The sequence below is a fragment of the Lolium rigidum genome, chromosome 1, assembly GCF_022539505.1.
Source record: "Lolium rigidum isolate FL_2022 chromosome 1, APGP_CSIRO_Lrig_0.1, whole genome shotgun sequence".
Lineage (NCBI taxonomy): Eukaryota > Viridiplantae > Streptophyta > Magnoliopsida > Poales > Poaceae > Lolium > Lolium rigidum.
In genome coordinates, this window is record NC_061508.1 from 138,462,051 (window position 1) to 138,531,814 (window position 69,764).

A 69,764-nucleotide genomic window follows, 5' to 3' on the forward strand; every position below is an offset into this window, starting at 1 on the left:
ACATGTATTGCGAAGGTTAAAGGAACGACTCGTCATCGCACAGCACCTCCGTTTCGTTGGGGCAAAGTACTTTGGTTGTGTTGTGCAGGTTCCACGTTGGCGCCGGAATCCCTGGTGTTGCGCCGCACTACATCTCGCCGCCATCAACCTTCAACGTGCTTCTTGGCTCCTCCTGGTTCGATAAACCTTGGTTTCTTTCTGAGGGAAAACTTGCTGCTGTGCGCATCATACCTTCCTCTTGGGGTTCCCAACGAACGTGTGAGTTACACGCCATCAAGCTCTTTTTCTAGCGCCGTTGCCGGGGAGATCAAGACACGCTGCAAGGGGAGTCTCCACTTCTCAATCTCTTTACTTTGTTTTTGTCTTGCTTAGTTTTATTTACTACTTTGTTTGCTGCACTAAATCAAAATACAAAAAAATTAGTTGCTAGTTTTACTTTATTTGCTATCTTGTTTGCTATATCAAAAACACAAAAAAATTAGTTACTTGCATTTACTTTACTTATTTCATCATGTTTCCTTTTAATTTTACCACGAAAGATATACCGGTAGGACGTGGGTCTATAATTGGGAGAAATAATATAGAAGAATTCTTCAACCATGTTAGTACCGTTGACGATTTTGAGGATAGACACTTGGTAGACTTTGCCCATACCTATGAAATTGCTGCTGCTGCTTTAGTTCGCATGTTGGAAACTAAATTTGTTAATCTCAATCCTATAATCCAACACATGTTTCTCACACTTGGTGATATGGAAGAAGGGGAAAAGAAAGATTTTGTTTTAGAAACCCTTCTTAGAGAATTTGGTGGTATAGCAAGAGAGGCTAGAAAGGTCTTTGCTAAATTTAATATGCTTGGTTCTTATACCAATTTTGTTAGTCTCCTTGAAAAGATGGATATGGATAGAATAAAGTACACTAATAATATTAATGATGGCGGGGAGATCAAAGCGCCAATACCATGTAAACTCTTAGCTATGAATGATGCACTAGAAAATAACTATGCTTGGCTTGTTCCTGAAAATTTGTTTGATGAGAGTAGCACGCCTAAGACTAATGAAAAGGGAGATGCTAAAACTTATGTATCTAATATATTATGCCTGGTTGAGAAAACTCCACATCCCGCTGTAGAAGTACCACCCTCCGATAATACTTGATACACACTTTCTGCGCCTAGCTGAAAGGCGTTAAAGAAAAGCGCTTATGGGAGACAACCCATGTTTTTACCTACAGTACTTTGTTTTTATTTTTAGTCTTGGAAGTTGTTTACTACTGTAGCAACCTCTCCTTATCTTAGTTTAGTGTTTTGTTGTGCCAAGTAAAGCCGTTGATAGAAAAGTTCATACTAGATTTGGATTACTGCGCAGAAACAGATTTCTTTGCTGTCACGAATCTGGGCTGTTTTCCCCTGTAGGTAACTCAGAAAATTATGCCAATTTACGTGAGTGATCCTCAGATATGTACGCAACTTTCATTCAATTTGAGCAAGTCTGATGCCTTTTTAAAATTCGTCAATACGAACTGTTCTGTTTTGACAGATTCTGCCTTTTATTTCGCATTGCCTCTTTTGCTATGTTGGATGAATTTTTTTGATCCATTAATGTCCAGTAGCATTATGCAATGTACAGAAGTGTTAAGAATGATTGTGTCACCTCTGAATATGTTAATTTTTATTGTCGCTAACCCTCTAATGAGTTGTTCTAAGTTTGGTGTGGAGGAAGTTTTCAAGGATCAAGAGAGGAGTATGATGCAATATGATCAAGGAGAGTGAAAGCTCTAAGCTTGGGGATGCCCCGGTGGTTCACCCCTGCATATATCAAGAAGACTCAAGCGTCTAAGCTTGGGGATGCCCAAGGCATCCCCTTCTTCATCGACAACATTATCAGGTTCCTCCCCTGAAACTATATTTTTATTCCATCACATCTTATGTGCTTTTCTTAGCGTCGGTTTGTTTTTGTTTTTTGTTTTGTTTGAATAAAATGGATCCTAGCATTCACTTTATGGGAGAGAGACACGCTCCGCTGTAGCATATGGACAAGTATGTCCTTGGTTTCTACTCATAGTATTCATGGCGAAGTTTCTTCTTCGTTAAATTGTTATATGGTTGGAATTGGAAAATGATACATGTAGTAATTGCTATAAATGTCTTGGGTAATGTGATACTTGGCAATTGTTGTGCTCATGATTAAGCTCTTGCATCATATGCTTTGCACCCATTAATGAAGAAATACATAGAGCATGCTAAAATTTGGTTTGCATATTTTGTTTCTCTAAGGTCTAGATAATTTCTAGTATTGAGTTTGAACAACAAGGAAGACGGTGTAGAGTCTTATAATGTTTTCAATATGTCTTTTATGTGAGTTTTGCTGCACCGGTTCATCCTTGTGTTTGTTTCAAATAAGCCTTGCTAGCCTAAACCTTGTATCGAGAGGGAATACTTCTCATGCATCCAAAATACTTGAGCCAACCACTATGTCATTTGTGTCCACCATACCTACCTACTACATGGTATTTTCCGCCATTCCAAAGTAAATTGCTTGAGTGCTACCTTTAAAATTCCATCATCACCTTTGCAATATATAGCTCATGGGACAAATAGCTTAAAAACTATTGTGGTATTGAATATGTAATTATGCACTTTATCTCTTATTAAGTTGCTTGTTGTGCGATAACCATGTTCACTCGGGGACGCCATCAACTACTCTTTGTTGAATTTCATGTGAGTTGCTATGCATGTTCGTCTTGTCCGAAGTAAGAGCGATCTACCACCTTATGGTTAAGCATGCATATTGTTAGAGAAGAACATTGGGCCGCTAACTAAAGCCATGATCCATGGTGGAAGTTTCAGTTTTGGACATATATCCTCAATCTCAAATGAGAAAATTATTAATTGTTGTTACATGCTTATGCATAAAAGAGGAGTCCATTATCTCGTTGTCTATGTTGTCCCGGTATGGATGTCTAAGTTGAGAATAATCAATAGCGAGAAATCCAATGCGAGCTTTCTCCTTAGACCTTTGTACGAGCGGCATAGAGGTACCCCTTTGTGACACTTGGTTAAAACATGTGCATTGTGATGATCCGGTAGTCCAAGCTAATTAGGACAAGGTGCGGGCACTATTAGTACACTATGCATGAGGCTTGCAACTTATAAGATATAATTTACATGATACATATGCTTTATTACTACCGTTGACAAAATTGTTTCATGTTTTCAAAATCAAAGCTCTAGCACAAATATAGCAATCGATGCTTTCCTCTATGAGGACCATTCTTTTACTTTCAATGTTGAGTCAGTTCACCTATTTCTCTCCACCTCAAGAAGCAAACACTTGTGTGAACTGTGCATTGATTCCTACATACTTGCTTATTGCACTTATTATATTACTCTATGTTGACAATATCCATGAGATATACATGTTACAAGTTGGAAGCAACCGCTGAAACTTAATCTTCCTTTGTGTTGCTTCAATACCTTTACTTTGAATTATTGCTTTATGAGTTAACTCTTATGCAAGACTTAATGATGCTTGTCTTGAAGTGCTATTCATGAAAAGTCTTTGCTATATGATTCACTTGTTTACTCATGTCATATACATTGTTTCGATCGCTGCATTCACTACATATGCTTTACAAATAGTATGATCAAGGTTATGATGGCATGTCACTCCGTAAATTATCCGTGTTATCGTTTTACCTCGCTCGGGACGAGCGAGTAACTAAGCTTGGGGATGCCGATACGTCTCCGACGTATCGATAATTTCTTATGTTCCATGCCACATTATTGATGTTATCTACATGTTTTATGCACACTTTATGTCATATTCGTGCATTTTCCGGAACTAACCTATTAACAAGATGCCGAAGTGCCGCTTGTTGTTTTCTGCTGTTTTTGGTTTCGAAATCCTAGTAACGAAATATTCTCGGAATTGGACGAAATCAACGCCCGTGGTCCTATTTTGCCACGAAGCTTCCGAAGTCCGAAGAAGAGACGAAGAGGGGCCACGAGGGGGCCACACCCTAGGGTGGCGCGGCCCCCCCTTGGCCGCGCGGCCCTGTGGTGTGGGGCCCTCGTGCCGCCTCTTGACCTGCCCTTCCGCCTACTTAAAGCCACCGTTGCGAAACCCCCAGTACCGAGAGCCACGATACGGAAAACCTTCCAGAGACGCCGCCGCCGCCGATCCCATCTCGGGGATCCAGGAGATCGCCTCCGGCACCCTCGCCGGAGAGGGGAATCATCTCCCGGAGGACTCTACGCCGCCATGGTCGCCTCCGGAGTGATGTGTGAGTAGTCTACCCCCGGACTATGGGTCCATAGCAGTAGCTAGATGGTTGTCTTCTCCCCATTGTGCTATCATTGTCGGATCTTGTGAGCTGCCTAACATGATCAAGATCATCTATCTGTAATTCTATATGTTGCGTTTGTTGGGATCCGATGAATAGAGAATACTTGTTATGTTGATTATCAAAGTTATATCTATGTGTTGTTTATGATCTTGCATGCTCTCCGTTACTAGTAGATGCTCTGGCCAAGTAGATGCTTGTAACTCCAAGAGGGAGTATTTATGCTCGATAGTGGGTTCATGCCTCGCATTGACACTCGGGACGAGTGACAGAAAGTTCTAAGGTTGTGTTGTGCTGTTGCCACTAGGGATAAAACATTGATGCTATGTCTAAGGATGTAGTTGTTGATTACATTACGCACCATACTTAATGCAATTGTCTCGTTGCTTTGCAACTTAATACTCGGAGGGGTTCGGATGATAACCTCGAAGGTGGACTTTTTAGGCATAGATGGCAGTTGGATGGCGGTCTATGTACTTTGTCGTAATGCCCAATTAAATCTCACTATACTCATCATGATATGTATGTGCATGGTCATGCCCTCTTTATTTGTCAATTGCCCAACTGTAATTTGTTCACCCAACATGCTGTTTGTTTTATGGGAGAGACACCTCTAGTGAACTGTGGACCCCGGTCCAATTCTCTATACTGAAATACAATCTACTGCAATACTTGTTCTACTGTTTTCTCGCAAACAATCATCTTCCACACAATACGGTTAATCCTTTGTTACAGCAAGCCGGTGAGATTGACAACCTCACTCGTTTCGTTGGGGCAAAGTACTTTGGTTGTGTTGTGCAGGTTCCACGTTGGTGCCGGAATCCCCGGTGTTGCGCCGCACTACATCCCGCCGCCATCAACCTTCAACGTGCTTCTTGGCTCCTCCTGGTTCGATAAACCTTGGTTTCTTTCTCGAGGGAAAACTTGCTGCTGTGCGCATCATACCTTCCTCTTGGGGTTCCCAACGAACGTGTGAGTTACACGCCATCGAGGACACAAGAGACTTCTTGCTTTGTGGTTGCGGGGTTGCATGAGAGGGATATCTTTGACCTCTTCCTCCCTGAGATCGATAAACCTTGGGTGATCCACTTAAGGGAAACTTGCTGCTGTTCTACAAACCTCTGCTCTTGGAGGCCCAACACTGTCTACAAGAATAGAAGCACCCGTAGACATCACTAGGCTCGTAAAGTTTAACTTTAGTATTCACATGTGCAAAACTGGCTTGCACCCGTTGTATGCACACGTAGAATCTATAACACCCGATCATCACGTGATGCTACGAAACTATGAGTCTTAGCAACGGTGCATACTAAGGATGATTACTTCATGGATATGCGAATATCGTTAGTGTCCAAATAGTTGGAGGATTGGGACATCTTGCGTCTTCAACCTTCGTACATTCCCATAAAACTTATGAGTTCATGTAGTCTCACCAAATTATATTCTATCATCTTGCAATAAGGTCTTAGATATCACATATATCTCATACCTTGCTTATTTCTGAAAACAAAATTTTCAGCTCCTTACTATTCAAACATATTTGAACTTCAAGTTTCACGGAGACAAGATGACTTTAGGTACTAATTGAAACCATAGCTCCTCGAATCATCAATGTGAGGTTTATTAAAAGTTTTCAATAGGACTTAATCATTTCTTGATTCTTTAACAATACAGTACCAGTCCGTAAAGTTTCTTGTCAGATTTTAACAATATTTCTATCTCAATTACAAGACTAGCGCATGGTAGAAAAACGGATGCCAATACTACAAAATTAATTCAAAATACTACTCAGACTATGTTTATGATAATTAGTTCATGTTTTAATCTAATTACTAATGAACTCCCACTTAATACAACATCCCTCATAGTTGTTAAGTGGTACACGATCCAAATCCACTACACCAAAACCGATCATCAAGTGAGATGATGTAGCTTCAATGGTGAACATCAACATGTTGATCATATCATCCATATGACTCGTGTTCAACCTTTCGGTTTCCGTTGTCCCGAGGCCATGTCTGTACATGCTAGGCTCGTCAAGCAAACCCAAGTATTCCGCGTGTGCAACATGGCTTACACCCGTTGTATGTAATCGTTGAGTCTATCACATCCGATCATCACGAGATGCTTCGAAAACAACGAACTATATCAACGGTGCATACGAGGGGAGAACACTTTATTATCTTGATATTAATGTGAGGGATCATCTTATAATGCTACCGCCGCGTTCTAAGCAAAATAAGATGCATAAAGGATTAACATCACATGCAATTCATATGTGATATGATATGGTCCTTTAGTCTTTGCGCCTTCGATCTTCATCTCCAAAGCACGGACATGATCTCCATCATCAACGGGCATGATCTCCATCATCGTCGGCGTAGCGTCAAGGTCCATGGCGCCGTCTTCATGGTTGTTCACCTCATGTAGCAACTATTACAACTACTTTGAAATACTACTCACCATGAAATTTAAAGACAACCATAAGGCTCCTGCCGGTTGCCACAATACAATAATGATCATCTCATACATATTCATCATCACATAATGGCCATATCACATCACCAAACCCTACAAAAACAAGTTAGATGTCTCTAATTTGGTTTGCATATTTTACGTGGTTTAGGGTTTTTGAGTAAGATCCAATCTACCTACGAACATGAACCACAACGGTGATACTAGTGTTGTCAATAGAAAGAGTAAATTGAATCTTCACTATGGTGGGAGAGACAGACACCCGCAAAGCCACTTATGCAATACAAGTTGCATGTCGAATGTGGAGCAAGTCTCATGAACGCGGAACAAGTCTCATGAACGCGGTCATGTAAAGTTAGCCCGAGCCGCTTCATCCCACCATGCCACAAAGATGCAAAGTACTCAAACTAAAGATAACAAAGCATCAACGCCCACGAAACAATTGTGCTCTACTCGTGCAACCAATCTATGCATAGACACGGCCCTGATACCACTGTAGGGATTCGTAGCATAGAAAACAAAAAATTTCCTACCGCGAGAACGCAATCCAAGCCAAGATGCAATCTAGAAGATGGTAGCAACGAGGGGATGAACGAGACTAACCATTGAAGATTTCCAAAGCCTATGAGATTAGATCTCGTTGTTGCAGAAGATGATCACTTGACGCTTTCAAAAGCGCGTAGAAGATCTTGACGGTGCCACAATCAGGCAGCACCTCCGTACTCGGTCACACGTTCGATGTTGATGACGACGTCCTTCTCCCCGTTCCAGCGGGCAGCGGAAGTAGTAGATCCTCCTCGGAATGCTGGCAGCACGATGGCGTGGTGGCGGTGGTGATGGAGAACTCCGGCAGGGCTTCGCCTAAGCGTATGCGGGAGTTGTATGTGGAGGAGAGGTAGCTAGGGTTTGGGGAGAGGCGGCTTGGGCGCCGGCCAACTAGGGGCTGCGGCCAAGGGTGGCTAGGTGTGTCCGGCCCCTCCCATATGCTCCTCATTATATAGGTGGAAATCCCCAAGAGTTGTAGTCCAAGTCTTCGAATAAGACCCCAACAACAAAACCTCCCAAAAGTGGGAAACCTACTCAAGGGGGGAGTCCTACTCAAGGTGGGGCTCCCACCTTTTCTTGAGGTGGGTTGGCCGGCCACCAAGGTGGAGCCCACCTGGGACTCCTCCCCCTTAGGGTTTGGCCGGCCATGCAAGATGGAGTCCCTCCGGGACTCCACTTTCCATGGTGATTTCTTCCTGACTTTTCTAGAACCTTCTAGAACCTTCCATAAATGCACCGGATCATTTCCAAACTTGGAAAGTGACTTCCTATATATGAATCTTATTCTCCGGACCATTCTGGAACTCCTCGTGATGTCCTGGATCCAATCCGAGACTCCGAACAAAACTTAAAACTCCATTCCATATTCCATATCTACTTAAACGACATCAAACCTTAAGTGTGTCACCCTACGGTTCGTGAACTATGCAGACATGGTTGAGACTTCTCTCCAACCAATAACCAATAGCGGGATCTGGAGATCCATAATGGCTCCCACATATTCAACGATGACTTAGTGATCGAATGAACCATTCACATACGATACCGATTCCCTTTGTCACGTGATATTTTACTTGTCCGAGGTTTGATCATCGGTATCTCTATACCTCGTTCAACCTCGTCTCCTGACAAGTACTCTTTACTCGTACCGCGGTATGTGGTCTCTTATGAACCATTCATATGCTTGCAAGCTAATTAGACGACATTCCACCGAGAGGGCCCAGAGTATATCTATCCGTCATCGGGATGGACAAATCCCACTGTTGATCCATATGCCTCAACTCATACTTTCTGAATACTTAATCCCACCTTTATAAGCACCCAAAATTTACGCAGTGGCGTTTGATGTAATTAAATTACCCTTTTGGTATAAGTGATTTATATGATCTCATGGTCGAAAGGACTAGGTAACTATGTATCGAAAGCTTATAGCAAATAACTTAATGGCGTGATCTTATGCTACGCTTAATTGGGTGTGTCCATTACATCATTCACATAATGACATAACCTTGTTATTAATAACATCCAATGTTCATGATCATGAAACTATGATCATCTATTAATCAACAAGCTAGTTATACAAGAGGCTTACTAGGGACTCCTTGTTGTTCACATAACACACATGTATCAATGTTTCGGTTAATACAATTATAGCATGGTATGTAAACATTATCATAAACACAAATATATATAATAATAACCATTTTATTATTGCATCTTGGGCATATCTCCAACAGGCGCGGCCAAGGAGGGGCCCACGCCGCCCTATGGTGTGGGCCCCTCGTGCCTCCCCCGACTCTGCCCTTCCGCCTATTTATACTCTCTGTCGCGAAAACCCTATTACCGAGAGCCACGATACGAGAAAAGTTCCAGAGACGCCGCCGCCAATCCCATCTCAGGGGATTCAGGAGATCGCCTCCGGCACCCTGCTGGAGAGGGGAATCATCACCCGGAGGACTCTACATCACCATGATCGCCTTCGGACTGATGTGTGAGTAGTTCATCCTTGGACTATGGGTCCATAGCAGTAGCTAGATGGTTGTGTTCTCCTCATGTGCTATCATGTTTAGATCTTGTGAGCTGCCTATCATGATCAAGATCATCTATTTGTAATGCTACATGTTGTGTTTGTTGGGATCCGATGAATATGGAATACTATGTCAAGTTGATTATCAATCTATCATATATGTGTTGTTTATGATCTTGCATGCTCTCCGTTGCTAGTAGAGGCTCTGGCCAAGTTGATACTTGTGACTCCAAGAGGGAGTATTTATGCTCGATAGTGGGTTCATGCCTCCATTGAATCCGGGACGAGTGATAGAAAGTTCTAAGGTTGTGGATGTGCTGTTGCCACTAGGGATAAAACATCAATGCTTTGTCTAAGGATATTTGTGTTGATTACATTACGCACCATACTTAATGCAATTATCTGTTGTTTGCAACTTAATACTGGAAGGGGTGCGAATACTAACCCGAAGGTGGACTTTTTAGGCATAGATGCATGCTGGATAGCGGTCTATGTAATTTGTCGTAATGCCCTAAGTAAATCTCATATTAGTCATCATGATATGTATGTGCAATGTTATGCCCTCTCTATTTGTCAATTCCCCAACTGTAATTTGTTCACCCAACATGCTATTTCTTATTGGAGAGACACCATTAGTGAACTGTGGACCCCGGTCCATTCTTTTACATCTGAATACAATCTACTGCAATCATTGTTCTCTACTGTTCTTTGCAAACAAACATCATTTTCCACACCATACGTTTAATCCTTTGTTTACTGCAAGCCGGTGAGATTGACAACCTCACTATTAAATTGGGGCAAAGTATTTTGATTGTGTTGTGCAGGTTCCACGTTGGCGCCGGAATCCCTGGTGTTGCGCCGCACTACACTCCTTCACCAACAACCTTCATGTGGCCTTCATCTTCTACTGGTTCGATAACCTTGGTTTCTTACTGAGGGAAACTTGCAGCTATACGCATCACACCTTCCACTTGGGGTTTCCAATGAACGTGTGCTTCACGCGTCATCAAGCTAAATTTCTGGCGCCGTTGCCGGGGAGATCAAGACACGCTGCAAGGGGAGTCTCCCACATCCAATCTCTTTACTTTGTTATTGTCTATCTTTACTTTATTTTATTTTCTGTTTTGTTTGCTTTCATTATATCAAAAATACAAAAAAATTAGTTACTTGTTTTTACTTTACTTACTGTCTTGTTTGCTTTCTTTATATCAAAAACACAAAAAAAATAGTTACTTGCTTTTACTTTACTTAATTTAGTTTGCTTTATTATTGCTAAAAATGAATAATCCTGAAGTTGAAGTTCGTTCGTTTAAGCAACAAGGGGGAGAATGTTTTAAAGATGCTTGGTATAGAATTAGTGATGCTCATCATAGGTGCACTAAGAAACACTCCACTATTATCCTACTTAGGAACTTTTATGTTGGTATCTCTACCTGGAATAGGTATGTTCTTGATACTCTTGCGGGAGGTAATTTCCTAGGCACTCCTGCTTTAGAAGCTAGTTGCATTATTGAGAGTCTAGTTGGAATACCACCTGTTAATGAAGCTAAAATTGAAATTTCTCTTAAAGATGTCATGAAAAAGTTGGAGGCCATAGAGAAAAATCTTCCAAGTGTTGAGACTAAATTGGGAATATTACTTGATAACACTGATAAACTTGATAAATCTCTAGGTGGAATTAATGAGAGAATTGTCGTCTTAGAAACTTGTTCTACTCATGATAATCAAACCCATAGGATTGGTGAACTTGAAGAAGCTATGGGAACCTTGGGTTCAACTTTTTCTTCTCTTAAGTTTAAGGAGAAAGCTTATGTGGGTAAGGAGCAAAAGTTCATGTATGTCTCTAAGGTGCCTAAGCCCAAGAACTATTATAAGCCTAAAATTGATAAAGCCCTTAGTAACACTATGGGAAATTTAGATAATGGAGCATCTAAGATACCTATTGTGACAAGTTGTGAAAATAATAATGCTAATGCTTCATCTCTTGATAATACTTGATTCACACTTTCTGCGCCTAGCTGAAAGGCGTTAAAGAAAAGCGCTTATGGGAGACAACCCATTATTTTACTACAGAAATTTTTGTTTTATATTTGTGTCTTGGAAGTTGTTACTACTGTAGCAACCTCTCCTTATCTTTACTTTATTGCATTGTTGTGCCAAGTAAAGTCTTTGATAGTAAGGTTGATACTAGATTTGGATTTCTGCGCAGAAACAAATTTCTTGCTGTCACGAATTTGAGTAGATTTCTGCGCAGAAACAAAATCAGCGAAAAATCATGAGTAATCCTCAGATATGTATGCAGCTTTCATTCAATTTGATCTTCTTCATCTGAGCATGTTAAGTGCCTCTAAAAAATTCGTCTTTACGGACTGTTCTGTTTTGACAGATTCTGCCTTTTATTTCACATTGCCTCTTTTGCTATGTTGAATGGATTTCTTTGTTCCATTAACTTTCAGTAGCTTTGGGCAATGTCCAGAAGTGTTAAGAATGATTGTGTTACCTCTGAACATGTGAATTTTTGATTATGCACTAACCCTCTAATGAGTTTTTTTATATTTTGGTGTGGAGGAAGTTTTCAAGGGTCAAGAGAGGAGGATGATACAATATGATCAAGAAGAGTGAAAAGTCTAAGCTTGGGGATACCCCCGTGGTTCATCCCTGCATATTTCAAGAAGACTCAAGCATCTAAGCTTGGGGATGCCCAAGGCATCCCCTTCTTCATCGACAACTTATCAGGTCACCTCTAGTGAAACTATATTTTTATTCCGTCACATCTTATGTGCTTTACTTGGAGCGTCTGTATGTTTTTATTTTCGTTTATGTTTGAATAAAATCGGATCCTAGCATTCTTTGTGTGGGAGAGAGACACGCTCCGCTGTTTCATATGAACACTGGTGTTCTTTGCTTTACTTTTAATGTTCATGGCGAAGGTTGAAAACCGCTTCGTTCATTGTTATTTGGTTGGAAACAGAAAATGCTTCATGTGGTAATTGGTATATTGTCTTCAATAATTTGATACTTGGCAATTGTTTTGCTCAAATAGATCATGTTTAAGCTTGTTGAAATTTGGTTTGCATGATTGGTCTCTCTAAAAGTCTAGATATTTTCTGGTGAAGTGTTTGAACAACAAGGAAGACAGTGTAGAGTCTTATAATGCTTGCAATATGTTCTTATGTAAGTTCTGCCGTACCGGTTCATACTTGTGTTTGCTTCAAACAACCCTGCTAGCCAAAGCCTTGTACTGAGAGGGAATTCTCCTCGTGCATCCAAAACCTTGAGCCAAAACCTATGCCATATGTGTCCACCATACCTACCTACTATGTGGTATTTCTCTGCCATTCCAAAGTAAATTGCTTGCGTGCTACCTTTAAAATTTCATTCCTTGTCTTTACAATACGTAGCTCATGGGAAAATGGCCTTAAAAACTATTGTGGTAAAGAATATGTAGCTTATGTATCTTATTTCTTATAAGTTGCTTGTTGAGCGGTAACCATGTTTCTGGGGACGCCATCAACTATCACACCTTTGTTGAATATCATGTGAGTTGCTATGAATGTTCATCTTGTCTGAAGTAAAGGTGATTTATCATGATCAAATGGTTTGAGTATGCATATTATTAGAGAAGAACATTGGGCCGCTAACCAAAGCCATGAATCATGGTGGAAGTTTCAGTTTGGACATTAATCCGCAATCTCTTATGAGAATATTATCTGTTGTTGAATGCTTATGCATTAAAGAGGAGTCCATTATCTGTTTTCTATGTTGTCCCGGTATGGATGTCCTTAGTTGAGATCTATCAAAAACGATAAATCAAATGCGATCTATCTCCTTGGACCTTTGTACAGGCGGCATAGAGGTACCCCTTTGTGACACTTGGTTGAAACATATGTAATGCAATGATAATCCAAGCTAATTAGGACAAGGTGCGAACACTATTCGTATTCGATGCATGAGGCTTGCAACTTATAGGATGTCTTATGCATGAGGCTTGCAACTTATAGGCTTGCAACACATATGAATTATTACTACCGTTGAAAAAATTGTTTCTATGATTTCAAAATAAAAGCTCTAGCACAAAAATAGTAATCCATGCTTCCCTCTGCGAAGGGCCTTTCTTTTACTTTATGTTGAGTCAGTTTACCTACTTCTTTCTAATCTTAGAAGCAAATACTTGTGTCAACTGTGTGCATTGATTCCTACATACTTGCTTATTTGCATTCATCATATTACTTTGTGTTGACAATCATCCATGAGATATACATCCATGAGATATACATGTTGAAGTTGAAAGCAACTGCTGAAACTTATATCTTCCTTTGTGTTGCTTCAAAACTTTCTACTAAGAATTTATTGCTTTATGAGTTAACTCCTATGCAAGACTTATTGATGCTTGTCTTGAAAGTACTATTCATGAAAAGTCTTTGCTATATGATTCAGTTGTTTAGTCATTGTCTTTACCATTTCTTCGAATCACTTCATTCATCTCATATGCTTTACAATAGTATTGATCAAGATTATGATAGTAGCATGTCACTTCAGAAATTATCCTTGTTATCGTTTACCTACTCGAGGGCGAGTAGGAACTAAGCTTGGGGATGCTTGATACGTCTCAAACGTATCTATAATTCCTTATGTTCCATGCTAGTTTTATGACAATACTCACATGTTTTATATACACGTTATATCATTTATACGCATTTTCCGGCACTAACCTATTGACAAGATGCCGAAGCGCCAGTTCCTTTTTTCAGCTGTTTTTGGTTTCAGAAATCCTACACAGGAAATATTCTCGGTATTGGACGAAACAAAATCCCAGGGTCTTATTTTCCAAGGAGCTTTCCAGAAGACCGAAGGAGATACGAAGTGGGGCCACGAGGTGGCGACACCACAAGGCGGCGCGGCCAAGGAGGGGCCCGCGCCGCCCTATGGTGTGGGCCCCTCGTGCCTCCCCCGACTCTGCCCTTCCACCTACTTATACTCTCCGTTGTGAAAACCCTATTACCGAGAGCCACGATACGAGAAAAGTTCCAGAGACGCCGCCCCCGCCAATCCCATCTCGGGGGATTCAGGAGATCGCCTCCGGCACCCTGCCGGAGAGAGGAATCATCACCCAGAGGAATCTACATCACCATGATCGCCTCCGGACTGATGTGTGAGTAGTTCATCCTTGGACTATGGGTCCATAACAGTAGATAGATGGTTGTCTTCTCCTCATGTGCTATCATGTTTAGATCTTGTGAGCTGCCTATCATGATCAAGATCATCTATTTGTAATGCTACATGTTGTGTTGGTTGGGATCCAATGAATATGGAATACTATGTCAAGTTGATTATCAATCTATCATATATGTGTTGTTTATGATCTTGCATGCTCTCCATTGCTAGTAGAGGCTCTGGCCAAGTTGATACCTGTGACTCCAAGAGGGAGTATTTATGCTCGATAGTGGGTTCATGCCTCCATTGAATGCGGGATAGTGACGAAAAGTTCTAAGGTTGTGGATGTGTCTGTTGCCACTAGGGATAAAACATCAATGCTTTGTCTAAGGATATTTGTGTTGATTACATTACGCACCATACTTAATGCAATTATCTGTTGTTTGCAACTTAATACTAGAAGGGGTGCGGATGCTAACCCGAAGGTGGACTTTTTAGGCATAGATGCATGCTGGATAGCGGTCTATGTAATTTGTCGTAATGCCCTAAGTAAATCTCATATCAGTCATCATGATATGTATGTGCATTGTTATGCCCTCTCTATTTGTCAATTCCCCAACTGTAATTTGTTCACCCAACATGCTATTTCTTATTGGAGAGACACCACTAGTGAACTGTGGACCCCGGTCCATTCTTTACATCTGAATACAATCTACTGCAATCATTGTTCTCTACTGTTCTTTGCAAACAAACATCATTTTACACACCATACGTTTAATCCTTTGTTTACAGCAATCCGGTGAGATTGACAACCTCACTGTTAAGTTGGGGCAAAGTATTTTGATTGTGTTGTGCAGGTTCCACGTTGGCGCCGGAATCCCTGGTGTTGCGCCGCACTACACTCCTTCACCAACAACCTTCACGTGGCCTTCATCTCCTACTGGTTCGATAACCTTGGTTTCTTACTGAGGGAAACTTAAAGTTGTACGCATCACACCTTCCACTTGGGGTTCCCAACGAACGTGTGCTTCACGCGTCATCAAGAGCACAGCGGTATCTTGCTAAGGTGACCTCCTTCTACTTGCGCTCCCTTGCTAAATCCATTTAACTTTGGCTACGCTTTGATTGCTCCTTTGCTTTTCTTGTGCTATTGATAAGGCTCTTGACAAGTGAAAGGACATTCAAGCGTTGGTGTCATCTACCTCCTCTATACATTCATGAAGACTCATCGTCGAGGACGACTCTTTTTCAAGTGGGGGGAGATGATGCAGCCCGACCTACGGTCTTTGCTTCATCATGTGCTTCAACGACAAGAACCACACTCAAGGCCGAGGTCACGGAGGCATGGAAGAGAAGAAGGAAGAAGAGGGCCCGAGGTCGCCAAGAAGAGACGGCGCATGAAGCACGACTGCTAGGCCGAATTATCCGCCCCACTAAGGCCGGACAATCCGCCCCCCTGCGCATCCAAGTCAACTCGGGCCAAGGCCCATGTACCCCTTTGTTTCCCTAAACTACCCCTCCTTAGTGGCTCCCTATATATAGGCTTCCACCTCCCCCTTCATTAGTAAGACATAACTTGAGTGAGAACTTGGCTTATGCCTCCACCATCCCTCCGGGATTAGGGAAACCCCCTCCTCTCTTAGACACAAATCTATGAGTTGTATTAAGGCACTCCTTATATGATTTATCTTTCGCACTTGTGATTCTACTGCGGTCTCTCACACGTGTGACTCCATAGATCGTATATCGGTCTTTCTCTCGGGGATTCTACCTCGTGTCTCTCCCTTGAGAGATTCTATCGGGATAGTGGTTCGGGCTATCGGGAGTAAAACGGAATTGTATCGGGTTGTGTTGCGTGTGTTCGCCGTGTTGTTCGCCGTGTTCTTCGTGTTCATCCCTCGCCCGCCTCTTGTTCTTGGTCAATTCGTGAGATCGGGCCACAACCGAGCCCTTAGGGCTTGTTCACCGGAGGCCTCGAAGTCGTTCTTCTTCCCCATGGCGCTGCGGCGGCGGTGGTGCGAGTGGAGGTGTGGGCGAAGGAGGAACGCGGTCGGTGGACTTTTAAGTGCGATCGCGCGCGGGATACGATGCCATTGAAGACGACGCAGAAGCCCAGCCGCCGCCCGCTAGTGCGCGCGCAGAACAGGCAGCTGCGGCCGGCGCAGACGCGAAAGCGCTGACCGCCGAAGCGATGCCCTCGATGCAGACTCGCTGCCAGGTGGGCACGATGGAGACGCAAGTGGACACTTTGCGCGTCCGCGCAGACGTAAACCTGCCGCAAATAGGCGGCAGGTTTGCGTCTCTGCGAACGGCCCGGTCACTTTGCGTTGCACCGCTGGAGATGGTGCCAGATGCATTTTCGGTCAAGGAGTGTTAACGTAAGAGGGTTTGGGAGGAACTGGCTCAACGCTCTAGGGCGTGGCCCATCTCATATATATATGGGGTACCAAAATGTACATACAGGGATACAAATACATGTACAGATATACAGTCTAACACCCTCCCTCAATCTTAACTGTGACCTGAAGTATTCAGTAAGTTAAGATTGTGTCTACATCTAAGGAACAGTGGAAGCGGAAGCGGTTTGGTGAAGATGTCAGCAAGCTGGTCCTTAGACGAGATGAACTTGATTTGCAGTCGTTTCTGAGCAACTCGCTCTCTCACAAAGTGGTAATCAACCTCTATGTGTTTGGTGCGAGCATGAAACACTGGATTGAGCGACAGATATGTGGCGCCAATGTTGTCACACCACAAGATGGGCAGCTGCTTCGGACTCATCTTCAACTCTCGAAGTAAAGACTGTACCAAGATAATCTCGGCCGTGGCATCCGCAACGGCTTTATACTCTGCTTCAGTGCTGCTGCGAGAGACTGTGGCTTGCTTGCGTGCACTCCAGGCGATCAAGTTGGAACCCAGAAATACAGCATAGCCCCCCGTTGATCGCCGATCATCGGGGTTGCCAGCCCAGTCCGCATCACTGAAGGCAGCAAGAACAGCAGTTGGCACCGGCCGAAGATAAAGTCCATGGGTGAGAGTAGAACGCACATAGCGCAAGATGCGCTTGACAGCAGTCCAATGAGTATCCCGTGGCGCGTGCAGGTACTGACAGACACGGTTTACAGCATAGGAAACATCCGGGCGAGTAATGGTAAGGTACTGGAGACCTCCAACAATTCGCCTGTACTCAGTAGCATCATCAGCAGACAGCAAAGTACCACCATCAGCAGACAGAACCTCAGTAGAAGACATAGGTGTAATCGCCGCCTTGCAGTCAAGCATACCAGCACGACACAAGAGATCCTGTGAGTACTTCTGCTGAGAGAGAGCAAGCCCATCGCCAGGATAAGTAACCTTCAAGCCAAGAAAATAATGTAGCTTGCCAAGATCCTTGAGAGCAAACTCAGAACCAAGAGCCACAATCAATTTGTCTGTAGCAGCAACAGAAGAGCTGACCAGGATGATGTCATCAACATAAACCAGCAAATACATGGTGAGCTGGGGACGCTGAAGAATAAACAGTGAAGTATCAGCAGTGGAGGGAACAAAGCCATGAGCTCGAAGGGCGGCACCAAGCCGGGCATGCCAGGCACGAGGAGCCTGTTTCAGACCATAGAGAGCTTTCACCAGTCGACAGAGATGCTGTGGGCGAGCAGGATCAACAAAACCAGGAGGTTGGCGCATGTATACCTCTTCCTCCAAAACGCCATGGAGGAAAGCATTCTGAACATCCAACTGACGGAGAGTCCAGCCCCAAGTAACAGCAAGGGATAACAATAGCCGAATAGTGGTAGGTTTAATAACAGGACTAAACGTATCCTGGTAGTCAAGCCCATACCTGCTTGAAGCCTTTGGCAACCAGGCGAGCCTTGTAGCGCTCAATGGAGCCATCAGCATGCTTCTTCACCTTGAATATCCATTTGGAGTCAATGATGTTGACACCAGAGCGGGGAGGAACGAGCTGCCATGTACCATTGTTCTGGAGAGCTTGATACTCAAGATCCATGGCAGCACGCCAGTGTGGAATGCTCATAGCAGCCTGGTAGTGTCGGGGTTCAGCAGACGGTTCCTCCTGTGCTTGAGCAAGACAGGAGGCAATCCATGCAACGGTGCCATCGGTGCGCTCCTTGGGTCGATGAATCCCACTGCGGCTGCGTGTATGAGGACGCAGGGCAGGTAGGGGCGGCGGTGGTGGTGGAGGTGGTGGTGACGGCGATGGTAGGGGTGACACGGGCGAGCCGGCACCTATAGCTGGCGAGGGCGACGGGACAGGGGTTGTCGGCCCAGCAGAAGCTGACCGCGCAGGCGACTGGCAGGGCGGGGACGCCGGCCTGCTCGGCCCAGGCGACACCGAGGGCGAGGACGGTGGGCTGGGCATCGGCCCAGCGGCGGACGGAGAGGTGGACGCCTCGGGACGCGACGCCGCTGCATGTCCCATGCAGTGATCGACGTCGGTGATAGCCGGTGGCTCGGCGGGCGCATCCAGGAGCTCAAGGCGTGCTCCGCGACCAGAACCTGCACCGTGGTTAGGCAGTAACACAGGCGAATATGCAACATCATCAAATTGGCCAAGACTAAGTGGAGAGTTATTTGTGGGTGGTGAAACAGGTGAAGATGATGGCATATCGGAAAAAGGAAACACGTTTTCATCAAAGACTACGTAGCGAGATATGTAGACACGATTTGTGGGAACGTGGAGACACTTATAGCCTTTGTGAAGAGCACTGTAACCGAGGAAGACACACTTTTTGGAACGAAACTCAAGCTTTCGATTATTGTATGGCCTAAGGTGAGGCCAACACGCACAACCAAAAACTTTAAAGAATGTGATATCAGGAGTTCCTTGAACAAGAGCTCAAGAGGTGTCTTCATACTGAGAAGTCTAGTTGGAGTTCTGTTGATCAAAAAACACGCAGTGGAAAAAGCATCACTCCAAAAGAGAAAAGGGACAGATGCATGAGCAAGAAGTGTGAGACCAGTTTCAACGATGTGGCGGTGCTTGCGCTCAACCGTACCGTTTTGCTGATGTGTATGTGGGCAAGAAACGCGATGCGAAATCCCAAGTTTGCTAAAGAAGGTGTTGAGGTTGCGATATTCACCACCCCAATCCGACTGACAATGAATAATCTTGTGGCTAAGGAGTCGCTCGACGTGAAGCTGAAATTGTACAAACACATTAAACACATCAGCTTTGCTTTTAAGTAAATAGAGCCACGTAAAGCGACTATAAGCATCAATGAAACTGACATAATAAGTATGACCACTGGCAGAGGTTTGGGCAGGGCCCCAGACATCCGAGTAAATAAGTTCAAGTGGATTCTAAATAACTCTAGTGGACGAAACAAAAGGTTGCTGATGACTTTTTCCCTGCTGACAAGCATCACACACTGCTAGACTTTTATTACTAGATAAAGTAGGGAGCTCATGGCGACGAAGAACATGGCTCACTACAGGAGACGCAGGATGGCCAAGGCGCGCATGCCAATGTGCAGTCGACACAAGTACACCACTGAAGACCTCCGGACCCAACGGCGCCTCCAACGCGTACATGCCCTGGTGAACTCGACCTCTAAGCAGAACCTCTCGTGTGACTCGGTCCTTTATGAGAAGATGAAACGGGTGAAACTCACAAAAAACATCATTATCATAAGTAAACTTACGAACAGAAAGAAGATTGCGAGTGACTAGGGGAACACAAAGGACATTGCGGAGGTGTAACTGACGGGAGGTGTTAGAGAGAAGAGATGCTTGGCCAACATGAGTGATGGGCATACCTGAACCATCAACGGTGCGGACCTTGTCTTGCCCACGGTAGGGCTCGTTGGCGTTGAGCTTACCCATCTCGCTTGTCATGTGATCCGTCGCCCCGGTGTCGAAGTACCAGGTGGGATCAATGGCGAATGAGGGGGTGTAGCCGGAGTAGCTGTCGGCGATGGCGGCTTGCTTCTCGTTCCCACGACCGTCATTTCCGATGCCGAGGAAGTCGCGCTTGAAGCGACGGTGGCACTTCGATGCAACGTGGCCCGTGATGCCACATAATTGGCATATGGGGCGAGGACGCCCACCCGGGGATGGCGGAGCCGGTGGGCGAGGCTGCCACTGACCGCCCCCAGCAGGCGGGCCAGGCTGCCACTGATCGCCGCCAGCAGGCGGGCCAGAGAATGGAGGGCGTGGCGCAGGTGCAGGTGCGCGACCGCCACTAGGGGCGCCACGGTAGGCCGCATGGGCGGCGAGGTCGTGGACGACAGAAGCCTCATGGCGGCGTGCCTCAATGCGCCGCTCGGTGGCCAGTAGACGCGTATAGAGCTCGTGAGGAAGGATCGGTGTGGGTCGATCCTCAACATGCCCCACCAGGTTGTCGTACTCCTTGTCAAGCCCATGGAGAACGTGTTCGACGAACTCAGAGTCCCGGAGAGGCTGGCCAATAGAGGTCAGCGTGTCCGAGATCGTTTTGACCTTGTTGAAGTAGTCGTGGGCAGAGGAGTTGAGCTTCTTGCAGTCGGTGAGTTGGCGGCGAAGATCAGTGTCATACAAACAAAAGAAGCATGCCTTCCCTTATCTTGTTGAACACTAAGAACTCGGAATTGCCAGCCTTCTTGCCACCATCCATTAATATCTTTCGTTATTTGTGGTAGCAGTTCGTCAACATCACAAAACTAAACCATGGGCCTCTTGCATATAACATGCTCTGTTCTGAATGGATATATAACATGTTAACCTCGAACCATGCCCATACGAATAAGTCACCCAATGCCTCACCTACAACAGAAGCAACGATAATGACACAACAGAAGCATTGCACATGATTGAGTTATCCCATGCCTCACCTACAACAGAAGCTATGATAATCACACCATAATGTCGGACATTTTATAAGTGACGCACACCAGATAAGTTAGATAAGAAACACAAGAGCAGACCCTTGGCCATTGAACACAATTTTACCTTCAACGCAATAAGATGTCACAAAGTGCACGGGCTGTAGGCAGCTGTGCACCAGAAGCAGAGGGCCAGATCACAAGCGACATGGCCATGTAGAAAAGAGCACGCTTGAGCCACCTCAATGACGGAGAATACCATGCTGTAGTAAATGAAGTCAGCAACAAAAACACAATATCATACCTTTGATTCACCTGTTTCAGATTTGCACTGCTAAGCTGAAAAAATAAAAGGAAAGCTAATATTCGAAATATACATTGTCTTATTGATGAGTGTAACTTCGGGATACCCAATTATTACGATATTAATGGTTATGTGGACTGATTGCTAGAGTCTTTTCAACCTCGGAATGATTCTACTCGATTTACTTCCAAGTCTTTTTTCACCTACTGTGTGCATGTGAGAGATAAAATTAGTCAGCTGCATCTGCACTTCTAAGTTCCTACTAAACACAACTTTGGATACCTATTTAAGTGGATGGAAATAATCCAAAATGTGTACGTAAGAACAGGGCCATTGTATTTGTGCTCAAACATTGTGTGTGCTTGTGAGAGCTTGATCTTTTTATGTCTAGATTAGCCAGCTGCATCTGCACTTCTAACTTCCTACAGATACATGTTGACTGATCTCTTTTAAGAGAACATCTGTATACTTGGTTAAGTAGATGGCAATAATTTTAAATGTGAGTATAGGGAATTCATGTAATTTTAAAAGTTGCAAAACTGAGTGGTAAGAAAATGTAATTATCTACTTGAAAATAATATTGGCTCTCACTGACTCATTGAGAGCAGCATACAACATAGCTTTGTGCTACTTTCTCCAAGGATAAACACGATGGTAATTATAACTGTACCTAAAGATTTGAACTCTAAAGTGTCACATCTAGCCACAGTAATGGGTTTGTTTGTTGTGCAGACCAAAAAAAATTGTTAGTAATGCATGATAAACAATCTTGACATGATAGGCATGTTAAAAAAGAAATACCATGTACACTACTATTTTCAGTTAATAGAGACACACCCTCTATAGAAAAACGAAGAAGCCAAGCTGCAATTAGAAAAAAGGGCAGCACTTAAGAAAAATATAATTACCTGAATGGTCAATGTCCAGAAAGTCGCCTTTGACCTTTGACTTAGCAGGATGTATGCAGGTAGAAGCAGCACACCTGAATCACACAATACCCATTTGTCACAAACCAGGGAAGGTGCATCAGCACAGCTATTTCAGGGGAAGATATATGTTGGTACACATATCTAAATGAATATGAATGCAAAGAGAACTTTTACGGAACCAAATTGCCCCGATTGAGCGATACAATGTCCAATGTCCATCTATCTTTCAAAATGTAAACCAAGAAGACCAAAGTAGGTACCGTTGCTTCTTTTCTTTCTGATCTGCATATAGGAGGAGGGAGACGCAGGGGAGAAGCACCAAACAACTTTAGGGGAATAGATCACACACTCCATAAAACCGCAGATTGAAAAAGGAAGGTAAATATTACACATTACATAGAAGTGCAGAGAGTAAGAGAAAGGTTAGTGCCAGAATATATTGATGTGCCTTGATGAAGCAACACAAAATCTTGCGGAACTATGCAATCTCCTCAATCCACAGTACGGCATGATGCTTCTCTTTTTCGGAGCCCAGTCGCTACAAAGTATCGGACTATCTGGTACGAAAATCAGTATCATAATTTGACAAAACCAGAAAATTATAGACGATGCTAGCAGTGGTCACCTCAAATTATCTTAAACGAATCTCTATTATTAATAACTTTTGTATGTGAGGTTATATCAACTTAAATATTACTGCTCAGTCAGCTACCTCCTAGCAAGTATAGCTTCATTGATTAACTGAAAGCCATAATAACAGACTTCAATTCTAGAGGGAATCCTAGTTCAGATGAACACCACAAGGTACTGAAAGACAATTTCCTCCTTGTTGCTGCTCCCGTGCACGCCCAGTTGAAGCTGCCGCTGCATTTTTCTGGTCTGCATATAGAGCAGAGGGAGACACGGAAGCAGCTTACCGGCTAGTTACCGAGAGGGGATGGGTCGTGTCCCATCCAGTCGTTGACGTAGCCGTGGAAGTACATGTAGGGTGAGGCGTGCGCGCTCCCATGATCGCCGCCTCCTGGCTCTGCTCCGTCCATGCTGTGTGTGGAGGCATGGCGCTACAGATCCGACTCTTATTTCCCCTCCTCGTCAAATTCCTCGCCATACATCTCCATATCTGGCTGGAGGTGCTCCTCGAGGGGTGCCCCATGACGGAGGGTTCTGCCGCGTCTTCCGTCGGTTGCGAGGCCGCTCCGGGCCGTCGGGCTATGCCGTGGTGAGGGGAACGGATCGGGCAACGGGTTGGAGGCGCGTGAGGAGGATGTGCCTCTCGGGCTCGGTCGCGGCCGCCATCCCTGCGTCCCTCCGCCGCCGGAACCAGCCCAACACTACCGGCGTGAGCACGGATGATCACACCACCACCGCGCGCAAGATGGAAGCACGGGATGAGGGTGTGTCTGCCGCTAGACTGGAGAGAGGGGAGAGACTCGTGGGGAAGAGAGGATATTTCGCTCAGGAAAGCACCGTTTTTTTTTTTTTTTTGCAAGGGGAAAAGCACCGCTTTGACGTGGTAGACCATCGAGATGATTCCCGAGAAACCACCGCCCAAAAATACCGCAGGAGTAAAGAAAAACCTGGAACGTAAAATAATAGCAGAACGTGTCTATGGCTGATTGGAGCAAATTGTGCGTGAACAGTTACCAAAACGATGTGGTAACGGCAAACAGGTTCAGCTTTGATATATAGTAAATATAACTATCGCAGGCCGATGGGATGTGGAATAGGATAGCGCTGAGGATCCTCCGGAGGCTGCAAACGTCCCAGCCTCCGGGTCCCCCGTCGTTGGATCAAACTAATTTTAACCGTTAGATCAACTTCTGTGTCTAACTTTGTATTAAAATCCCGCTTTTGCTTCATTGAAACAAAAAAAAGTCCCGCTTTTGCTTCATTGAAGCAAAAAAGGTTGGATTAAAATAGAAAGAGAGTTGCGATTCATCGCAGCAAAAAAAAGTTCCGCTTTTGCTTCATTGAAGCAAAAAACGGTTCGATTAAAATAGAAAGAGAGCTGCGACGACTCTTCAGACTTTGTTTCGTTGCAGCAAAAAAAGTCCCTTTTTGCTTCATTGAAGCAAAAAAAAAAAACGGTTCATCTAGAAGTAAATAAAAAATGGACCTCACCAGAGACATCGCCGGAGTCCTTGTAGCAACAAAAATATACTAAAGTAGCTGAACCACAAAATATTTGTAGCAAAAGATTTATAATATCGTGAAACTCCTCGCCGGCGCACGCATTCCATCTCCGGATGGTGACATCATCACTTTCTTGCAGCTCCACCACTGACCGGTGGTAGCACCGTCGGTGAACATTTGCAGCATCGCCGCTAACCATAGCGGCACTGCCTCCACCCGATAGCAGCATCGTCGCCTACCTAAGGCTGCACAACCGTCGCCGGCAGCGCCGCCTTGCAGCACCGCCATTGCCGGTCGCGCAGCCTTGTAGCACCACCGCCGCCGGTCGCGAGCATCCGTCTTGCGGTCGTGCCACCGAAGGTCACGCCGGTCGTCACTCGCCTATGGCAGGCACCGCCGCCGGCCGCGCCGCCTTGCAGCACCACCGCCGCCGGTCGGAGCATCCGCCTTGCAGCTGCGCTATTGCTGGCCATCGCCCGCCTATGGAAGCACCGCCGCCGGTTGCGTCGCCTTGCGGCATTATCGCCACCGCAGGCGCACCGCCTTGTAGCACCATCGCCACCGCCGAACGCACCGCCTTGGAGCACCACCGCCGCCGGTCGCAAGCATCCGCCTTGCGGCGAGCCGCCGCTACCGATTAGGCCGCCTTGCGGCACCGCCGCCGCCGTTCACGACATCGCCACACACCGCTCGTAGTTACGCGGCTCATCCCTTGAAGCACCCGATTCGGTCCGCCGGCGAGCTTATCGAGCTACAACCGCCGCCTCTGACGAAGTTCCTTGCAACTTCTTGCAGCACCACCACCCTGCCCCTAGCAGCAGTGCCACACAACGGTCGTAGCTCTACGTCTCAACCCTTGAAGCATCTAATTCCAGTCGCCGGCGAGCTACGCCGGCGAGGAAGTTCCTTGAAGCACCACCACCCGCCTCTAGCGAGCAACGTCGCTCAACACTCGTAATTTCGCGCCTCAACCCTTGAAACACTTGATTCCGGCCGCCGGCGAGCTACAACCGCGCCGGTGAGGAAGTTCCTTGTAGCACCACCACATGCCTCTAGCAGCAGCGCCGCACAACGCTTGTAGCTCTACGTCTCACCTCTTGAACCATCCGATTCCGGCCGCCGGCGAGGAAGTCTCTTGCAGCACCACCAACCGCCCCTAGTAGCAGGAACGCACAACGCCTATAGCTCCGCAGCCCATCGCTTGAAGCACTTCGGTCGTCGATGAGCTCCGTTGAGCTACAAACACAGCCAGCAAGGAAGTTCCTTGCAGCACCACCATCTTCCCCATAGCAGCAAGGACACACAACGCTTGTAGCTCCACCAACCTCCGGCGACAGCACCACCGACCGCCAACGCCCGTAGCTCCATCGACCGGTGACGGCGGCTTCCGAGGGCCGCCGCTGGAAGCACCGCGTGCCACCACTGGAAAGCAGCACTTCCATCCCTTGCAGCACTGCCACCAACTGTTGGTAGCACCACCTCTAACCGTTTGCAGCACCGCCCTACACCGCTGGAAGCATCAGCTGTTTCCCATGGCAGCACTATCGTCGTTGCTGGTTCGCAGCAACCTCTATAGCCGGTTGAAGCACTACCGAACGCCGTTGACGGCAACTACTATAGATGATGGTAACAAACCACCAGACTGGCGCTCGCCGCCATCGCAGCATCCATGGCCAGACCCCATGAAGCCACATAGTGATGTTTCCTAACCAACAATGCATCTTCCAATTTAGGAGCTCTCCAATTCTGAAAGTAAAATCATTGCATCTTCCAGTAATGCTTATATGACAACATAGTGATGTTTCCTAACCAACAATGCACATCCAATTTAGGAGCTGATGATGCAAACTCTTATTTGTTTTTTATGAGATCTCCGGATGATTGCAGCAACGAATTAGATACAAGCGCAAGAATGTGATGGTTAGTACCGGCCGAAACTAAGCTGAACCTTGTAGGAGGCGGTGTTTTCCTCCTTGTACTCCCTGCTCTCCTGCATCTCCCGTAGCTTCTCCAGCCTCGGACGGTGGTGGCGGAGGAGCTGCCGCGGGCACAACAACCTTGTAGGGCGGTGTCGGCGGTGGATCTCCCGCGAGCAGCGCGCCTTTGCCTGGTGGTGGATGCAGACGAGCTCCAGCGAGCAGCGCACCCTCGTCGGACGGTGGTGGCGGATGAGCTGCCGCGGGCAAAAGACCCTCGTCGGGCGGTGGAGCTCCCGCAAGCAGCACGCCTTCTCCGCGCGGTGGAGGCAGAGGAGCTCCATCGAGCAGCGGCGGCGGAGGAGTTCGTCGGGGTGTGAGAAATTGGGGAACGAAGAAGACGTTTGGAAAAGGAAGATAAGAGAGAGAGCGGTGTTGTGGGGCCTGCGGACACGTGTCGTGAGCAGGAGGCGGAGGTTACGAGCACACCGAGCCTCCGCCTGATATGTAGCGTTTTCCAATAGAATACGTCACCGTATTGGACTTGGGGTCGGGGATATTCTCATCTTCTTCTCATAAAGAGGGGATCGGTCGAAGAACGTCCACCCAATTTTCGCTTAAACCATTGAAGAATCGTTCCATGGCGATGGCGGCGCTTCGACACGGGGCCAGGAGGCTTGCTTGCCAGCGACCGCCGGCGATATTTAGGGCGGCCGTTGCGGACGAGCAACGGCGGCTCATCCACGTCGGTCCGCCTGCAGTGGGCCGCACCTTCTCTCTGGCGGAGGAGCAACGACGGCTGTCGCCGAGGCTAATCCATGGGGGTAGGTCTACAGTAGGGCGGACCTATGCCCGCCCGCTGCGCTCAAACCATGTAAGTGACGCGCTCCTAAAATAATTTCAGATCTTTCTCTCGTTTCCCCCTCGATTTGCCTACTAGACCTAGCGCTGCGCGAATAACTCGATCTAGGATCTTCTCTGTCTACATAAGCTTAGCCGTCCATGTTATATATATTAAATCAAACAATTCCCAACATTATTCGCAAAAAAAAAAACCCAACATGGTGTGTTTGTCTCCATGAAGTTTCAGGGGATCTAGGTTGTTTAGAACCAATCAAGTTAAGGGCTTCTTTGATTCATAGGATTTGGATAGGAATTGTGTAGGATTTAGATCTTATTGGAATTTTTCCTACACTAGTTGTTTGAATCATAGGAACATATCCTATTGTAACTAATTATATAGGAATTTTGTAGTGCAAATCCTATAGGAATAAAACATTAAGTCATACCTCTTGGAAAAATTTCTTTGGCACAATCAAACACAACTCATCTTCCTATTGGATTGAACTAGCCATGATATTCCAATCATATGCTTTTCCTATTCATATGATTTTTCTTTCCTATGAATCAAAAACAACCCTAAAGCTTTTTTCCCCCTTTTTCTGAGGAGCAATGAAACTAGTACAAAGCTGCGTTCCCTGTCCCATCATCAAATACCAAGTCAGGAATTCCAGACTACAACTTCCCCTGACCCATTGGCTACACATGGTCATCGCTCGTCTACCATTTAATTTTTTTGTCTGGGCCTGAATACTGCTAAGTTGTGCTTGTGACCTGCTCAGTTTGAAAAGTAATATAATGTCAAACATGGATACCACTAAGTTGTGCTTGTGATCCATCTCCATATTGAATAAAGAAAATCAGATAGAAACATGCGTTTGGGTCAAAATATAAGGCGATGCCCCACTTTCCTTAGGAATGGAACCTAAGATAAATGGTAACCTGAAAGATGATAGAATGCTAATGCACTAAATTATGGATTACAAAGCATAGCAAATTAAGTACAATTGAAATCAGTCTTCTTTACCATCACAAGTGAAAATATGACTATCCGTCCCACCTATGTCTGCCATCGTGATCACTCACCGTTTAGTACACTCATGTCCATTTAATGTACTCCCTCCTTCCCAAAATAGGATGCCTATAATTTTTGGTCAAAGTAAAAAAAAAAGATCAACTATATAGAAAAAAAATCAACATCTCCAATACCAAATGCACACAATATGAAAATATATTTCATGATGATTCTAACAATATTAATTTGAGACTATAAATGTTGATAGGTTTTCCTATATAGTTGATCAAACTTTGAAATGTTTGATTTTGACCAAAAACTATAGGCAACTTATTTTGGGAAGGAGGGAGTATTGATTCACATGAAGTACATATTAAGCTCTTCACACCACGAATTTGACCGCATCCCTGGCATATGCTTTGTTCACCTCGATCTTCTGCGGTCATGTTCCTCTCGAGGGAGAACTCTGCTTCTTCAGCACGAGATGTGCACCTCCGAACCCAACCTTCCACATCAGATGCGCACTGAACTCTGTTCTTTTGTCCAGTTCCTGATACACAAGTACTGATATGTGTGTTCCTACTCTCTCTCTATCTCTCTCTCTCTCTAATAACTTAACAAATAATCCATTGTTTCGCTCTCTATGATTCCTGCACGGATGCAACAATTTGTTAGATTTGAAGGAGCAACACAATGCAAGCTTTGGTCTTGCTAATCTGTAGGAACAAAAAAGGCTTACCTGGTAAGTTCGACGTCGTTGTTATCCATAGCCCTCGTAATCAGAAGTTGAAGATATTATACCAGCAGTTGGCAGCAACAGAAAATTGATGTTCGCAAAGGGAGAGGCCCCTGAGCCCTAGACACAGCCATGTTCTATCCTGGCCTTTTCGAATCATGACGGTCAGACCCATTAAATGTGTATTTTGCTATGTATTCAGTCGTATTACTATTTTGACCAACCTTCTGAATTTAATTATGCTAGTCCACGGATCACGATGCTATGCATAGCTGCACACATACGATGTGCGCTTGTGGCTGAGAGCCGAAAGTTTGTGTCCCATCATATGGCTATATTTTGTTCTAAATAAAATATAGTCATCCCTATCATTATTTATGCCTAGATGTCGGTGGAAGGATCACAGTGTCTGAGTTTCCATATTAGAGGGCATTGCATTGTACAAAATGTTGAAGGAGTCTCACATTTTTCCTAACTAGATCAGGTGTGAGGCCTAAACATCCAAAGCTGACTGTCAAATTGGTCAGGCTTGCTGACGAGAGGCTAAGTTGGTGTTGTTATTGTTACTCACTCTATTTGTTTTTATTTATTTTGTTTCAGCGTGGTAAACCTAAGCCAAGCACTTACCAGGAAAGGTTGACGGCATATGTCAAGCTTGCTGAGCTTGTTAAGGACGCTTTGATGGAAGTCCTTAAACTTTCATGTTTTGCTCTTGCTGGTTTACTATTATGGAATGACTTGAAAGGGCCTCGCCATGTTCCTCGGATAACTCGAATACTGGTGAGTTTCTAACTGTGATACTTCAGATTGAAGGCATTTCTAGCGATTAGTTCAATTAGTTTATGTGGTCTTTTTTTCTTCTTTGAGAGACTAATGTGGTCTTGCTTTTGCTTGTTTATTATGTGTTTAGCTAGAGTCCGGCCCTCCTGAAGAGCTGCGAGCTGGAGGTGGAAAAAAGAGTGACGCTGGGTCCAAGTCTTCCTGAAGATCTGGAGCGGATCTGTTGACCACTATATGTCCGCCATTGACTTAGCCTATCTTATATTTTTGTAGTACTCCTAGTTTCTACTTTCTACTATGCTGCTGCTGGTTTGTCGACGAATCATCTTATACTAGCAAAATACCTGCACGTTGCCGCGGAATAATAAGAAAACAAGTAGGTCTTCACCAGCTCGTTAACAAGTCTTCTCTTATATTTTACTCCATGCAACTACTTGTCCGCAGCTTCTAATGCATTTGCTCTCGACTACATAATTCGGGCATTATCTGAGCAATGATAGAAATCGCTAGTTTGGCACAACAAAGTATTTCTAAAACTGAAGTATTACAAAACCAAAGTATTTTATGCTTCTCCTGAAAATACTTCAGTTTCAGAAAAAAAGGTTTAGGCTCCGTTTGGTGACAAAGTATTTTTGAAGTATTTAAGCAATACCGCGGGTTTTTAAAATACCGTGGTTTCAAATACTTTGATGTGTTTGGCTGTGACTAGAAACTGCAGTATCGATACTTTAGTATACCTTAAACTGTGGTATTTTTGAACTATTGAAAAAACAGCTTCAGACCTCTTTTTTTTGAAACGGAGAAGCAATAAAAAGAGTTCCCAGCTCGTTTCTACCTTAAGCTGCCGTCGCTACCATCTATATTCTCGGGATGGGATAGTGGTCAGCCAAAACAAACAACAAATACTTTTATCTTTCATCCGTTATTTATTTCCTGTTAATTTGATCCGACCTCGGCGTCCGGCCGGCAAGAGAGTCTACGAGAACGCATGCTTTTTCAGGTTAGCTTTCACTTCCTAAAGTTGGTATGTTAGAGAGTGAGCATGTTTTACCAATCAAAAGTTGATCAAAGGGGCTGTAAAACAACATTTCCCAAACACTATGTAATTTTTGCCAAAGCTGAGAAATACTAAAGTATCCAGAAACTGAAGTATTCTTTGCCACGCACACAAATACGTCAGTTTTATAATACTTCAGTTTAGAAAAACTTTGTTGCCAAACTAGGCCTTAGAGTAAATTTTTCAATACTTCAAAAGTAGCACGTTTTGAGGCATAGTGAAGTACTCCCGCTGGTTCGAAAAAAGAGTTGGAAAAGGTAGGAAAACCATTGAACTTTTTTCTTCCTCAACCCACACTCCCTCCCACTCGCTTGGTACCGCGCGGTGCGGTGTGCACATGAAACCCTCACCCCGCACGAAACTTGCACCCCACTCACTCGGCTCCTCGCCTTGTCGTTGAGCTCCCCGCGCCACCGAGATCCCATCGCCGCACCACCAAGCCCTCACGTAGAATGATGCAAATCACAACGCATTGATGTGAGACAAATACATGTACCTATATAGGTCATAACCTCAACTATACATGGAAGGAGGTGAGTCTGTCATAAATACAGAAGATACACGTACAAATATACACATATCTCAACACCCCCGCAGTCGAAGCGTCGATAGAACCGACGCAAAGACTGGATCGAAACTCCTCAAAGGACGCTGTAGGTAGGTCCTTGGTCATGATGTCCGCAAACTGCTGAGAGGTGGGCACATCAAGAACACGAATGTGGCCAAGAGCCACCTGCTCCCGAACGAAGTGGATGTCCAGCTCGATGTGCTTGGTGCGGCGATGATGAACCGGGTTGGCGGAGAGGTAGACCGCGGAGACATTATCACAGTAGACCAAGGTGGCCTTGGCGATGGGAACCGAGAGCTCGCCAAGAAGCTGTCGGAGCCAGGAGACCTCGGTGACGGCATTGGCGTTGGCGACGGCACGGTACTCTGCTTCGGCACTGGAGCGGGAGATCGTGGGATGTCGCTTAGACGACCACGAGATAAGCGAGGGTCCAAGGTAGACACAATAGCCCGACGTGGAGCGTCGCGTATCGGGGCAGCCGGCCTAGTCTGCATCGGAGTAGGCGATGATGTCCATGGCGGTGGAGGCGTGAAGCGAGAGACCAAGATCCATGGTCCCACAGATGTAGCGAAGTATGCGCTTGACCGCAGTCCAATGAGCATCGCGCGGAGCATGCATATGGAGGCATACCTGCTGAACGGCGTACTGGAGCTCTGGGCGTGTCAGAGTGAGGTACTGCAGGGCACCAGCGATGGACCGATAGGAGGACGCATCGGGTGCGGGCGCTCCATCCGTAGCGGAGAGCTTGGACCCCGTGTCGACAGGCGTGGCCGCGGCCTTGCAATTAAGCATGCCAGCGCGGTCGAGGAGCTCACGTGCGTACTTGCGCTGGTGCAGGAAGAAGCCATCGGCGCGACGAACAACCTCGATGCTGAGGAAGTAGTGTAGGGGCCCAAGTCCTTGAGGGCGAACTCAGCACGAAGACAGTCGGTGAGGCTGAAAGAACATCTCTCACATTATGTTTTGTGTGTTTGATGTCAATATATGTGATACACTAATGTTTGTTTAAGTGGTACAGGGATTACATAGATACATGTTCATGTGTGTTGGATATGGTCAGTCTGTCAAAAGAAAACAGCAAAAAGTTGGTCAGGCCGGATAATCCGGGCCGGATATTGTGGAAATATCCGGCCCCCAGTTTTCGGCTAAGTCTTTGAGGAAAAGCAGCGCAGTATAGGGGCCGGACATTTGCCCGGATATTGTCCCGGTTTTGTACCAGGGCCGGAATATCCGGGCCGGATATTTTGGAAATATCCGGCCCCCTCGAATTTGGCTAAGGACCTGAAGAAAATCAAGTCTGGCATGGGGCCGGACATTTGGTCGGATTTTGTCATGGTTTTGTCCCAGAGGCCGGATTATCCGGGGGGGGGGGGGTGGATTATCCGGCCCTTACTTAGGCCGGAATATCCGGCCCCCCGGAAGCTGCAACGGCTCATTTTCTTGGGGGGGTATAAATACCCCCTTCTTCTACCTTGGATGTTTGCTCAATCATTGCTCAAGAAATCTGCCAAGCCACCTCCATTAGAGCCACCTCAAGAAACACAAGATTTGCAAGATCTCCTTCCTCCCCCAACCAAAGCTCTTGATCTTTGGAGATTCGAAGGAGAAGACACCGATCTACATCCTCACCGAAGCGTTCTTCATTTCCCCCTCTCTTGTTTGAGGGATCTCATGCTAGTGTTCCTATTTGGTTCCCTAGTTGATTTGTGTTGATGTGTTGTTGTTGATTGTTGTATTATTACAGATTTGGGAGCCTCCAATTCAGTTGTGGATGTGTACCCCAAGAACCTTGTAAAGGCCCGGTTTCCGCCTCGAGGAAATCCCTTAGTGGAAGTGGGCTAGGCCTTCGTGGCGTTGCTCACCGGAGATCTGAGTGAAGCCTTCGTGGCTGTTGGTTTGGCTTTCGTAGCAACCACACTCCTCCAAACGTAGACGTACCTTCTTGCAAAGGAAGGGAACTACGGGAATCATCTCTGTGTCATCGCGTGCTCCACTCTCGGTTACCTCTATCCTATTCTATCTCTTATATTGCTTAGTTATATCTTGCTTAGTTGTTAGCCTTGTCATATAGGTAAATTCACTTAGTTGCATATCTAGAGAATTTACCTTTTGTGTGAAGCCTAAATTGAAAAAGAACTGAAAATTGGTTAGCACCTATTCACCCCCCCCCCTCTAGGTGCGGCATACGATCCTTTCAATTGGTATCAGAGCCTCGTCTTCTCATGCATACTTTTCTTGTATCCGACCTTATGGTTGCATCTTGGCATGAATCTCTTGATTTGCAAATGTTGTGCTTCTTGCAAAAGTCTTTATGAAACCTCTTTATTGTGAATGTGAGTAATTTGAGATGAGTGCATTTGTTGGGAAGTATTTTAAATCATGCTCATGATTCATCCATCCCAACTATGCCTATCTAGCAATTTTGTTGCATATCAATTCCTCAAGGCTCTCACATGTGCAATATAGATGAAAGTGCAAATTTAGTTACTTCTTTTGGTATCCCCGTTTGTGATACTTGTTGCCTTTCTCAAATGCATCCCAACTATCTTCTATCCCTTGTTGATATTTGTGATGTATTTTAGTTGTTTGTGGTTTGAAGTTCATGAATGTACAATAAGATAAAATTGAGCCTTTGGCCATGCTATTAAGCAAAAATTCTTATTGGTATATTGCATGACTTCGTCTTGGATATCATACTATTTTTCTTGCGTATCTATTTTGTGTGTGCATGTTTCTTTGTGAATAAATATCTTTGTGATATTGCCCACTTAGAGAAACTTATACACATAAGAAATGATACATCTCCTTTTGATATCTTATTTATTTATTGCATGTTGATTGGTCATGCTAAGCAATATAATTCATTGAAGACTATGATGATGCTTTTTGCTCATCCTTGTAATAGTCTTATTCATTGAAGACAGCGATGATGCTTTATCATGCCTTTCACATATCCTCTTGGTTGAGCCTTTTTATTATGGTGCCTCTTACTTGTTGCTCAACCATTTGTTTGTTGCAAGTGGTAAGCTTAATTTTCTAACTATGATCTATTGCAAATGTTTGTGTTTTTAAATGGTAAGGAGGGAGTGAGGATTCCATGTTATGCATATTGTATTCAAATGCAACATTTTATTTTATGCATGTACCTTGGGGAGCTTCCTCATTTGATTTAGAACACTATCTTGTGGTGATCATTAGAGTTTGATTCACTTGGTATCTTTTGTTTTTGAATGATATCATGGGAGTGATGATTCCATGTTTGTGCACTTTATACTCCAATGCAAATTGTCTAGTTTTGTGCACAAACCTTGGGGAGCTTCCTCATATTATTTAGAGCAATCTTCTTGATCTTATCATAATATCTATCTTTCTTTTGGTATCTTCCTTGTGGTTCATTTGCTTCATTTGTTGAAGCTTCTTTACTTTGTTATCTTTTTGCAATCTTTGATCCTATCTATAGTGTGATTCCTTCCGAATATTCGTCATTGGATATGTGCATTTGATTCCACTCAAATTATGAGAAATGCACACGCTATGGAGGAACTCTCACTATATTGGCCTTCTAAATTTTTCACCCATTTCGGCAATTGGTGCCAATGGGGAGAAGTTTGGAGGGTTTAAGGGAATTTGGTTATGTCTTTGCTTTGTGCTTAAGCATGTGCCTTTATTGCATTGCATCTTGTTGCTTTGCATAGTTGAATATGTAGAGGAAACTCCACTAGGCTTTGAATGCCAATATATGCAATGAAAGTCAAGATCATTCACACATGCATATATTATGGGGGAGTTTGCTCTATATATTCAACTTATTTGTTACCTAAATTCCTTATATAAACCCTCTCAAAGAGATTGTCATCAATTACCAAAATGGGGGAGATTGAAAGTGCATGGAGCCCCCATGTGTGGTTTTGGTAATTAATGACAATCCCTATGGACTAATGTTTGCATTGAGTTATATTTGTAGGAGTTGTCCATAGGCAATTCTTGAACCATATGTTGGCTTCAAGGTTGCAATAAGAAGAAATTGATGAAGGATATCAAGTGTCAAGTATGTCTTGAAGATGAAGATGTAGTGAGCCCTCAAGTTACTTCAAGACATCAACATGATGAAGAATGAAGAAATGTAGTGCAAGTTCAAGATGAGCCAACTCGAAGAGTTCATAAGCTTGAAGCTTGCCATGGAGAAATGATGTGCAAGTTCAAGATGAGCCATCTCGAAGAGATCCTTTGCTTGAGTCTTGCCATCCATATGGTGATCATGGATATGTGAAGATGCGCCAAAGAAGAAGATCTCCCATGATGGATTATGGGGGAGCAATCCACATGGTGGTCATGGTTATGCGAAGATGCGCCGAAGAAGAAGCTCTCCCATCGTGGTTTATGGGGGAGCAATCTACAAGACTTCGTCAAGCAAGCACAAGCAAGAAAGGCGTTCCATCTTGTTGAGGTCAAGATCGTCGTCATCAAGCTCAAGTGGAATGCGCAAGTATAAGGTTTGCTCTTGATAGGGTTTCTTTCTCACCGGTCTCATAGTATGGTTGGAGACCGGTTTATAGTTTAGTTGCCGTACTATCAAGAGGGCTCTCGAGTGAGTAACTCGATCGTATCGTTCGGAGAGAGCTCAAACCTTTGCATCCTTGCATCATCTTTCTTGGTTGTTATTTGGACCTTATCCATGTGATGTTTTAGAGCTTGTGCTTATTCTCATGACAAGCTCTAGTTCATCGAAAACGGATTCCGCATAGATCACTTGTTGCGTTTTCGAGTTTGGTTCATCATCTTACTTGGTTTTATTTGGATCTTATACATGTGATGTTTTAGAGCTTGTGCTTATTCTCATGACAAGCTCTAGTTCATTGAGAATGGTTTTTCCATGGGCAACTTGTTGCATTTTCAAGATTGGAGGTTTTACCGGTATGTCTTTTTGAGATAGGTCAAACCTTTCATCATTTGTTTCTATCCTCCTTTGCTGGACTATGATGTTTCTATGCATATTGTTGTAGAGCTCGTTGTTGTGATTTCAACGAGCCCAAGATCATCGAAATCGGAGTCCGGATGCAAAAGTTATGCCCGTTTTAGTTTTGGTGTTTCTGCAGTTTGCTTAGGCCGGATATTTTGGAAATATCCGGGCCGGATTATCCGGGCAGAATATTTCGGAAATATCCGGCCCCCCCGAAATCGGCTAAGGACCTCAGGAATTGCTGCTCAGTATAGGGGCCGGATTTTTGGCCGGATTTTGTCCAGGTTTTGTCCCTGAGGCCGGATAATCCGGCCCTTACTTAGGCCGGATTATCCGGCCCTAGTTTTGCCCAACGGCTCGATTTTCTTGGGGGGTATAAATACCCCCCTTCTTCCTCCTTGGGCTGTGGCTTCTCTCACTCTCTCTCTCCTCCATTGTTGAACTAGAGAAGCTTGCACTATCTCTCAATCCCTCCATGATTCTTGCCCCCATTTGAGGGAAAAGAGAGAGAGATCTAGATCTACACTTCTACCAATCAAATCCATCTCTTTGTGAGTGGAACTCTCTAGATCTAGATCTTGGTGTTCTTTGTGAATTCCTTTGTTCTTCCTCTCTTATTCCCCCAATAGCTTTTGTAGCTTTGTTGGAATTTGAGAGAGAAGGACTTGAGCATCTTTGTGGTGTTCTTGCCATTGCATTTGGTGCATCGGTTTGACTTCTCCACGGTGATTCGTGGTGGTGAAAATAAGAAGGTTGTTACTCTTGGGTTCTTGGAACCCTAGACGGATTCTAGGCCTTTGTGGCGGTTTGTTGGGAGCCTCCAATTAAGTTGTGGATGTGTGCCCCAATCTTTGTGTAAGGCCCGGTTTCCGCCTCGAAGGAAATCCCTTAGTGGAACCGTGACCTAGGCCTTTGTGGCGAGGGTCACCGGAGATTTAGGTGAGGCGCCTTCGTGGCGTTCGGTGTGTGGTGTGAGTACCGCATCTTGGGGTGAGGCCTTTGTGGCGTTGGTGTGCATCGAGCAACCACACCTCAAGGTGAGCCTCTTGTGGCGTTCGGGAGCACTAAGCAACCGCACCTCTCCACCGGAGATTAGCACTCGCAAGAGTGTGAACTCCGGGATAAATCATCGTCTCCCGCGTGCCTCGGTTATCTCTATACCCGAGCTCTTTACTTATGCACTTTACCTTGTGATAGCCATCGTGCTTGAAGTTATATATATCTTGCTATCACATACTTGCTTGTATTGCTTAGCTTAAGTTGTTGGTGCACATAGGTGAACCTTTGCTTAGAATAAGTTGTTGGTGCACATAGGTGAACCATAGTATATAGGCTTTGGGCTTGACAAAGTAAACGCTAGTTTTATTCCGCATTTGTTAAGCCCATCTCGTAAAAGTTTTAAACCGCCTATTCACCCCCCCTCTAGGCGACATCCGTATCCTTTCACCTCGGCTCTTATTTCGGGCTTAACCGCCTAAGAGTATGCCGGACGATGGACCTTCGGAAGGGGAGGCTAGGTCGGTCACCATGGATGATATCAACTCATTGAAGTCATCCATGGATGCTCAAATGGAAAGCATGAGAAAAATGATTTCCGAGCTTTTGGCTCCTCCCCGTCCCGTGGCTCCCACCATAGAGGTTAATATCACGGATGCGGTTGTAGAGGGTGATACTTCGGTATTACCTTCCGCTACCACACCCATGGATGGTGATAACTTAAACACTATCAAACCCCCCATTGCATCTCCCAAGGGAACTAGTGGAAGTGAGAGCTACAATCGAGTACCTCCACCTTTCCAATCACCCGATATACCGGTTCCCCATCCTCATATAAACATCCGGGGCGACCCACCTAAGTTTTCCGTTAATGATTACGATACTTGGCAATTTGAGTTTAGCTCTCATGTTCGCGAGTGCCTCCAATGAACTTTGGAGAATCATCGAGGAAGGCTTCAATCCTTACAACCCCAAGAAGTTGACTAGAAGAGAAGCGGTTGATAGTCAACTCAACAACACCGCCTTGCACATGATTCAAACTGCTGTGGGGACAAAGGAGTTGTCTCGTGTTCGGCATTTCACCACCGCCAAGGATGCTTGGGATGCTTTGGCCGCGAGTTGCATTGGAAGTGAGAGCACAAGAAGGAACAAGTATAATGCTCTTCGGAATAAAGCCGAAGGATTCATGAGGCTTCCGGATGAAGATCATGAAGACATGTATGGAAGACTTCTCACCGTTGCCGACGCCTTCCGGATTGTTGGAGCCACTCACATTAATGACTCTTGGATCAAGGAGAAGTACATTGAGTGCATGATGCCGTTCGAGCCTATTGATGTCAAGACTCTTGTCGGAAGAGAATGCTATGCCTCTCTCACATCTCAACAAGCCATGCACGAGATGCAAGCTCTCAAGGTGCTTGAGCAAAACTCTCATGATTCCCGCAATCGTGCCATTGGGATGACAAAAGGGTCCAACCTTGCCTTGGTGGTCAACCCCGTGCAAGAAGTGATTCCTCAAGAATCTTATAGGGCATCTTGGAGCATGACCTATCCGGAAGACTTGGAACACCACTACCATGACCACATGGCATTCCATGCAAACACCTTTTGGATTGATCCTTCCAAGGCCAAGGAGGACAACATCTAGAGAAACAACTCAAGGGGTCCCTCAAGCTCGGGCCCAAGAACAAGATCTTGCTACAATTGCAATGACAAGCGCCATTTCATTGCCGAATGTCCCTATGAGAATAGGGAGACTCATGGTGGAAGGCTCATCCCCAAGGACAAGAGCAAATACTCAAAGGGCAAATATTCAAAGCCCCCCAACAAGAAATTCTATAACAAGAACAAGAAGGGCAAGAGGCCCTCAAGGATTGTGCTAGTGGCTAATGAAGAATACTCTTCCGATGAGATTGCAAGTGCTAGTGATGATGAAGAGGAAAGCTCAAGAGAAGTGGCCGCCATTGTCACCACCAACATTCCCTCTTCCTCTCTCTTTGATTCACCCAATGAGAACCCTCAACGCAAGAATGCACATTGCTTCATGGCAAGGTCCACCTTGGACACATCTATTGTGCTATCAACTCAAGAAGAGTATACCTCCGGAGATGAAGATGTTGATGATGAAGAAGATGCAACCTCAAATGGATTGGTTGCCCTTGCCTCCCTCTCTACTAACTCTTCATCAACAAGTGAATCTCCCAATGAGGTCATTCATGTGGAGGAAGAAAGTTGCCTCATGGCTAAATCTTCCGAGGTATCATCTCCTAACCCCTCTATGCCTAACATTTCTAATGATCTAGGGGTTGACCCCGCTAGTCTAAAAGTGAAACAAGAAATGCTAGAGTTTGATGATTTCATTAGTAACCTACAAGGTAACACTAAGAAGCATGTTTCAAGTCTCATGGTACGTATGGCTCAACTAAATGATACTCTTGAGAAAAAGTGCCAAATAGAGAGAGAAGACTCTCTAAAAATACATGCTCTTAAAAATGCTCTTGAGGAATGTCAAGAAACTATAGCATCTCTTGAAGAGAAGCTAGAAAATCTTGAAGAACCTCAAGATAAACTTAACAAGCTCACTAAAGCTAGAGATCTTGCTAGAGCTAAGACTAAAATGCTTATAAAGGAAAAGGCCAAATTTGGTGTTGATCATGAGAAACTTGTGAAGGATCTAGATGAACTAGACAAGGCTCACAAAGCCTTGAAGAGTGAATACTCTCTCCTCTCCGAGTCTTATGAGCAACTTCAAATTAGGCTTGCTTCATATGACATACCTAGTACCTCTACTCCTTCATGTGATCATGCAAATATTATTGAGGAAAATGCTAGGTTGAAGGATGAACTTGCTAAGGCCTCCTCTCCCCAAAGTAAACTTTCCTTGGATGATCTTTTGAGTAAGCAAAGGTCAAACAATGGGAAGGAGAGACTTGGTTATAATACCAAGGCTAAAAAGGCAAACAATAAAAAGACCAAGCCCGCACATGAGAAAGCTAATGGTGAAACCCGAAAGGGCAAAACCATTAATGATGATGGTGCGGGAATAGATAACCCTCACTATGTTCTCTTTAAAGATTATTATGGTGATGTTTATGCTAAATATGTTGGTCCATATGATGGTTATGTTGCTTGGTCTATTTGGGTTCCAAAGACCCTTGTTGCTAACAAAAGAGGACCCATTGAAAAATGGGTACCTAAATCCAAGAATTGATCTCATGTAGGACTATGCCGCCGGAGGTTCAAAATGGGTACTTGATAGTGGATGTACAAGTCATATGACCGGCGGCAAGAACCTCATCAAGAAGTTGAGGCCCAACATAAATCATATCACCGTCTCCTTTGGCGATAATTCTACATCCGAGGTATTGGGTTTTGGCAAGGTTGTGGTTGCACACAACATTACTCTTGTGGATGTCATGCTTGTCAAAACCCTTGGTTACAATTTGCTTTCCGTTTCCGCCCTTGGCAAGATGGGTTTCGCCGTCTTTATTGATAATGATATTGTGGTCCTCTTGTGGAGCAAGACTCTAAAAGTCGCATTCGTTGGGTATCGTGAACACAACTTGTATGTGGTGGACTTTTCGGGGACCACCACGACAAGTGCGATGTGCCTATTCGGAAAGGCGGACGTGGGTTGGTTGTGGCATCGCCGCCTAGCCCTGTCAACATGAAAACTTTGCAAAGTCTTCACAAGAGGAACCATATTGTGGGACTAATGGAAAATGTGTCTTTTGCCAAAGATCGTGTTTGTAGGGCTTGTGTTGAAGGCAAAATGCATGACTCTCCGCATCCAAGCAAGACCATTATCTCTTCCAAGAGGATCTTGGAGCTCCTTCATGTGGATCTCTTTGGTCCCATTACTCATGCAATTCTTGGTGCGAAAAAATATTGCTTGGTGATTGTTGATGACTACTCAAGATACACTTGGGTCTACTTTCTCAAGATGAAAGATGAGACTCAACAAGTATTCATTGACTTTGCTACCGAGGTGCAACGCCAACACAACCTCCTCATTATGGCAATAAGAAGTGACAACAGCTCCAAGTTCAAGAACTACACACTCAATGATTTTCTTAGTGATGAGGGGATTCGCCATCAATATTCCGCTGCTTACACCCCTCAACAAAATGGTGTTGCGAAGAGGAAGAACCGGACTCTTATGGATATGGCAAGGTCTATGATGGCGGAGTATAAATCCCGCTATAACTTTTGGGCCGAAGCCATCTCCACCGCTTGTCACTCCTCCAACCGGCTCTATCTCCGCAAGGGCTTGAACAAGACTCCATATGAAATACTCACCGGGAACAAGCCTAATATCTCATACTTCAAGGTGTTCGGGTGTAAGTGTTTCTACAAAATCAAAGGGGTTCGTCTATCTAAATTTGCTCCTAAAGCTTTGGAGGGTATATTTGTTGGTTACGGTGCCGAGTCTCACACTTATAGAATCTTTGATATAGCCTCCGGGATTATCATTGAATCTTGTAGTGTGAGGTTCGAAGAAAATGATGGCTCCCAAGTGGGGCAAGTTGATGTATGTGCAGGTGATGAAATACCTCAAGATGCCATAGTAAGAATGGGTGTGGGATTTTTCCGCCCCATTGAGGGACACGGTGTGGCATCTCGGGAAGGACTATGCTCTACGACGGTGGAGCCCTCATCTTCTCAACATCAACAAACCCCATCAAGTGAAGCAAATGACGCACCAACCCAAGAACAAGAACAAGACCCTCCCTCTTGTGTGCAAGATCAAGGACAAGGTCAAGGACAAGATCAAGAACAAGATCAACCAAGAATTCATGATGGCTCCGACGAGTATCCATTTGATATTTGCTCCGCACCAAATGATGTCCAAGATCAAGCATGTTAGGATTTAATTAGTTTACTTAATTAAAGGGAATCCTCCCTATGTAACCGTCGTTGTGCGGTTGCTTCGGCAACCGACGCGACGCTCCCTCACACCCCCACGATCGGTCGTGCTCCTCTTCGCGACGGTTGACCTTGTATAAATACCCGATTATCAATGGAATAAAGAACACGGTTCGATTCATTTGCTTCTCTCTCGATCGCTCTCAGTTTTCCTTCGAACACATTATCAGCACTTGCTCGCTGGAGCGATTCCGACGAAGGCGAACTCGCCGGAAGAAAGAAGAACAGGAGGAGAAGAACAGGGGAAAAGGTGAGAATCAGAACCATGCCTCGAGTTCCGATGTACCTGCTTCTTCGCCTCCTTCGCGCCGACGGCCGTGGTCGTCGCTTTGTCGCCCGATACCACCGCCACGGTGTAGGCGGTTTCCGCCGCCTCGTGCGCCTCACGCGCGACTTCCGCCGCTTCCGTCGTGAAGTTCGGAACCAGCGCCGCTCGGACCTCCGTCGCCAACAACGGAACGGCGCTGGACCCTCGAACCAGCACGTCCAGCCTCCTGCGCCTCCGCAGCCCGACGTGCCCGCCTGGCTTCTCGCCGGTCCGGCCGCTCCAAGTCTCGACGCCGCAGAGGACATCGACCCGGCGCTGGCTGCCCCGCCACCGCCGCCGTTCTGGCCGCCGCCGCCGTTTTGGCGCCCGAGGTCGCCGACGGTGGCACACGCACCGGACGCGCCCCTCGTGCGGGTTCGCGACGGCGACGCGCTCGCCTTCGTGTCCGCACCAACCGGGGCCTCCGTCTTCGCCTTCGGCTCCGGCGTGAACGGCTCCTCCAACCACACGGTTGTCGATGTTGACGTTGTCGCGCCGCGTCTGCCGTCCCCGACACCGGCCACGCCACCTCCTTCACCACGCGCAGGCGCTCGCCGCCGCCTCCTGGCCCTCGGCCTCCCGCTGTCCAGCCCGTCGGCGGACTCGCCAACGAGCAGCCGCGGCCACCGCGCTGGCACCTGGAGCCTGGCCGCGCTCGGGCTCGCGAACGGCGCCTCCAACGGCGTCGCCCCGGGGACCCTGCTCCCTGGAGGATCCTCCGACGAGGAAGAGGACGGCCGGAACACCCGTCGTCGGTGATTGCTGATGCGGCCGGCCGGCCTCGTGTTCTCCGCGTGGCTTTTGTCTGTGAGAATGGGGATCGAGAGCCTGGACTTGTTTCCTCTCTCTCCTTATCTCTTTGACTGACCAGGAGAGTGCATACGTGGCCATGTGCATGCGGAGACAACACCAGCAGGTCTTGCTGTCTACTCCGTATTTACTACTAGTAGCTATTTGCTTTATTGCTTCGTAGTACTAGTTCAGCTTATTAGCAAATTAGTCTTATAATAGTGGTTCTAGCAGCAATTTAGTTCTGTTTAGACTGTTTAATTCAGTACAAGTTTTTCAGTACTGATTTTCAGTTCAAGTACTATGTGTATTACTGAAAATGTGTGATGTAATACATTTCCGTGTGTGCACATGTTGAGATTTATTACATTCACTGTTTGCAATTGAGATTGTAAATTTCTTGCAAACTGAAATGCAAAATTCAAAGTGATTTCCTTCAATTTGATGTCTTGGGATCATGATGTGGTGTGTAGATTTATCTACCACTACTGTTTAAGCCTACATATTGTCATTTTGACATTATGCTTGCCAATGTGCTCTCCCATACATTTTCATTAAGTTATGACACAAGGCATTCGAAGTGTGAGTATCTATACTCCGCTAATGCTGCTAGATCTACTCCAAATTTTCTTTTGGAGATTATCTACAACATGCCATACTTAACAATTTGAGGTTCACACTAATGAGTTCAAGCCCACTTCTTAAAACTTCATTTATTTTGCATAGTTCATTACGACATAACCATGATGGGTTTTAATTTCCGAATGTAAATTAATATTCTCTGGTTTACCATGTAGGTAAACGATGGCTCGAGAGTTCGATTCACTCGCTCTCAACGGCCACAACTACCCTATATGGGCCATGGACATCAAGATCGCCCTTGCGTCCCGTGGATTAGTGCGTGCAATCCAGACCCCGGAGAATCCACCTCCGGCTGGAGTGACGCCGCTGACAGATGAGCAAAAATATGCTGCTTTGTACATCATAAGGCACCATATTCACCCAGATCTGAAATCTGAGTACTTGGAGGAAGAATCCCCTAGTACCTTGTTCCAGGCCCTCAAGACGAGGTATGAACAGCAGAAGGCAGTTGTCATGCCTAAAGCACTTCATGATTGGACACACCTCCGACTCCAGGATTTTAAGTCTGTCGGGGAGTACAATCATGAGGTTCATAAGATCAGTTCCAAACTGCGCTTTTGCGGGAAGGAACCTACTGATGCGGAGAAGATAGAGAAAACTCTCTCTACTATGCTCCCATCTGACAGGATCCTCCAGCAGCAGTACCGTGCTCGCGACTACCAAGTCTATTCCGATCTTATTCATATTCTACTTCAGGCTGAAAAGCATGATGAGCTACTCGCTAAGAATGGCTCTCAGCGCCCGATTGGTTCTCAACCTCTACCTGAAGTTCATATGAATGTCGCGAACGGACGAAAGTTTGATGGTGGCTTCAAAGGAAAGCCCTCGAACTTCAATGGTAAGCGAAAGCGCAACCGGAACAGAAAGCCTAGAAACTCAGACCGTGGGAAAGGCACCGCAAAGCCCAAGGTTGACAAAACTAAGCTTTGCGACAAGTGTGGATGCTACACGCACCCCACTGACAAGTGCAAGACCCCAAAGCATCTGGCCATTCTGTACCAGCAATCCCATGGACGCAACGCACCTCGAGGGAAAAGGTTTGAAGCCAACTTCAACCTTCATCCAGATGGCACCGATGGAGCTGGTTGTTCGCAAGACGTTCCCCCGGGACCTAGCAACGCCGTTACTCTCCTTCCGTCAGAGGACCCTACAGGAACGGAGGACATGATGGTTGAGTACGCCTCAACCGACATGTTTGGAGACTTCGACTAGTCCCGCCACCTCCTTAGTGATTGATATATTCATGTCCATTTGTGATGTTGTAATAGAACATAAGTATTGTTGTCATTTATATTGTATCAGCACTTCGTATGATAAGATTGTTTTCTATGTATTTAAATAAGGTTTTCTTATTGGAAATTCTTCATTTTTATATATAGCTTTCTACGGGGACAATCCGATGGAAGAGGAATTATGCCTTGTGGATAGTGCTACCACAAACTCCATACTGAGGGAGTTGAAATATTTCCAAACTCTGAAAAAGATGAATGGAGATATTTTGACAATCGCTGGACGCGATACGGTAATTGTTGGCACTGGACGTGCCATATTTACCCTCCCAAGTGGTACCCAAGTGAAAATTGAGGATGCCTTGCTGTATCCCGATTCTTCACGTACCCTAATCAGTTATCGAGATATCCGTAAGAATGGTTTTCACATCGAAACCCATGAAGACAACAAAGAGGAGTATCTACTCTTCACAAAAGAGAACGGATATGGCAAGCAAGTACTTGAAAAAATTCCCTCCATGTCGTCCGGATTGTACTATACGTACATCAAACCCGTAGAACATGTTGCTTACAAGGTAATTTTCCAAAATGTTAACGCATTCCAAACCTGGCATGATCGCCTAGGCCATCCTGATATCGGGATGATGAGGAAGATTACTAGCAATTCCATTGGTCATAATTTGCTTGAGTCCAAATTTCCTCAGTCTTCGTATTTTGTGTGCACATCATGTGCCACGTGAAAGCTTATTTTAAGGCCTTCGCACCTCAAGATACAAGCTGAACCACTTCAATTTCTTGAACGAATTCAAGGAGACATTTGTGGTCCCATCCAACCATTATCTGGACCGTTTAGGTATTTCATGGTTCTTATTGACGCATCTACACGATGGTCACATGTGTGCCTTCTTTCCACACGGAACCATGCATTTGCCAAGATAATGAGGGAAGTAATTAAGTTACAAGCCCATTATCCAGAAAGTCGAATTAAATCAATTCGCATGGACAATGCTGCAGAATTCTCCTCACGTGCTTTCAATGACTATTGCATGGCCCTGGGGATTGAAGTTCAGCACTCTGTTCCATACGTCCACACTCAAAATGGTTTGGCTGAATCCCTAATTAAGAGGATCAAACTCATTGCAAGACCTTTGTTGATGAATTACAGCTTGCCAACATCGTGTTGGGGTCATGCAGTTTTACACGTTGCTGACTTAATACAATTGCGACCTACTGCATATCACAGTACTTCCCCTCTGCAATTGGTATGTGGAAATCCACCTAGAATTTCCCATCTGCGTAAGTTCGGATGTGCTACATACATCACGTTCTCACCACCTCAGTGGACATCCATGGGCCCACACAGAAAACTGGGGATCTATGTGGGGTACAAATCACCGTCGATTATTAAGTATCTGGAACCCCTTACTGGGGATCTATTCACAGCCCGTCATGCTGATTGTATATTTGACGAGGAACATTTTCCGGCATTAGGGGGAGATTTCAAGTACCAGAAAGAATGCCCGGAAATTGATTGGAATGCTCTTGCCATTTCAGCCTCCGATCCACGTACCCAAGAGACCGAACTCCAAGTTCGGAAAATCATAAATTTGCAACATCTTGCAAATAATCTGCTAGATTCATTTACTGATCTAAAAGGTGTCACAAAATCCTTGAATCCGGCTAGAAATGCGCCCGAAAGAGTGGAGGTACCAACTAAAACCACTCAACTCCCCGTTCCCAAAAAGAGGGGGAGTAGTACGGCCTCTGACCTGGATCCTGCTTCTCGCAAGCAGCAAAGGAGAGTGAGGAGAAACTCCTCAATGTCAGTAAATGCAAGTCAACTCAACGCTGACAAACACCTTATGGGTAGTATACACCCAGTGGAAGGGCAACCTCCACAACCCAGCTCCAGCTTGCACACACTGGCTGGGACATCGGAACACCTAGACTCACGCGTATTGGGAAATCACGAAGAGTCATCAACGGTGCACGAGATATCCATCAACTATATCGATTCTGGAGAATCATTCAACCGTAAGTCTACGATTGTCGACACTTACTTTTCTGCTACAATTGCAAATACCCTTCTTAATGATCATGATCCAAGGACTATCGTTGAGTGTGAAAAACGTTCCGAATGGCCTCAATGGAAGGATGCAATACAAGCAGAATTAGCCTCGCTTAATAAAAGGAAGGTATTCACAAAAGCAATACCTACACCTCCCATTTTTTTCCCTGTGGGATTCAAATGGGTTTTCCTCCGGAAACGGAATGAGAACAATGAGGTGGTGAGATACAAAGCAAGGCTCGTAGCACAGGGTTTCACGCAGAGACCCGGCATTGATTTCAATGAGACATATTCTCCAGTTATGAGTGGTATCACTTTCCGATATTTAATATCTTTGGCAGTGCAAAATCGTCTATCTATGCAGTTAATGGACGTCGTGACCGCATATCTTTAAGGTTCACTAGATTCGGACATTTACATGAAGGTTCCAGATGGAATCTCTGTCCCGGATGCAAGCGCAAAACGCAACATGTACTGTGTAAAACTGAACAAGTCTCTATACGGCTTGAAACAGTCGGGACGGATGTGGTACAACCGACTTAGTGAGTTCCTTCTTCGCAAGGGTTACTCCAACAGTGATGACTGCCCATGTGTTTTCATCAAGAAGTCCTCTTCAGGATTTTACATCATTTTCGTGTACGTTGATGATCTCAACATCATTGACAACACACAAGATATTGATGAAGCACGCAATCATCTAAAGAAGGAATTTGAGATGAAGGATTTGGGTAAAACCAAATTTTGCTTGGGTCTCCAACTTGAGCACCTTCCCTCAGGAATAATGGTACACCAAGCTGCCTATATCCAGAAAATATTGGAGAAATTCAATATGGACAAATCCTATCCGTCTAAAACTCCCATGGTGGTTCGATCTCTAGACGTAGAGAAAGATCCGTTCGGGCCGAGGGATGATGGAGAAGAGATGTTGGGACCCGAGGTTCCATATCTCAGTGCCATTGGAGCGCTTATGTATCTTGCAAATTGTACGAGACCTGACCTCGCATTTGCAGTGAATCTACTTGCTAGACACAGCGCAGCTCCCACCAAACGCCATTGGTCTGGAGTCAAGAATGTCTTTCGATATCTCCAAGGCACAAAGGATCTTGGCCTATTCTTTCAGTTCCAGAGAAACCTGGACTCTAGTATGATTGGATACGCTGATGCTGGCTATTTATCTGATCCCCATAATGCCAGATCGCAGTCCGGCTTTGTGTTCCTACATGGTGGAACGGCCATATCATGGAAGTCTTTGAAACAGACTCTGGTTGCAACATCCACCAATCATTCTGAAATTATTGCAATATATGAAGCATCACGCGAATGTGTGTGGCTTCGCAGAATGATAAACCACATACAACAGTCATGTGGAATTGGTTCAATCGAATCGCCTACCATTATCTACGAAGATAATGCGGCTTGTGTTGCACAGATGCAAACAGGATACATAAAGAGCAATATCACTAAGAATATTGCCCCCAAGTTGTTTTTCCCTCATCAACTCCAGAAGAGTGGGGAAATCAACATCTTGCAAGTCAAATCATGTGATAATCTCGCTGATCTTTTCATGAAGTCTCTACCAACTTCAACATTCCAGAAATATATTCATGGGATTGGTATGCGACGGCTTCGGGATTTGTAGGCGTCAGGGGGAGTATCTTCCTGAACTATTCCTATTCAAAGCATCATATTACACTCTTTTTCCCTTTATGAGTTTACTTTTCAGGTTCTCATTAAGGTATTTAATGAGGTAATATCAACATAAGATTATATGTCATACTTTCTGTTTTCCCCACCGGGGTTTTTAGGGAAGTATACACGACATATTTATTGTGCTCTAAATTCTATGGATACACTTCATATCGATTTAACAGAGGCAATAATCATTATATGTTGGATCATTTTCTCCTTATTTTTCCCATAAGGTTTGAAGGAGTTTTACCAGCATATCCTACACTACTCTTCCTTTTTTCCCACAGGGTTTTTGGAGAAGTTTATTCCAAGGATATTCAATCTCAAGTACAAGGAAGGATTAGGGGGAGTGTTAGGATTTAATTAGTTTACTTAATTAAAGGGAATCCTCCCTATGTAACCGTCGTTGTGCGGTTGCTTCGGCAACCGACGCGACGCTCCCTCACACCCCCACGATCGGTCGCGTCTCCTCTTCGCGACGGTTGACCTTGTATAAATACCCGATTGACAATGGAATAAAGAACACAGTTCGATTCATTTGCTTCTCTCTCGATCGCTCTCAGTTTTCCTTCGAACAAAGCACATGAGGTTGAGCACACTCAAGAAATTGAAGTTGCTCAAGTTGAAGGTCAAGACGGGGACCCAAATGATCAAGTTGATCAAGTGACACCTCCAAGGCCAAGAAGAACCAAGGAGGAGATCGAGGCCCGTCGTCTAGCAAGAAGAGAAAGGCAACTTGAGCGTCTTGAACACACACATGACAAGGTTCTTGGTGATGTAAGGGCAAAGGTTTCCACAAGAAGGCAATTGGCTAATTTTAGCAACCATCATGCTTATATCTCCTTAGTGGAACCCAAGAAAGTATTTGAAGCCCTTGAAGATTCGGATTGGATGGAAGCTATGCACGAAGAACTCAACAACTTCAAGCGCAACAAAGTGTGGACCTTAGTAGAGAAGCCAAAGGAGTGCCGCAATGTTATTGGCACTAAATGGATATTCAAGAACAAGCAAGATGAGTTTGGAAATGTTGTGAGTAACAAGGCAAGATTGGTGGCTCAAGGGTTCTCTCAAGTTGAGGGAATTGACTTTGGAGAAACCTATGCTCCCGTGGCTCGCCTTGAGTCCATCCGTATCCTTCTTGCTTATGCATCGCATCATAACTTTAAGTTACAACAAATGGATGTGAAAAGTGCATTTCTTAATGGTCCTTTGCATGAAGAGGTTTATGTTAAGCAACCCCGGGGTTCGAGGATCTCAACTTCCCTAACCATGTCTACAAGCTCGATAAAGCTCTTTATGGTCTCAAACAAGCTCCTAGAGCTTGGTATGAGCACCTTAAGGAATTATTGGTAGACCGTGGGTTTGATGTTGGGCTAATCGATCCCACTCTTTTTACTAAGAGGGTCAATGGGGAGCTTTTCGTTTGCCAATTATATGTTGATGATATTATCTTTGGCTCTACTAACAAAGATTTCAATGATGAATTCTCAAAGCTTATGACCGATAGGTTTGAGATGTCTATGATGGGAGAGATGAAGTTCTTCCTTGGTTTTGAGATCAAGCAATTGAGAGGAGGAACCTTCATCAACCAAGCAAAATATCTCCAAGACATGCTCAAGAGGTTCAAGATGACCGAGATGAAAGGTGTTGCCACTCCTATGGTTACCAAATGTCATCTTGCACTTGATCCCAATGGTAAAGAGGTGGATCAAAAGGTATATCGCTCCATGATTGGATCCTTGCTTTACCTTTGTGCATCTAGACCGGACATAGTGTTGAGTGTTGGTGTGTGTGCAAGGTATCAAGCTTCTCCTAAGGAGAGCCACATGATAGCTCTCAAGAGAATCTTTCGATATTTGGTTGATACCCCAAGATATGGTATTTGGTACCCCAAAGGCTCAAGTTTTATTCTCAATGGATACACCAATGCGGATTGGGTGGGAGACAAGGATGATAGGAAATCAACCTCCGGGGCTTGCCAATTTCTTGGTAGGTCCTTGGTGTATTGGTCATCTAAGAAGCAAAATTGTATATCTCTCTCCACCGCCGAAGTCGAATATGTTGCCGCCACAAGTGGATGCACTCAATTGTTATGGATGAGGCAAACTTTAAAGGAATACGGTGTCATTTGTGACAAAGTGCCTCTATTATGTGACAATGAAAGTGCTATCAAGATTGCCTATAATCCGGTGCAACATTCAAGAACGAAGCATATTGAGATCCGGAATCATTTCATTAGGGATCATGTTGCCCGTGGTGATATTGAGCTTATCTATGTTCCTACCAAAGATCAACTTGCCGATATATTCACGAAGCCTCTTGATGAAGCAAGGTTCACTTATTTGAGGAATGAGCTAAATATCATTGATTCAAGGAGTATAGCTTGACCATCTTGCAAACACACCTTCGTCTCAAAACTTTATTTGGCTTAGATGTTGGCATGGAAATAGGGGGAGTGCGGTTTAAATTATTGAGCTATCCCTCCCCCCATAATGCCAACATTAAGAAATCATTCTCTTTATATCATATGTTGATATGTGAGCTTCAATGATGAGTAGTGGCTTGGACCCAAGATATATCTTCGCGGTGTCATGCCACAACACTCATATATGGTGGCCTAGGCCACCACACTCTTCTTTGTGAAGAGTTGGAGTTATTTGGATCTTATCGCCTTTTATTTGACAACTCCATGTTCTTATGGGAAATCACTCTAGTTTGGCCTTATTTGCTCATATCTTGCAAACTTGAGTGATCATGTACCATTAACAGTTTGTATCTTCTAAAACCTAAGCCTACTCTCTCCTATAAGCCACTTCCATCTTGCTCATTTGTCATGTTTGGTAAAAAACTTGGAGTTTGAGGTTTTTCGGTCGGATGATCTAGGTTGCTCCATCTTATTGGTAAATTTGCATCTTATATGTGACGTGATACATTATTGCATCGCATATGGGTCTATGCAAATAACCAACAAAAGATGGGCCGGATTCCCGGTGTTCTGGAATTTCCCAGAAAACCGGATAATCCGGCCCCAGGGCACCCCGGAAAATCCGGCCCGGCCGGATTATCCGCCCTAAACTAGGGCCGGATTATCCGGCCTGGGCAGATCGTGGAAGGGCTGAGGACGAGGCCGCGGGGGGCAATCGGTTCACACCACCCCCCACGCGCCTCTCTCTCCTCTCTCTCCTCTCAAGGTCGCCGGAACTCCTCCTCCTCGCCGGAGACGCTCCGTCCGCTCCCTCTCGGAGTTTTTGGGTGGATCGGGTGCATCTCCTCCCTAGCTACCTTCTCCTCCAAGCGGTTTCCACAATGGATGTGGGTATGATTCACAATCTCTAACCCTAGATGTTGTGTTTTATATGTGCTATTTTCTTGGTGGAATTGGTGTCTAGTTGTTCCAAATCAAATGTAGTATACTCCTCTTGCATGCTATGAGGCCGATCTGGTCTTAGACAAGTGTTTGATTGGAAGAACTGCAACTTTCGCAGGGCCGGATTATCCGGCCCCCGCCAGACCGGATTATCCGGCCAGGCCGGATTATCCGCCCCCAGGGGACTCCGGATTATCCGGCCTGGAGCTTCATCGCCGCTGCAGTTTGTTTCAATCTGTCATGTCTAGATTTGTACCGACTTATAGTATGTTTCTAGAGTATATTACTGTATCTCACATGACTTATGAGCATTACCTTCTCTTTGCTACCCGCCTTTGCTTCTCACAGGTGGTGCTTCTCGGGGTGGTCGGAGACGTTCTAGGCATGATCGATCAAGTGATGAGTTTGCATCCAATGCACCTCGCAAGTCCGTCGCTTCAAGGCGGAAGAACAAGGAAGTGAGGGAAAACTACAAGACCATGGACCCTATCTCTTATTCCGCTATCCGCATGAAGAACTGGTATGAATACCTCCCAAGGGATGAAGAGATAGAGGGCAGGAGATACTGGTGCATGGAGCAGGAGTTCATCTACAAGGACATCTATGAGCCCATGAAGAATCTGAGACCCATGCAGTCTATTGATGTGGACCTTCTGGCAGTCAACAATCACTTTGAAGATGCAATCTGGGTAGCTGGCAGGATGGGCTTGAAGGATATCATGAAGATTCAATGTGACTATAGCCCAGAGTTGGTGAAGCAATTCTTTGCCACATTGGCAATCAAGAAAGATGATGATCGCACTATGGAATGGATGACGGGCTCCACTCACTGTAGTGCCTCTCTACGCCGATTTGCTGGTTTTCTTGGAGTTCCTGCAGAAGGTGGTCGTCGCCTTCATGGACCACAGAAGACAGATAAGAATGCACTGGTTCATCTCTATACCTCAGCGGGAACAGTTGGTTCTGCCAAGGGACTGCTTCCTATCTACAGTCAGTTGCTCCGGTTCTTTCGGGCAACCATTTGCCCAAGTGGTGGTAACAATGATACTCTCCGGGGAGCCCTTGTGGATCTTATGCACCTCAGCTATAGGTGTGCTCGTGATGTCGATGAGGAACGGGATTTCACTCTTGATGTCATGGACTTCATATTTCATGATATCCATGATGCCATGGTCTCCCGGACCACCATACCTTATGCACCCTACATCTAGCTTCTCATCAACAACTCTGTGGCTTTGGGTGGTGAAGACTTGAGTGGGTACCCTTTGGTGAAGCACAGTGTCAAGAAGGCCTACAGGCTTAAGCCAGTCTCTTCTGCTGTACCTGCACCTGACTCTTTCATGGGTGATGCTCGTTCTAGTGGTTTTGCTCCTGCTCGCCATCTTGATGTCCCGGCTATGAGGAAGCAAGTGAGCCGGCTTAGTTGGTTTCAGCGTCACATCCTTTGCATGAACATTGAGATCCATTAGGAGAACTATGCGGCCAGCCGAGAGCGTTCTGAGATTAAGCATACTCAGGCGGTTATTCTACACAAGCTCAGTGGTGATCAAGGACCCCCGCCTCAGCCTCCAGCTCACCAAGGTTACAGTGGATGGCATTCTGCACAGGTTCCATGGAGTGATCTTGATGATTGCCTTCAAAGGTCCAACCTCACTCGCCGCCCTCCGGATGCACCTGACGCTGAAGATGAAGATGAGGAAGCGGCATACCAGTCCGATGATGAAGATGCCTCCGAGTGATTCCCATGGGACGTGTAGCATCGCGCTTGTCCCCTTTTTGGTGTCTCGATGCCAAAGGGGGAGAAGTGTTCTATTAGGACTCTCGGGGATTTGCATGGTTTGGGCACAAGCATATGCGTTTATCATTCTTATATTGCTTGTGTTCCCTCTTATTTGAACTATTTGGTTTGTTTGTGTGCCGTTCAAAACTATGTGCTATGTGGTGTGAGACATTGTTATGGTTTTCGGATTTCTATTTGTTGAGATCAAGGATATTACATTATGTGTGATGCTATATCTCCGTATTATATATCTACACATGGGTATGATTTCTTGCATCCTATCTCAACTTCATATTTGTCGATGTCTATTGTTAGAGCTCATGTTAGATATCTCTTGTGTTGAGGCACCTCACTCCTATGTGTTGTGTATTTGTATTCAAATGCAAATTACTTATATGCACACATGTAGGGGTAGTGCCTCTATGTTTTGCCATCATGCTTGTCTCTATAGTGATTCTCTTGCAAATCCGTATATTGTCATCAAACACCAAAAAGGGGGAGATTGAAAGAACACCTCTCACATTATGTTTTGTGTGTTTGATGTCAATATATGTGATACACTAATTTTTGTTTAAGTGCTACAGGGATTACATAGATACATGTTCATGTGTGTTGGATATGGTCAGTCTGTCAAAAGAAAACAGCAAAAAGTTGGTCAGGCCGGATAATCCGGGCCGGATATTGTGGAAATATCCGGCCCCCAGTTTTCGGCTAAGTCTTTGAGGAAAAGCAGCGCAGTATAGTGGCCGGACATTTGCCCGGATATTGTCCCGGTTTTGTACCCGGGCCGGATATTTTGGAAATATCCGGCCCCCTCGAATTTGGCTAAGGACCTGAAGAAAATCAAGTCTGGCATGGGGCCGGACATTTGGCCGGATTTTGTCATGGTTTTGTCCCAGAGGCCGGATTATCCGGGGGGGGGGGATTATCCGGCCCTTACTTAGGCCGGAATATCCGGCCCCCCGGAAGCCGCAACGGCTCATTTTCCGGGGGTATAAATACCCCCTTCTTCTACCTTGGATGTTTGCTCAATCATTGCTCAAGAAATCTGCCAAGCCACCTCCATTAGAGCCACCTCAAGAAACACAAGATTTGCAAGATCTCCTTCCTCCCCCAACCAAAGCTCTTGATCTTTGGAGATTCGAAGGAGAAGACACCGATCTACATCCTCACCGAAGCGTTCTTCATTTCCCCTCTCTTGTTTGAGGGATCTCATGCTAGTGTTCCTATTTGGTTCCCTAGTTGATTTGTGTTGATGTGTTGTTGTTGATTGTTGTATTGTTACAGATTTGGGAGCCTCCAATTCAGTTGTGGATGTGTGCCCCAAGAACCTTGTAAAGGCCCGGTTTCCGCCTCGAGGAAATCCCTTAGTGGAAGTGGGCTAGGCCTTCGTGGCGTTGCTCACCGGAGATCTGAGTGAAGCCTTCGTGGCTGTTGGTTTGGCTTTCGTAGCAACCACACTCCTCCAAACATAGACGTACCTTCTTGCAAAGGAAGGGAACTACGGGAATCATCTCCGTGTCATCGCGTGCTCCACTCTCGGTTACCTCTATCCTATTCTATCTCTTATATTGCTTAGCTATATCTTGCTTAGTTGTTAGCCTTGTCATATAGGTAAATTCACTTAGTTGCATATCTAGAGAATTTACCTTTTGTGTCAAGCCTAAATTGAAAAAGAACTGAAAATTGGTTAGCACCTATTCACCCCCCCCCCCCTCTAGGTGCGGTATACGATCCTTTCAGAGGCGTCGAAGAAGGTCCGTGGTGCAAGCCGTTAAGATGATGTCATCGACGTAGAGCAGCAGGTACGCGGTGTCGGCGCCTTGGCTGTAGACAAACAGCGAGGCATCGGAGCGTGTCAAGCGGAAGCCGAGGTGATGAAGGAACGCTGCGATGCGCTGGTACCACGCGCGAGGTGTCTGCTTGAGTCCGTATAACGAACGCGAGAGCAAGCACACGTGGTCGGGGTGAGTGGTGTCGACGAACCCCGTAGGCTGCTGACAGAAGACCTGCTCCTCAAGGTGACTAAGGAGAAAGGCATTGGACACATCCATCTGATGAACTGGCCAAGCGCGGGAGACCGCAAGCTGGAGGACAGTGTGAATCGTCCCAGGCTTGACAACCGGGGCGAAAGTGTCGGTGAAGTCGATGCCGGCTCGCTGACGAAAGCCGTGTACCACCCAGCGCGCCTTATGGCGATCCAGGGTCCCATCAGGATGGAACTTGTGCTTGAAGACCCACTTCCCGGTGATGATGTTGGCGTGGGGCGGTCGAGGGACGAGCTGCCACGTCTGGTTACGCTGGAAGGCGTCAAACTCCTCCTGCATGGCCGCATACCACATGGGGTCGTGGAGGGCCGCCTGAGCGGAGGCGGGCAGCAGTGACGGTGCAGAGGTCGATGCAGTGCAGACGTACTCATCGGAGGGGTACCGCGTACTCGGGCGAGAGATGCCCGCGCGTGCGCGGGTGAGGGGTCCCGCGAATGGTGGCGGGGTGATGTCTACGGGAGCTTCTATTCTTGTAGACAGTGTTGGGCCTCCAAGAGCAGAGGTTTGTAGAACAGCAGCAAGTTTCCCTTAAGTGGATACCCAAGGTTTATCGAACTCAGGGAGGAAGAGGTCAAAGATATCCCTCTCATGCAACCCCGCAACCACAAAGCAAGAAGTCTCTTGTGTCCCCAACACACCTAATAGGTGCACTAGTTCGGCGAAGAGATAGTGAAATACAGGTGGTATGAATAAGTATGAGCAGTAGCAACGGTGCCGGAAAAGTGCTTGGCGTGTAGTTGATGGTGGTGGTATTGCAGCGAGTAGTAACGCAAAGAAACAAGTAAACAAGCAGTAGTAACTCAGCAGTATTTAGGAACAAGGCCTAGGGAATAGACTTTCACTAGTGGACACTCTCAACATCGATCACATAACGAATCGGATAAATGCATACTCTACACTTTTGTTGGATGATGAACACATTGCGTAGGATTACACGAACCCTCAATGCCGGAGTTAACAAGCTCCACAATAATGCTCATGTTTAAGTAACCTTTAGTGTAAGATAGATCAACGGACTAAACCAAGTACTAGCATAGCATGCACACTCGTCACCTTCATGCATATGTAGGAGGAATAGATCACATCAATATTATCATAGCAATAGTTAACTTCGCAATCTACAAGAGATCTTGATCATAGCATAAACCAAGTACTAACACGGTGCACGCACTGTCACCTTGCACACATGCAGGAGGAATAAACTACTTTAATAACACATCACTAGAGTAGCACATAGATAAATTGTGATACAAACATGCTGCAATCATAAAGAGATATAAATAAGCACCTCACTATGCCATTCGACAGTGAATAAGTATTCTGTGAAATCTAGCCTAAGAGACCCACACGGTGCACACACTGTCACCTTTACACACGTGGGACGAGGAGTCTCCGGAGATCACATAAGTAAAACTCACTTGACTAGCATAATGACATCTAGATTACAAGCATCATCATATGAATCTCAATCATGTAAGGCAGCTCATGAGATTATTGTATTGAACTACATAGGAGAGAGATGAACCACATAGCTACCGGTACAGCCCCGAGCCTCGATGGAGAACTACTCCCTCCTCATGGGAGCAGCAGCGGTGATGAAGATGGCGGTGGAGATGGCAGCGGTGTCGATGGAGAAGCCTTCCGGGGCACTTCCCCGCTCCGGCAGGGTGCCGGAACGGAGATCCTGTCCCCCGCATCTTGGCTTCGCGATGGCGGCGGCTCCGGCAGGTTTCGTGGGTTTCGTCAATTGGTATCGGGTTTTCTGATCCAGGGGCTCTTTATAGGCGGAGAGGCGGCGCAGGAAGGTCGAAGGGGGTCCACACCCTAGGGGCGCGCCCCCCTTGGCCGCGCCGGGCTAGGGTTTGGTGGCCCCGTGCCTCTTCTCTCGGCGGTTCTCGTGTGTTCCGGATGCTTCCGGGTAAAATAGGAACCCGGGCGTTGATTTCGTCCGATTCCGAGAATATTTCGTTACTAGGATTTCTGAAACCAAAAACAGCAGAAAACAGAACTGGCACTTCAGCATCTTGTTAATAGGTTAGTTCCAGAAAATGCACGAATATGACATAAAGTGTGCATAAAACATGTAGATAACATCAATAATGTGGCATGGAACACAAGAAATTATCGATACGTTGGAGACGTATCACGGGGGCAGCGGCGAGGGAGCACGGGCGGGTGGTGACGGAGCGGCACCCGGCGAGGACGAGGTGTCGCCCGGCGAAGACGGCGCGGCGCCCGAGCTGGGGCTCGAGGGCGACGCAGGCAGCGTCGAGGCGGGCGTCGGCGCAGGTGTGGTGACCCTGCATACCACTGCATGTTGTAGTATGCCAGTCGTTGATATAACATTCACGAAGTACCATTCCACAAATGTTACATCCCTCAGAGTAGTACAACAGAACATAGCAGGGTCCATAACTCATTCACATATTATTACAATAAACATACACAAGTCGTCTCGGAGCTCCTCTTGGGTCCTAAGAGGATAACTCCTGGGTTCGAGGTGAACCCAGCTTAACTTACAATACCATAGTCTCATTAAACTAAACATTTATTTAATCGAGTAGCTAGGTATTAGGAGTTCGTGCTGCTCGGCCACTACTACTTGCGGATAACCCTAGGCTTGTTCTCCTCCGGAAGCCTCCTCGGATCCGTAGACGATGATGTAGTCTACGCCTTCAACACCTCCGGAGAGGTCTGGTTCCTCGTAGCCGATGATCTCGGCTCCATCATTGTTGTCGTAATCCTCCTCCAGATGATTCAGACAATCTAAGCAGGGGATTTAAGAGTGGTATGAGTACGAGCGTACTCAACAAGTTCATTATAGATAAGAGGTGTTTTATGCACTAGCTACGATATTAGACCAGAAAGTCTAATACCAATGCAAGTTTTGATAAACATTTCTTCAAGAGATTGCTTTTATTTCAAAGAGCTATGTCCGTCGGCCTTCACCGGTTTACTAGAACTTCATGGAGCTCCTTTCCGGCCGCGTTCGCAGTTCCTCAATCCCGGAACAGGGAGTGACAGGTCACAGTTCTTACACTCTGCAGAGGTGTGTTGCTTTACCCATAAGAGATCTTAACCTTGGTGCCAACCGGGCAGCTTTCCCTCCACACTTCCTTTGGTGTGAGGCCCGGTATAAGGTCTAGCCAATCATGTTCCTCCGCTACCTCGAACACCCACCCTTTGTTGCATGCGCCGACCCTGGGTCCACGTCGGTCCCATTATTCCCGTAATTTCAGGGTGGACCCCGACCACGACAACAGTGCTGGGCTCTTACCATACACTCCTACGCCGGTGGCTGCAACCCATCATAGACCGCAATACCGTGGGGATTTAGAATGGGATCCCCACCCTACCGCTTGCACTTTGCACGACAAGTGTCTACGGACTATGCCGTGGGGACTTAAGGCTTCCCCAGCCTACCGCTTGCCGCCGACAGATACAAGTGTCTACGGTAAAGCGCATCCGTTGATGAACGAGAGGTGGAAACACTTTTGACTACTCCGTCCCACTCCGGATCTTATGGTTAACACGGGTATTACGGCACAAGAATCACTGGCGACATTTGTTGTTTAATCCTAGATGGATATAAACCCTTGCAATGGAACCTCCACCATATCAACACAATCCATGGTTCCATTGCCCACCACATAGTCATATTCATAGTTATGAAAATAGTGGTTTTGTTTTTCATGCAGTAGTGATAAATATAGTACTTTGCAAGTAATTTGGTAAAAATACTCAAATGACATGAGCAAGCGATGAACTTGCTCGAACACCGCAAAGTTCTGCAGCTTGGAAGGTATGGACTGACCCTTGTCCTCTTGTTCTGAAAAATAGCATCATTGTCCGATAAGGGCAATGGTTAAAGAAGCAATTATGCATGATTCCATTTTTAGGGTTTGTTCCCCCCTTCCGATGTCGTTATTATTTTATGTAAGAGGTTAATACTAAGAATAATTTGGGGATACTTGTTTAAGAGTAAAATACTACCTTGAAATGTTGTCAAGGTGTTTTTAAAATCCAAATGCATTAATGGACTTAATTTCATTATTGAAAATAATATGTGTGATTTAAATCATTATTTAAATCATAAAATTAAGATTCATTCTTAATTGTCTTCAAAAATTCTCTTTGATATTTTATTTAGTTAGAGAATTTTATGCTGATCTATTTTCATATTTTTAATTATTTTTTTAGAGCTATATAACATTTCTTACATAATTTCAAAGTTTCTGTATTTCTTGGAATTAGGAAATGACCTAAATGCCCTTGGGCCCCACCTGTCAGGGTGGCCCAACGGGTTAGGTCGCACCCGAGCCACCCTTTGGGCTCGGTCGGCCCATTTGTCCTCTCTCCTCTCCTCGCGCAGAAACCCTAACCTCTCTCTTGCTCTCGCGACACCGTGGTCGCCTCGCCGTCGCCGAATTATTCCGACCGCCACCGGCCGTCCCCGCCGGCGAGATCGGACGCAATCGAACGGCCGCACGACGGCGCACCGATCGGTCCGCACCGATCTGTGTTTCCTCGCCGCCACCGCTCTTCCCCAACACCGCTGCGACATGGCCGAGGGTTTCCGCGGCCACCTCGTCGCAGCCGTTGATCCTGGCGCCGTGGCGTGGCCGTGTGCCCCGCCGTGGTTGCGCTGGAGCCCTGCGCCTCGGCGACCGCCTGGCTTGGCCGCGGCTTGGTGCTGCCGTGGCCGGTCCGTGCCGCCGTGCCGCCATGGCACGCTGTGGTGCTGCTGCTCCAGGTATGTGCGCCGCCTACACTACTTCTACTTGATTTCCTTCTCCTCCTCTTCTTCGTCTAGCTTAGTCACAGGCTTACCGTGCCTCATAGTGGTACGGCCATGCCGTGATGCTACTGCTGTTCTGCTTGTGTTGCTGTGCTGCTGTGCTGCTCATGCTGTTCAAGCCACTGCCTCTACTGGCCCTGGCCATTGTTGCCCTGGCCATTCCAGTGCTTACTATTCATGCTAGGTTCCTCCCTGTGCCTCTGTCTTGTTCCTATGCTTGCCTGATACTCATGTGTGATCATGGATGCTTTTCTGGCTTAGCTGTAGATTGCTATTATTGCAAATTTGCAAGTGCCAGTGTTGTTGTGGCTAATTCTTGTGTTCTAACTCCTGAACCTGCTTTCCTGAGCATTACTGTTAGCTTGATGGTATGATTCAGTGATGAACATGAAGTATTTTACTTGTTTGTTATGGTCCAGTGTACCTCATGTATTTGATGTGCTTCTGGATACAATTGTAAATGATTTATGTAATTGTCTGTGATATAACTGTTGCTTAACTGTGGCTAGTTCATTTATATGATTCATGGATTGCTTCCAGGCTTGCCCTTGTCAAGCTTTTGTATGCTAAGGCAAGCCCTGATGATCATATAATCATCAGTACTTGATGATTTTCTGCTGTCCTATGGCTTGTGCTTCACTGATGCTTTTACTTGACCTGTGTGGTACTCAAGCATGTGCTGGTGCATGCTCTTGCTTACCCCAGCACCTGCTGTGGCTTGCAGTGATCTTCTAGATCATGAGCAAGTGTATGTATTACTGGTTGCTTGTGTATTTCAATTATCTGTCTAGTTTGGCTTAATCACATGGATAATTGATGTGAACTGCTCTGCAGTTATGATCATTTCATTGAGTTTGGTAGGGTTAGATGGATGCCAACCCTGGTTGTGCACCCTAGCCCTCCTTTTGAACCCTACTGGGTGATGATATCTGAGCATGGTTTCTTTGTTGGAATTGGTTAAGTGGTTGAGGTGATCCTGGCAGTATTCATGTGTTGCCCTGGGATGGCTCCCCTATTTGGTGGCTTTCTGTGATGGATAGATGCTCACTGGCTAGTCACTTAGTGAATTTCCAGTAGCCTTGATGTTGATAATTAGGATAGGCACATGTTGCCTGTCTATCTGATGGTTTAGCTAGGTCAATAGGTGCTTTGTGATTCTGAATGGCTGCAAGGAGTGAATCCATGCTGGATTTCTCTGGTTTTGACACTATGTTGTCCTAACCAGTGTTCCCTGGTTTATTTTCCTTTTAGCCTTGGTTGTACTTGCTGGCACCAATTGGTTTAGTAACCAAATGATGATACACCCAGGGTTTTCTACCCTCCTGTGCTCCTGTGATGCAAGCATGCTTAAGTATGAGCAAGATATGATCTTGCTCAGGCTCTTGTGTGGTATACCTCACTCCAGCTCCTAGAATTAAGTGTTGTTGTAGAGGATTGCTTCTGTGATGCTTGGTTTGCTTGCCCTTCTCCTCATTACAAGCTTGTGGTGCTTTACTCCATCTGGTACTTGCTCACAGCTGACAGTTCTTGGTGAAACTGTCCCTGGATGGTTTCTGGTGGCTTGTTGTTCTTCCTGTTCTAAGTGTTCTTGGTGTTCTTGGTGAACTTGCCACTGCTGCTTGTCGATGACTGAACAAATGGCTAGGGTTTGGCTTCTGAAAAGTTTATATGTGGTGCTCCCTGGCTCTCCCTGGTCGACAGCTCGGGTCTGCACACTTGGTGACTCACTGATGATGTGTGTGTGTGTTGTGCCACATGCACACACAGTGGCTTGGTGTTGAGCATGCACACATGCTGTGTGTGCTGCTTGTGTGTATGTGTGCACCAGGTCCTTTGAACTTGGCTTGGAGAGGATCAGCTCGGCAGAGCTGTGATATTATCCACCATATTCACTTCTTTTCTGATCTGCCAAGTGGCTTTGCCACTTGGCTTAATTCTGTTTTTGCTTTGATTTGTGCAGGGATCATCCATTGAGCAAAATGATCATGGAGTTCATCAAATCCAAGATCAAGTGAAGATGATCTTGTAGAATTTAGACTAGGATCATTAACTTGTAATTTTTCTTTATTTTTCTTTCTTCTATACTGCCCATTTATGTAATGTGTTGTATTATTCATTTAATTCACTTATGAATATTGTAATGACTTTGTAAATTGTGTGATGATCAATAAAGCTCAAAGTTTTCCCTAATGAGCTTTACTTTATTATAATTGTTCATCTTGTTTATTATTGATTATTTACTTAATGAATTTCCTCAATTGAATTATTTAGGGTATTTATTTAATGTTTGAATTTGAAATTCAAATTCAACCTTGGTTTGAATTCAACCATGTCACTTCATTTAGAATTCAACCATGCAAACTCTCCCCTCTCTTCTCAAAACTTTAAACTAGGGAAGTGAGATGCAAGTTTGTCGCACTCTCGAAACCCTAACCCTGTAAGGTGTCGAGAGAGAAACTTGTCCCCCTTCGATGCAGTTTTTGTTTAAAAGCGCGAAATTTCCCCAGAATTTACTATGCAATGCACATCCCTTTCTAAAATCTACCCCTCGATCGTCTCTAAACCTGGGACATTACAGCAGGCGTCGACGCGGGGTCACCCGAGACATGGCTCGAGGGTGACCCAGAGGGCGGCGAGGCAGCACCCGAGCCAGAGCTCAAGGGGGCTGCGGTGGACGACGAGGCAGTGCCCGAGTCCGATCTCCCTCTCATACTCCATTGTTAGAAAAACCAAAAGCCTCAGATCTCCCTCCTCCTCCACGCAAACTCAAATCCCTTCGGGGAAACGATAGAGGAGGACCCGATCTACTATTCTACGAAGCCAAATCTCATTCCCCCTTGTATTCATCAAGAAGCTTGCTCTCTAGGGTTCCTTGGAAACCCTAGGTGGGCAAGAGTGGTCCGGAAGCATCCGGGCTATGGATTTGCTCCTGACAAGATTGTGAAGGTTTGGAGGCTACCTCAAAGTCTACCACAAGTGAGTGAGCTATTCCTTTGTGGGATAGGCTCTGGAGAATAGGGTGAGCCTTCGTGGCGTGGGGAATCCTTCGTGGGACCTCCACCCCTCCAAACGTGACGTACCTTCTTGCAAAGAAGGGAACACGGGAATAAACCCTCGTCTCCGTGTGCTATCGGTTATCTCTAACCGAACTCCTTACTTGTGATATAACTGCCTGTGAGGGCTTTCGTGCTCGAGTTACTTGTATCCTCATATAGGTTGTCTCACCTAGTTTGCATTAGGATCACCTTTATATTCCGCAAAGCCTAATATTGCAAAGAAAGAATTAAAATATGTAGAAACCTATTCACCCCCCCCCCCTCTAGGTTTACCATCTCTGAACTTTCAAGGACGCGCTCAGCTCGGCCGTTCTGCTGGGATGTGTATGGGCAAGTGAGGCGAAAAATGGTGCCATGGGAAGCAAGAAGGTTGCGGATGGTGGTGTTGTCAAACTCCTTACCGTTATCGGTTTAGAGGGCATGAATGGGGCGACCGAATTGGGTGGAGACATAGGCGTAGAAAGTGGTGAGGGTCTGGGCTACATCGGATTTCTTCCGGAGAGGGAACGTCCATACAAAGTGAGAAAAATCATCTAACAAAACAAGATAGTATAGAAAGACGGATGTAATATCCCAGGATTAGAGACAATCGAAGGGTAGAATTTAGAAAGGGATGTGCATTGCATCGTAAAATCTGGGGAAATTTTGCGCTTTTATTGAAAAACTGCATCAAAGGGGGACAAGTTTCTCTCTCGACACCACTCAGGATTAGGGTTTCGAGAGTGCGATAAACTTGAACCTATTAGTCAACACTTAGGGTTTTCGAGAAGAGAGGGTAACAATTTCTTTCTCAACTTAAGTTGCATGATTGAATTCAGATAAGATATGTTTGAATTCGTTCTGCTGGGATGTGTATGGGCAAGTGAGGCGAAAAATGGTGCCGTGGGAAGCAAGAAGGTTGCGGATGGTGGTGTTGTCAAACTCCTTACCGTTATCCGTTTAGAGGGCATGAATGGGGCAACCGAATTGGGTGGAGACATAGGCGTAGAAAGTGGTGAGGGTCTGGGCTACATTGGATTTCTTACGGAGAGGGAACGTCCATACAAAGTGAGAAAAATCATCTAACAAAACAAGATAGTATAGAAAGACGGATGTAATATCCCAGGATTAGAGACAATCGAAGGGTAGAATTTAGAAAGGGATGTGCATTGCATCGTAAAATCTGGGGAAATTTTGCGCTTTTATTGAAAAACTGCATCAAAGGGGGACAAGTTTCTCTCTCGACACCACTCAGGATTAGGGTTTCGAGAGTGCGATAAACTTGAACCTATTAGTCAACACTTAGGGTTTTCGAGAAGAGAGGGTAACAATTTCTTTCTCAACTTAAGTTGCATGATTGAATTCAGATAAGATATGTTTGAATTCCAAATTCAAACATTATTTAAACATTTATAATTCAAAATTGGATAATTCAATAAACACTTATAGAAATTGGAAAAGTATTAAATAAAGAACAATAGAACAAATATTAAAAGCTCATTAGGGAAAATTGAGCTTTATTGATTATCACACAAGATACAATATCATTTACAATATTCACATGAATAATCATCATTACAACACATTACAAAAATTGAAGATAAGAAAAAGAAAAGGAAAAAATTACAAAATATTACAAATGGCTAAACTAGCTAAATTCTTCAAGAACTTCTTGATCAACTTATGATGAAGAACTTCTCGATCATCTTCTTAAAACCTGCATAGAGAAACAACAAAGACAAAAACATGGATTATGCCAAGTGGCAATGCCACTTGGCAAGTTAGGGAAGAAATGGTAATTTGATGGATAATATCAAGCTGCCGAGGGAACCAAGCCAGAGGACCAAGTCCCAACCTGTGAAGCACACAGACAGCTCACAAGGGGTGTTGCATGTCTCACATCACACACATAGGCCAGGGGAGGGTCACCTGACCAGCTTTGCTGTCGACCACAGGAGCAAGGAGAGAACCATATAAAACCTTTTCAACAGCCAAAAACCCTAGCAGCTCATCGACAGATTCTCCAAAGGGTAAGAACATCAAGAACAGCAAGAACATGAAGAACAGCCAGAGCTGTTCAACCTCTCCAAAACCACAAGAAATTAATCAAGCACAAGCTAGCTGGAGGAGCAGGACGGGCTGAGCCAACCAACAGAAGCAAAACCTCTACATCAGCACACTTTCTAGGATCTGGAGTGAGGTATACACATATGATCATGAGCAAGCACATGTTTTGCTCATAGATAAGCATACACATGCATCACATAAGCAAAGAAGGGTAGAAAACCTTGTTTGTATCATCACTTGGCTGCCAAGCCATTTGGTGCCAGCAAACAAGGAATAGGCTAGGAGGAAATCAACCAAGGGAACACTGGATGTGTCAGCACAGTGACACAACCAAGGAAATCCAGCATGGATCTCATCCTATATAGCCAACCAAAGTCACCTAGCACCTAGCAGCTAGCTATACCATCAGATATGCAGAAATATAAGTCTTCTGCAAATATTTGTCAACATTAAAAGCTTCTGGCAACCAAATATGATCAACCAGCAAGCATTTATCCATAAACAGCAAGCCACCTGAGGTGGGAGCTACCAAAACAGCAAGATATTGCTGTTAAGGCCACCTCAACCACACCATCATTTAAACCATCAATCCAGGCACACTTATCATCACCCAAATGGGTTCAAAGTGTAGGGATTCGTTGCATAGAAAACAAAAAATTTCCTACCGCGAGAACGCAATCCAAGCCAAGATGCAATCTAGAAGACGGAAGCAACGGGGAGATGATCGAGACTCACCCTTGAAGATTTCCAAAGCCTATAAGAGTAGGCTCTTATTGCTGAGGTAGACGATCACTTGCCGCTTGCAAAAGCGCGTAGAAGATCTTGATCACGGTGCCACGATCGGGCAGCACCTCCGTACTCGGTCACACGTTCGGTGTTGATGAAGACGACGTCCTTCTCCCCGTTCCAGCGGGCAGCGGAAGTAGTAGCTCCTCCTTGAATCCGGCAGCACGACGGCGTGGTGGCGGTGGTGATGGAGAACTCCGGCGGAGCTTCGCTAAGCGTGCGGGAGAGGTGGAGGAGAGAGGGGCCGGCTAGGGTTTGGGAGAGGGGTGGCCGGCCACTATGGGGTGCGGCCTCCTTGAGGGCTTGTGGTGGCCGGCCCCCTCCCCTATGCCCCTCATTATATAGGTGGAACCCCCAAGTGTTGGACTACAAGTCTTCGAATAAGACCCCAACCCAAAACCTTCCATGTAGTAGGGAAACCTACCCAAGGTGGGACTCCCACCCAAGTGGGATTCCCACCCTTCCATGAGGGGGGGTGGCCGGCCACCTAGGTGGAGTCCACCTTGGACTCCCCCCTCTAGGGTTGGCCGGCCATGGGAGGTGGAGTCCCTTCGGGACTCCGCCTTCCAAATTGATTTCTTCCGGACTTTTCTAGAACCTTCTAGAACCTTCCATAAAATCTTCCGGATCATTTTAAATCTTATAAAATGACTTCCTATATATGAATCTTATTCTCCGGACCATTCCGGAACTCCTCGTGATGTCCGGGATCCCATCTGAGACTTCGAACAATACCTCGAACTCCATTCCATATTCAAGTTCTACCATTTCAACATCAAACCTTAAGTGTGTCACCCTACGGTTCGCGAACTATGTGGACATGGTTGAGTACTGACCAATAACCAATAGCGGGATCTGGAGATCCATAATGGCTCCCACATATTCAACGATGACTTTAGTGATCGAATGAACCATTCACATACGATACCAATTCCCTTTGTCACGTGATATTTTACTTGTCCGAGGTTTGATCATCGGTATCACTCTATACCTTGTTCAACCTCGTCTCCTGACAAGTACTCTTTGCTCGTACCGTGGTATGTGGTCTCTTATGAACTTATTCATATGCTTGCAAGACATTAGACGACATTCCACCGAGAGGGCCCAGAGTATATCTATCCGTCATCGGGATGGACAAATCCCACTATTGATCCATATGCCTCAACTCATACTTTCCGGATACTTAATCCCACCTTTATAACCACCCATTTACGCAGTGGCGTTTGATGTAATCAAAGTACCTTTCCGGTATAAGTGATTTACATGATCTCATGGTCATAAGGACTAGGTAACTATGTATCGAAATCTTATAGCAAATAACTTAATGACGTGATCTTATGCTACGCTTAATTGGGTGTGTCCATTACATCATTCATATAATGATATAACCTTGTTATTAATAACATCCAATGTTCATGATTATGAAACTAATCATCCATTAATCAACAAGCTAGTTAAGAGGCATACTAGGGACTCTTTGTTGTTTACATATCACACATGTATCAATGTTTCGGTTAATACAATTATAGCATGGTATATAAACATTTATCATAAACATAAATATATATAATAACCACTTTTATTATTGCCTCTTGGGCATATCTCCAACAGTCTCCCACTTGCACTAGAGTCAATAATCTAGATTACATTGTAATGTACCTAACACCCATGGCATTCTGGTGTTGGTCATGCTTTTCCCTAGGGAGAGCTTTAGTCAACGGATCTGCTACATTCAGATCAGTGTGTACTTTGCAAATCTTTACTTCTCCATCTTCGATGAATCGAGTGGTAACGCAGCTTGATATGCTTCAGCCTCTTGTGTGACCTTGGTTCTTGTGCATTGGCGATGGCACCCATGTTGTCACAGTAGATGACTAGTGGGTCCAATGCACTAGGAACCATACCGAGCTCTACAATGAACCTCTTCATCCATACCGCTTCCGATGAAGCCTCTGAAGTCGCTATGTACTCTGATTCTGTTGAAGACTTTGCCACCGTGCACTGCTTCGAGCTTGCCCAGCTTACTGCAGCACCATTCAATATAAACACGTCCCCAGACTGTGACTTAGAGTCATCAGGTCAGTGTTCCAACTTGCATCGGTGTAACTTGTTACAACGAGCTTTTGGTCACCTCCATAGCAAAGAAACATATCCTTAGTTCTTTTCAAGTACTTCAGGATATTCTTGACCGCTGTCCAGTGTTCCATTCCTGGATCACTTTGATATCTGCTAGTCAAACTAACGAGCATGTGCTATATCCGGTCTAGTACATATCATGGCATACATAATAGAGCCTACTCGCCGAGGCATAGGGGATCCGACTCATCCTTTCTCTTTCTTCTCGCCGTAGCCGGTCCTTGAGTCTTACTCAAGACCTTGCACTGGTAACATAGGTAAGAACCCTTTCTTACTTTCGTCCATTCTAAACTTCTTTAGAATCTTGTCCAGGTATGTACTCTGTGATAGCCCTATTAGGCGTCTTGATCTATCTCTATAAATCTTGATGCCTAACATATACGATGCTTCACCAAGGTCTTTCATTGAAAAACTATTATTCAAATAACCTTTTACACTGCTTAATAGTTCTATATCATTCTCAATCAATAATATGTCATCTACATATAATATCAGGAATGCTAC

At 45.4% G+C, this 69,764-nt stretch overlaps 2 protein-coding genes across 5 annotated transcripts; one reads left to right on the forward strand and one right to left on the reverse strand.

Annotated features, from left to right (window-relative positions):
- Positions 1–21,125: 21,125 nt before the first annotated feature.
- Positions 21,126–27,006, reverse strand: LOC124678084. 4 transcript variants are annotated; one of them, XR_006994395.1, is made up of 5 exons: positions 26,654–27,006; positions 22,853–23,149; positions 22,572–22,645; positions 21,487–21,622; positions 21,126–21,300 (listed from the first exon to the last, which is right to left on the reverse strand). XR_006994395.1 is itself a non-coding variant. In XM_047214042.1 (4 exons), exons 1-3 carry the CDS (start codon positions 26,983–26,985, stop codon positions 21,489–21,491), a joined length of 540 nt encoding a protein of 179 aa, XP_047069998.1. In that variant the 5' UTR covers positions 26,986–27,006; the 3' UTR covers positions 21,126–21,300; positions 21,487–21,488. The 4 variants fall into 4 exon arrangements, 1 of the variants encoding a protein (XP_047069998.1); XR_006994375.1 differs by lacking the exon at positions 26,654–27,006 and adding an exon at positions 23,510–24,318; XR_006994368.1 differs by lacking the exon at positions 26,654–27,006 and having other exon boundaries at positions 22,853–24,318.
- A 164-nt stretch (positions 27,007–27,170) lies between these two features.
- LOC124678286 lies at positions 27,171–30,411 on the forward strand. Its single transcript, XM_047214227.1, has 3 exons — positions 27,171–27,515; positions 29,833–30,012; positions 30,143–30,411. The coding sequence occupies exons 1-3, from the start codon at positions 27,282–27,284 to the stop codon at positions 30,215–30,217; spliced, it is 489 nt and encodes a 162-aa protein (XP_047070183.1). The 5' UTR covers positions 27,171–27,281; the 3' UTR covers positions 30,218–30,411.
- The last annotated feature ends 39,353 nt before the right edge of the window (positions 30,412–69,764 follow it).

Coding starts and splice junctions, on each gene's coding strand:
- LOC124678084 (XM_047214042.1), bottom strand. CDS start 26,985: ATGGAGCTCCTCTGCCTCCACCGCGCGGAGAAGGCGTGCTGCTTGCGG. Junction 22,646..26,653: donor GTTCAGCTTAGTTTCGGCCG/GTACTAACCATC, acceptor TGTGTGATTCAG/GTGTGCTGCTTCTACCTGCA. Junction 21,623..22,571: donor TCTGGACATTGACCATTCAG/GTAATTATATTT, acceptor CATTTACTACAG/CATGGTATTCTCCGTCATTG.
- LOC124678286 (XM_047214227.1), top strand. CDS start 27,282: ATGGCGATGGCGGCGCTTCGACACGGGGCCAGGAGGCTTGCTTGCCAG. Junction 27,516..29,832: donor GCCCGCTGCGCTCAAACCAT/GTAAGTGACGCG, acceptor ATTTTGTTTCAG/CGTGGTAAACCTAAGCCAAG. Junction 30,013..30,142: donor CTCGGATAACTCGAATACTG/GTGAGTTTCTAA, acceptor TTATGTGTTTAG/CTAGAGTCCGGCCCTCCTGA.